The sequence below is a fragment of the Harpia harpyja genome, chromosome 19 (assembly GCF_026419915.1).
Source record: "Harpia harpyja isolate bHarHar1 chromosome 19, bHarHar1 primary haplotype, whole genome shotgun sequence".
Lineage (NCBI taxonomy): Eukaryota > Metazoa > Chordata > Aves > Accipitriformes > Accipitridae > Harpia > Harpia harpyja.
This window is the reverse complement of record NC_068958.1, coordinates 13,643,993-13,714,011: the sequence shown is the minus strand read 5'-3', so window position 1 is coordinate 13,714,011 and position 70,019 is coordinate 13,643,993.

The window sequence follows — 70,019 nt, the reverse complement described above, 5'->3', positions numbered from 1 at the left end:
AAAGCTGTTGCTGCTCTTCACGGTGCCTTGGCGCCCTATCTACAGGCACAACAGCACTGGGAATCTGTGCTTTCCTGGAGACGGAACATCTCATGGCGCTCGGCCGCGGCAGAGCCTCGTGCCGAAAAGGCAAACGTCCGGCTCCTCTTCCCACAAGGAAGGGCCCAGCCCTGAAAGCTCTTGCTGCTCTTCCCCTATGCTTGGCGCCCTATCTATAGGCACAACAGCACTGGGGATCTGTGCTTTCCCGGAGACGCAACATCTCATGGCGCTCGGCCGCGGCAGAGCCTCTTGCCGACAAGGCAAACGTCCGGCTCCTTCTCCCACAAGGAAGGGCCCAGCCCTGAAAGCTCTTGCAGCTCTTCACGGTGCCTTGGCGCCCTATCTACAGGCACAAGAGCAGTGGGGATCTGTGCTTTCCCAGAGACGCAACATCTCATGGCGCTCGGCCGCGGCAGTGCCTCTTACCGAAAAGACAAACGACCGGCTCCTTCTCCCACAAGGAAGGGCCCAGCCCTCAGAGGTGTTGCTGCTCTTCACCTATGCTTGGCGCCCTATCTACAGGCACAGCAGCAGTGGGGATCTGTGCTTTCCCAGAGACGCAACATCTCATGGCGCTCGGCCGCGGCAGAGCCTCTTGCTGATAAGGCAAACGTCCGGCTCCTTCTCCCACAAGGAAGGGCCCAGCCCTCAAAGCTGTTGCTGCTCTTCACGGTCCCTTGGCACCATATCTACAGGCACAACAGCACTGGGGATCTGTGCTTTCCCAGAGACGCAACATCTCATGGCGCTCGGCCGCGGCAGAGCCTCTTGCCGAAAAGGCAAACGTCCGGCTCCTTGTGCCACAAGGAAGGGCCCAGCCCTGAAAGCTCTTGCTGCTCTTCACCTATGCTTGGCGCCCTATTTACAGGCACAACAGCACTGGGGATCTGTTCTTTCCCAGAGACGCAACATCTCATGGCGCTCGGCCGCGGCAGAGCCTCTTGCCGAAAAGGCAAACGTCCGGCTCCTTGTCCCACAAGGAAGGGCCCAGCCCTGAAAGCTCTGGCTGCTCTTCACGTTGCCTTGGCGCCCTATGTACAGGCACAACAGCAGTGGGGATCTGTGCTTTCCCAGGGACGCAACATCTCATGGCGCTCGGCCGCGGCAGAGCCTCTTGCCTAAAAGGCAAACGTCCGGCTCCTTCTCCCACAAGGAAGGGCCCAGCCCTGAAAGTTCTTGCTGCTCTTCACCTATGCTTGGCGCCCTATTTACAGGCACAACAGCACTGGGGATCTGTTCTTTCCCAGAGACGCAACATCTCATGGCGCTCGGCCGCGGCAGAGCCTCTTGCCGAAAAGGCAAATGTCCGGCTCCTTGTCCCACAAGGAAGGGCCCAGCCCTGAAAGCTCTTGCTGCTCTTCACGGTGCCTTGGCGCCCTATCTACAGGCACAACAGCAGTGGGGATCTGTGCTTTCCCAGAGACGCAACATCTCATGGCGCTCGGCCGCGGCAGAGCCTCTTGCCGAAAAGGCAAACGTCCGGCTCCTTGTCCCACAAGGAAGGGCCCAGCCCTGAAAGCTCTTGCTGCTCTTCACGGTCACTGGGCACCCTATCTACAGGTACAACAGTACTGGGGATCTGTGCTTTCCCAGAGACGCAACATCTCATGGCGCTCGGCCGCGGCAGAGCCTCTTGCCGAAAAGGCAAACGACTGGCTCCTTCTCCCACAAGGAAGGGCCCTGCCCTGAAAGTTCTTGCTGCTATTCACGGTGCCTTGGCGCTCTATCTATAGGCACAACAGCAGTGGGGATCTGTGCTTTCCCGGAGACGCAACATCTCATGGCGCTCGGCCGCGGCAGAGCCTCTTGCCGAAAAGGCAAACGTGGGGCCCCTCTTCCCACAAGGAAGGGCCCAGCCCTGAAAGCTCTTGCTGCTCTTCACGGTGCCTTGGCGCGCTATCTACAGGCACAACAGCACTGGGGATCTGTGCTTTCCCAGAGACGCAACATCTCATGGCGCTCAGACGTGGCAGAGCATCTTGCCAAAAAGGCAAACGTCCGCCTCCTTCTCCCACATGGAAAGGCCCAGCCCTCAAAGCTGTTGCTGCTCTTCACGGTGCCTTGGCGCCCTATCTACAGACACAAAAGTACTGGGGATCTGTGCTTTCCCAGAGACGCAACATCTCATGGCGCTTGGCCACGGCAGAGCCTCTTGCCGAAAAGTCAAACGACCGGCTCCTTGTCCCACAAGGAAGGGCCCAGCCCTGAAAGCTCTTGCTGCTCTTCACGGTGCCTTGGCGCCCTATCTACAGGCACAACAGCAGTGGGGATCTGTGCTTTCCCAGAGACGCAACATCTCATGGCGCTCGGACGCGGCAGAGCCTCTTGCCGAAAAGGCAAATGTCCGGCTCCTTGTCCCACAAGGAAGGGCCCAGCCCTGAAAGCTGTTGCTGCTCTTCACGGTGCCTTGACGCCCTATTTACAGGAACAACAGCAGTGGGGATATGTGCTTTCCCAGAGACGCAACATCTCATGGCGCTCGGCAGCGGCAGAGCCTCTTGCCGAAAAGGCAAACGTCCGGCTCCTTGTCCCACAAGGAAGGGCCCAGCCCTCAAAGCTGTTGCTGCTCTTCACGGTGCCTTGGCACCCTATCTACAGGCACAAGAGCACTGAAGATCTGTGCTTTCCCAGAGACGCAACATGTCATGGGGCTCGGACGCGGCAGAGCCTCTTGCCGAAAAGGCAAACGTCCGGCTCCTTGTCCCACAAGGAAGGGCCCAGCCCTGAAAGCTGTTGCTGCTCTTCACGGTGCCTTGGCGCCCTATCTACAGGCACAACAGCACTGGGAATCTGTGCTTTCCTGGAGACGGAACATCTCATGGTGCTCGGCCGCGGCAGAGCCTCTTGCCGAAAAGGCAAACGTCCGGCTCCTTCTCCCACAAGGAAGGGCCCAGCCCTGAAAGCTCTTGCTGCTCTTCACGGTCACTGGGCACCCTATCTACAGGCACAACAGTACTGGGGATCTGTGCTTTCCCAGAGACGCAACATCTCATGGCGCTCGGCCGCGGCAGAGCCTCTTGACGAACAGGCAAACGACTGGCTCCTTCTCCCACAAGGAAGGGCCCAGCCGTGAAAGTTCTTGCTGCTCTTCACGGTGCCTTGGCGCCCTATCTACAGGCACAACAGCAGTGGGAATCTGTGCTTTCCCAGAGACGCAAGATCTCATGGCGCTCGGCCGCGGCAGAGCCTCTTGCCGAAAAGGCAAACGTCCGGCTACTTCTCCCACAAGGAAGGGCCCAGCCCTCAAAGCTCTTGATGCTCTTCACCTACGCTTGGCGCCTAATCTAGAGGCACAACAGCACTGGGGATCTGTGCTTTCCCAGAGAACGCAACATCGCATGGCAATCGGCCGCGGCAGAGCCTCTTGCCGAAAAGGCAAACGTCCGGCTCCTTCTCCCACAAGGAAGGGCCCAGCCCTCAAAGCTCTTGCTGCTCTTCACGGTGCCTTGGCACCCTATCAATAGGCACAACAGCAGTGGGGATCTGTGCTTTCCCAGAGACGCAACATCTCATGGCGCTCGGCCGCGGCAGAGCCTCTTGCTGATAAGGCAAACGTTCGGGTCCTTCTCCCACAAGGAAGGGCCCAGTCCTGAAAGCTCTTGCTGATCTTCACCTATGCTTGGCGCCCTATCTACAGGCACAGCAGCAGTGGGGATCTGTGCTTTCCCAGAGACGCAACATCTCATGGCGCTCGGCCGCGGCAGAGCCTCTTGCCGAAAAGGCAAACGTCCGGCTCCTTGTCCCACAAGGAAGGGCCCAGCCCTGAAAGCTCTTGCTGCTCTTCACGGTCACTGGGCACCCTATCTACAGGTACAACAGTACTGGGGATCTGTGCTTTCCCAGAGACGCAACATCTCATGGCACTCGGCCGCGGCAGAGCCTCTTGACGAACAGGCAAACGACTGGCTCCTTCTCCCACAAGGAAGGGCCCTGCCCTGAAAGTTCTTGCTGCTATTCACGGTGCCTTGGCGCTCTATCTATAGGCACAACAGCAGTGGGGATCTGTGCTTTCCCGGAGACGCAACATCTCATGGCGCTCGGCCGCGGCAGAGCCTCTTGCCGAAAAGGCAAACGTGGGGCCCCTCTTCCCACAAGGAAGGGCCCAGCCCTGAAAGCTCTTGCTGCTCTTCACAGTGCCTTGGCGCGCTATCTACAGGCACAACAGCACTGGGGATCTGTGCTTTCCCGGAGACGCAACATCTCATGGCGCTCGGCCGCGGCAGAGCCTCTTGCCGAAAAGGCAAACGTCCGGCTCCTTCTCCCACAAGGAAGGGCTCAGCCCTCAAAGCTGTTGCTGCTCTTCACCTATATTTGGTGCCCTATTTACAGGCACAACAGCACTGGGGATCTGTGCTTTCCCAGAGACGCAACATCTCATGGCGCTCAGACGTGGCAGAGCATCTTGCCAAAAAGGCAAACGTCCGCCTCCTTCTCCCACATGGAAAGGCCCAGCCCTCAAAGCTGTTGCTGCTCTTCACGGTGCCTTGGCGCCCTATCTACAGACACAAAAGTACTGGGGATCTGTGCTTTCCCAGAGACGCAACATCTCATGGCGCTTGGCCGCGGCAGAGCCTCTTGCCGAAAAGTCAAACGACCGGCTCCTTGTCCCACAAGGAAGGGCCCAGCCCTGAAAGCTCTTGCTGCTCTTCACGGTGCCTTGGCGCCCTATCTACAGGCACAACAGCAGTGGGGATCTGTGCTTTCCCAGAGACGCAACATCTCATGGCGCTCGGACGCGGCAGAGCCTCTTGCCGAAAAGGCAAATGTCCGGCTCCTTGTCCCACAAGGAAGGGCCCAGCCCTGAAAGCTGTTGCTGCTCTTCACGGTGCCTTGACGCCCTATTTACAGGAACAACAGCAGTGGGGATATGTGCTTTCCCAGAGACGCAACATCTCATGGCGCTCGGCAGCGGCAGAGCCTCTTGCCGAAAAGGCAAACGTCCGGCTCCTTGTCCCACAAGGAAGGGCCCAGCCCTCAAAGCTGTTGCTGCTCTTCACGGTGCCTTGGCACCCTATCTACAGGCACAAGAGCACTGAAGATCTGTGCTTTCCCAGAGACGCAACATGTCATGGGGCTCGGACGCGGCAGAGCCTCTTGCCGAAAAGGCAAACGTCCGGCTCCTTGTCCCACAAGGAAGGGCCCAGCCCTGAAAGCTGTTGCTGCTCTTCACGGTGCCTTGGCGCCCTATCTACAGGCACAACAGCACTGGGAATCTGTGCTTTCCTGGAGACGGAACATCTCATGGTGCTCGGCCGCGGCAGAGCCTCTTGCCGAAAAGGCAAACGTCCGGCTCCTCTTCCCACAAGGAAGGGCCCAGCCCTGAAAGCTCTTGCTGCTCTTCACGGTCACTGGGCACCCTATCTACAGGCACAACAGCAGTGGGGATCTGTGCTTTCCCAGAGACGCAACATCTCATGGCGCTCGGCACCGGCAGAGCCTCTTGCCGAAAAGGCAAACGTCCGGCTCCTTCTCCCACAAGGAAGGGCCCAGCCCTGAAAGCTCTTGCTGCTCTTCACGGTCACTGGGCACCCTATCTACAGGCACAACAGTACTGGGGATCTGTGCTTTCCCAGAGACGCAACATCTCATGGCGCTCGGCCGCGGCAGAGCCTCTTGACGAACAGGCAAACGACTGGCTCCTTCTCCCACAAGGAAGGGCCCAGCCGTGAAAGTTCTTGCTCCTCTTCACGGTGCCTTGGCGCCCTATCTACAGGCACAACAGCAGTGGGAATCTGTGCTTTCCCAGAGACGCAAGATCTCATGGCGCTCGGCCGCGGCAGAGCCTCTTGCCGAAAAGGCAAACGTCCGGCTACTTCTCCCACAAGGAAGGGCCCAGCCCTCAAAGCTCTTGATGCTCTTCACCTACGCTTGGCGCCTAATCTAGAGGCACAACAGCACTGGGGATCTGTGCTTTCCCAGAGAACGCAACATCGCATGGCAATCGGCCGCGGCAGAGCCTCTTGCCGAAAAGGCAAACGTCCGGCTCCTTCTCCCACAAGGAAGGGCCCAGCCCTCAAAGCTCTTGCTGCTCTTCACGGTGCCTTGGCACCCTATCAATAGGCACAACAGCAGTGGGGATCTGTGCTTTCCCAGAGACGCAACATCTCATGGCGCTCGGCCGCGGCAGAGCCTCTTGCTGCTAAGGCAAACGTTCGGGTCCTTCTCCCACAAGGAAGGGCCCAGTCCTGAAAGCTCTTGCTGATCTTCACCTATGCTTGGCGCCCTATCTAGAGGTACAACAGCACTGGGGATCTGTGCTTTCCCAGAGACGCAACATCGCATGGCGCTCAGCCGCGGCAGAGCCTCTTGCCGAAAAGGCAAACGTCCGGCTCCTTGTCCCACAAGGAAGGGCCCAGCCCTCAAAGCTGTTGCTGCTCTTCACGGTGCCTTGGCACCCTATCTACAGGCACAACAGCAGTGGGGATCTGTGCTTTCCCAGAGACGCAACATCTCATGGCGCTCGGCCGCGGCAGAGCCTCTTGCCGAAAAGGCAAACGTCTGGCTCCTCGTCCCACAAGGAAGGGCCCAGTCCTGAAAGCTCTTGCTGCTCTTCACCTACGCTTGGGGCCCTATTTACAGGCACAACAGCAGTGGGGATGTGTGCTTTCCCGGAGACGCAACATCTCATGGCGCTCGGCCGCGGCAGAGCCTCTTGCCGAAAAGGCAAACGTCCGGCTCCTTCTCCCACAAGGAAGGGCTCAGCCCTCAAAAATGTTGCTGTTCTTCACCTACGCTTGGCGCCCTATCTACAGGCACAACAGCAGTGGGGATCTGTGCTTTCCCAGAGACGCAACATCTCATGGTTCTCAGCCGCAGCAGAGCCTCTTGCCGAAAAGGCAAACGTCCGTCTCGTCTTCCCAAAATGAAGGGCCCAGCCCTGAAAGCTCTTACTGCTCTTCACCTTCGCTTGGCGCCCTATCTACAGGCACAACAACACTGGGGATCTGTGCTTTCCCAGAGACGCAACATCTCATGGCGCTCGGCCGCTGCAGAGCCTCTTGCCGAAAAAAGCAAACGTCCGGCTCCTTGTCCCACAAGGAAGGGCCCAGCCCTCAAAGCTCTTGCTGCTCTTCACGGTGCCTTGGCGCCCTATCTATAGGCACAACAGCAGTGGGGATCTGTGCTTTCCCAGAGACGCAACATCTCATGGCGCTCGGCCGCGGCAGAGCCTCTTGCCGAAAAGGCAAATGTCCGGCTCCTTGTCCCACAAGGAAGGGCCCAGCCCTGAAAGCTCTTGCTGCTCTTCACGGTGCCTTGATGCCCTATTTACAGGAACAACAGCAGTGGGGATATGTGCTTTCCCAGAGACGCAACATCTCATGGCGCTCGGCAGCGGCAGAGCCTCTTGCCGAAAAGGCAAACGTCCGGCTCCTTGTCCCACAAGGAAGGGCCCAGCCCTCAAAGCTGTTGCTGCTCTTCACGGTGCCTTGGCACCCTATCTACAGGCACAAGAGCACTGAAGATCTGTGCTTTCCCAGAGACGCAACATGTCATGGGGCTCGGACGCGGCAGAGCCTCTTGCCGAAAAGGCAAACGTCCGGCTCCTTGTCCCACAAGGAAGGGCCCAGCCCTGAAAGCTGTTGCTGCTCTTCACGGTGCCTTGGCGCCCTATCTACAGGCACAACAGCACTGGGAATCTGTGCTTTCCTGGAGACGGAACATCTCATGGCGCTCGGCCGCGGCAGAGCCTCGTGCCGAAAAGGCAAACGTCCGGCTCCTCTTCCCACAAGGAAGGGCCCAGCCCTGAAAGCTCTTGCTGCTCTTCCCCTATGCTTGGCGCCCTATCTATAGGCACAACAGCACTGGGGATCTGTGCTTTCCCGGAGACGCAACATCTCATGGCGCTCGGCCGTGGCAGAGCCTCTTGCCGAAAAGGCAAACGTCCGGCTCCTTCTCCCACAAGGAAGGGCCCAGCCCTGAAAGCTCTTGCAGCTCTTCACGGTGCCTTGGCGCCCTACCTACAGGCACAAGAGCAGTGGGGATCTGTGCTTTCCCAGAGACGCAACATCTCATGGCGCTCGGCCGCAGCAGAGCCTCTTGACGAACAGGCAAACGACTGGCTCCTTCTCCCACAAGGAAGGGCCCTGCCCTGAAAGTTCTTGCTGCTATTCACGGTGCCTTGGCGCTCTATCTATAGGCACAACAGCAGTGGGGATCTGTGCTTTCCCGGAGACGCAACATCTCATGGCGCTCGGCCGCGGCAGAGCCTCTTGCCGAAAAGGCAAACGTGGGGCCCCTCTTCCCACAAGGAAGGGCCCAGCCCTGAAAGCTCTTGCTGCTCTTCACGGTGCCTTGGCGCGCTATCTACAGGCACAACAGCACTGGGGATCTGTGCTTTCCCGGAGACGCAACATCTCATGGCGCTCGGCCGCGGCAGAGCCTCTTGCCGAAAAGGCAAACGTCCGGCTCCTTCTCCCACAAGGAAGGGCTCAGCCCTCAAAGCTGTTGCTGCTCTTCACCTATATTTGGTGCCCTATTTACAGGCACAACAGCACTGGGGATCTGTGCTTTCCCAGAGACGCAACATCTCATGGCGCTCGGTCGTGGCAGAGCATCTTGCCAAAAAGGCAAACGTCCGCCTCCTTCTCCCACATGGAAAGGCCCAGCCCTCAAAGCTGTTGCTGCTCTTCACGGTGCCTTGGCGCCCTACCTACAGGCACAAGAGCAGTGGGGATCTGTGCTTTCCCAGAGACGCAACATCTCATGGCGCTCGGCCGCAGCAGAGCCTCTTGACGAACAGGCAAACGACTGGCTCCTTCTCCCACAAGGAAGGGCCCTGCCCTGAAAGTTCTTGCTGCTATTCACGGTGCCTTGGCGCTCTATCTATAGGCACAACAGCAGTGGGGATCTGTGCTTTCCCGGAGACGCAACATCTCATGGCGCTCGGCCGCGGCAGAGCCTCTTGCCGAAAAGGCAAACGTGGGGCCCCTCTTCCCACAAGGAAGGGCCCAGCCCTGAAAGCTCTTGCTGCTCTTCACGGTGCCTTGGCGCGCTATCTACAGGCACAACAGCACTGGGGATCTGTGCTTTCCCGGAGACGCAACATCTCATGGCGCTCGGCCGCGGCAGAGCCTCTTGCCGAAAAGGCAAACGTCCGGCTCCTTCTCCCACAAGGAAGGGCTCAGCCCTCAAAGCTGTTGCTGCTCTTCACCTATATTTGGTGCCCTATTTACAGGCACAACAGCACTGGGGATCTGTGCTTTCCCAGAGACGCAACATCTCATGGCGCTCGGTCGTGGCAGAGCATCTTGCCAAAAAGGCAAACGTCCGCCTCCTTCTCCCACATGGAAAGGCCCAGCCCTCAAAGCTGTTGCTGCTCTTCACGGTGCCTTGGCGCCCTATCTACAGACACAAAAGTACTGGGGATCTGTGCTTTCCCAGAGACGCAACATCTCATGGCGCTTGGCCGCGGCAGAGCCTCTTGCCGAAAAGTCAAACGACCGGCTCCTTGTCCCACAAGGAAGGGCCCAGCCCTGAAAGCTCTTGCTGCTCTTCACGGTGCCTTGGTGCCCTATCTACAGGCACAACAGCAGTGGGGATCTGTGCTTTCCCAGAGACGCAACATCTCATGGCGCTCGGCTGCGGCAGAGTCTCTTGCCGAAAAGGCAAACGTCCGGCTCCTTGTCCCACAAGGAAGGGCCCAGCCCTCAAAGCTGTTGCTACTCTTCACGGTGCCTTGGCACCCTATCTACAGGCACAAGAGCACTGAAGATCTGTGCTTTCCCAGAGACGCAACATGTCATGGAGCTCGGACGCGGCAGAGCCTCTTGCCGAAAAGGCAAACGTCCGGCTCCTTCTCCCACAAGGAAGGGCCCTGCCCTGAAAGGTCTTGCAGCTCTTCACGGTGCCTTGGCGCCCTATCTACAGGCACAGCAGCAGTGGGGATCTGTGCTTTCCCAGAGACGCAACATCTCATGGCGCTCGGCCGCGGCAGAGCCTCTTGCTGATAAGGCAAACGTCCGGCTCCTTCTCCCACAAGGAAGGGCCCAGCCCTCAAAGCTGTTGCTGCTCTTCACGGTCCCTTGGCACCATATCTACAGGCACAACAGCAGTGTGGATCTGTGCTTTCCCAGAGACGCAACATCTCATGGGTCTCAGCCGCGGCAGAGCCTCTTGCCGAAAAGGCAAACGTCCGGCTCCTTGTCCCACAAGGAAGGGCCCAGCCCTCAAAGCTCTTGCTGCTCTTCACCTGTGCTTGGCACCCTATTTACAGGCACAACAGCACTGGGGATCTGTGCTTTCCCAGAGACGCAACATCTCATGGCGCTTGGCCGCGGCAGAGCCTCTTGCCGAAAAGGCAAACGTCCGGCTCCTTGTCCCACAAGGAAGGGCCCAGCCCTGAAAGCTCTTGCTGCTCTTCACGGTGCATTGGCGCCCTATCTATAGGCACAACAGCACTGGGGATCTGTGCTTTCCCAGGGACGCAACATCTCATGGCGCTCGGCCGCGGCAGAGCCTCTTGCCAAAAAGGCAAACGTCCGGCTCCTTCTCCCACAAGGAAGGGCCCAGCCCTCAAAGCTCTTGCTGCTCTTCACCTATGCTTGGCGCCCTATCTACAGGCACAACAGCAGTGGGGATCTGTGCTTTCCCAGAGACGCAACAACTCATGGCGCAAGGCTGCGGCAGAGTCTCTTGCCGAAAAGGCAAACGTCCGGCTCCTTGTCCCACAAGGAAGGGCCCAGCCCTCAAAGCTGTTGCTACTCTTCACGGTGCCTTGGCACCCTATCTACAGGCACAAGAGCACTGAAGATCTGTGCTTTCCCAGAGACGCAACATCTCATGGCGCTCGGCCGCGGCAGAGCCTCTTGCCGAAAAGGCAAACATCCGGCTTCTTGTCCCACAAGGAAGGGCCCAGCCCTGAAAGCTCTTGCTGCTCTTCACGGTGCCTTGGCGCCCTATCTATAGGCACAACAGCAGTGGGGATCTGTGCTTTCCCTGAGACGCAACATCTCATGGCGATCGTCCGCGGCAGAGCCTCTTGCCGAAAAGGCAAACGTCCGGCTCCTTGTCCCACAAGGAAGGGCCCAGCCCTGAAAGGTGTTGCTGCTCTTCACCTATGCTTGGCGCCCTATTTACAGGCACAACAGCACTGGGGATCTGTGCTTTCCCAGAGACGCAACATCTCATGGCGCTCGGCTGCGGCAGAGCCTCTTGCTGAAAAGGCAAACGTCCGGCTCCTTGTCCCACAAGGAAGGGCCCAGCCCTCAAAGCTGTTGCTGCTCTTCACGATGCCTTGGCACCCTATCTATAGGCACAACAGCAGTGGGGATCTGTGCTTTCCCAGAGACGCAACATCTCATGGCGCTCGGCCGCGGCATAGCCTCTTGCCGAAAAGGCAAACGTCCGGCTCCTCTTCGCACAAGGAAGGCCCCAGCCCTGAAAGCTGTTGCTGCTCTTCACGGTGCCTTGACGCCCTATTTACAGGCACAACAGCACTGGGGATCTGTGCTTTCCCAGAGACGCAACATCTCATGGCGCTCGGCCGCGGCAGTGTCTCTTGCCGAAAAGGCAAACGTCCGGCTCCTTGTCCCACAAGGAAGGGCCCAGCCCTGAAAGCTCTTGCTGCTCTTCACCTGTGCTTGGTGCCCTATCTACAGGCACAACAGCACTGGGGATCTGTGCTTTCCCAGAGACGCAACATCTCATGGCGCTCGGCCGCGGCAGAGCCTCTTGCCGAAAAGGCAAACGTCCGGCTCCTTCTCCCACAAGGAAGGGCCCAGCCCTGAAAGCTCTTGCTGCTCTTCACAGTGCCTTGGTGCCCTATCTACAGGCACAACAACACTGGGGATCTGTGCTTTCCCAGAGACGCAACATCTCATGGGTCTCAGCCGCGGCAGAGCCTCTTGCCGAAAAGGCAAACGTCCGGCTCCTTCTCCCACAAGGAAGGGCCCAGCCCTCAAGGCTGTTGCTGCTCTTCACAGTGCCTTGGTGCCCTATCTACAGGCACAACAGCAGTGGGGATCTGTGCTTTCCCAGAGACGCAACATCTCATGGCGCTCGGCCGCGGCAGAGCCTCTTGCCGAAAAGGCAAATGTCCGGCTCCTTGTCCCACAAGGAAGGGCCCAGCCCTCAAAGCTGTTGCTGCTCTTCACGGTGCCTTGGCGCCCTATCTACAGGCACAACAGCACTGGGAATCTGTGCTTTCCTGGAGACGGAACATCTCATGGCGCTCGCCCGCGGCAGAGCCTCGTGCCGAAAAGGCAAACTTCCGGCTCGTTGTCCCACAAGGAAGGGCCCAGCCCTGAAAGCTCTTGCTGCTCTTCACCTATGCTTGGCGCCCTATCTACAGGCACAACAGCAGTGGGGATCTGTGCTTTCCCAGAGACGCAACAACTCATGGCGCAAGGCTGCGGCAGAGTCTCTTGCCGAAAAGGCAAACGTCCGGCTGCTTGTCCCACAAGGAAGGGCCCAGCCCTCAAAGCTGTTGCTACTCTTCACGGTGCCTTGGCACCCTATCTACAGGCACAAGAAAACTGAAGATCTGTGCTTTCCCAGAGACGCAACATCTCATGGCGCTCGGCCGCGGCAGAGCCTCTTGCCGAAAAGGCAAACGTCCGGCTCCTTCTCCCACAAGGAAGGGCCCAGCCCTGAAAGCTGTTGCTGCTCTTCACGGTGCCTTGGCGCCCTATCTATAGGCACAAGAGCAGTGGGGATCTGTGCTTTCCCGGAGACGCAACATCTCATGGCGATCGTCCGCGGCAGAGCCTCTTGCCGAAAAGGCAAACTTCCGGCTCCTTGTCCCACAAGGAAGGGCCCAGCCCTGAAAGGTGTTGCTGCTCTTCACGGTGCCTTGGCGCCCTATCTAGAGGCACAACAGCACTGGGGATCTGTGCTTTCCTGGAGACAGAACATCTCATGGTGCTCGGCCGCGGCAGAGCCTCGTGCCGAAAAGGCAAACGTCCGGCTGCTCTTCCCACAAGGAAGGGCCCAGCCTTGAAAGCTCTTGCTGCTCTTCACCTATGCTTGGAGCCCTATCTACAGGCACAACAGCACTGGGGATCTGTGCTTTCCCAGAGAGGCAACATCTCATGACGCTCGGACGCGGCAGAGCCTCTTGCCGAAAAGGCAAACGTTCGGCTCCTTGTCCCACAAGGAAGGGCCCAGCCCTCAAAGCTCTTGCTGCTCTTCATGGTGCCTTGGCGCCCTATCTATAGGCACAACAGCAGTGGGAATCTGTGCTTTCCCAGGGACGCAACATCTCATGGCGCTTGGCCGCGGCAGAGCCTCTTGCCGAAAAGGCAAACGTCTGGCTCCTTGTCCCACAAGGAAGGGCCCAGCTCTGAAAGCTCTTGCTGCTCTTCACCTACGCATCGCGCCCTATCTACAGGCACAACAGCACTGGGGATCTGTGCTTTCCCAGAGACGCAACATCTCATGACGCTCGGCCGCGGCAGAGCCTCTTGCCGAAAAGGCAAACGTCCGGCTCCTTGTCCCACAAGGAAGGGCCCAGCCCTCAAAGCTGTTGCTGCTCTTCACCTATGCTTGGAGCCCTATCTACAGGCACAACAGCAGTATGGATCTGTGCTTTCCCAGAGACGCAACATTTTATGGCGCTCGGCAGCGGCAGAGCCTCTTGCCGAAAATGCAAATGTCCGGCTCCTTCTCCCACAAGGCAGGGCCCAGCCCTGAAAGATGTTGTTGCTCTTCACGGTCCCTTGGCACCATATCTACAGGCACAACAGCACTGGGGATCTGTGCATTCACAGAGACGCAACATCTCATGGGTCTCAGCCGCGGCAGAGCCTCTTGCCGAAAAGGCAAACGTCCGGCTCCTTGTCCCACAAGGAAGGGCCCAGCCCTGAAAGCTGTTGCTGCTCTTCACGGTGCCTTGGCGCCCTATCTACAGGCACAACAGCACTGGGAATCTGTGCTTTCCTGGAGACGCAACATCTCATGGCGCTTGGCCGCGGCAGAGCCTCTTGCCGAAAAGGCAAACGTCCGGCTCCTTGTCCCACAAGGAAGGGCCCAGCCCTGAAAGCTCTTGCTGCTCTTCACGGTGCATTGGCGCCCTATCTATAGGCACAACAGCACTGGGGATCTGTGCTTTCCCAGGGACGCAACATCTCATGGCGCTCGGCCGCGGCAGAGCCTCTTGCCAAAAAGGCAAACGTCCGGCTCCTTCTCCCACAAGGAAGGGCCCAGCCCTCAAAGCTCTTGCTGCTCTTCACCTATGCTTGGCGCCCTATCTACAGGCACAACAGCAGTGGGGATCTGTGCTTTCCCAGAGACGCAACAACTCATGGCGCAAGGCTGCGGCAGAGTCTCTTGCCGAAAAGGCAAACGTCCGGCTCCTTGTCCCACAAGGAAGGGCCCAGCCCTCAAAGCTGTTGCTACTCTTCACGGTGCCTTGGCACCCTATCTACAGGCACAAGAGCACTGAAGATCTGTGCTTTCCCAGAGACGCAACATCTCATGGCGCTCGGCCGCGGCAGAGCCTCTTGCCGAAAAGGCAAACATCCGGCTTCTTGTCCCACAAGGAAGGGCCCAGCCCTGAAAGCTCTTGCTGCTCTTCACGGTGCCTTGGCGCCCTATCTATAGGCACAACAGCAGTGGGGATCTGTGCTTTCCCTGAGACGCAACATCTCATGGCGATCGTCCGCGGCAGAGCCTCTTGCCGAAAAGGCAAACGTCCGGCTCCTTGTCCCACAAGGAAGGGCCCAGCCCTGAAAGGTGTTGCTGCTCTTCACCTATGCTTGGCGCCCTATTTACAGGCACAACAGCACTGGGGATCTGTGCTTTCCCAGAGACGCAACATCTCATGGCGCTCGGCTGCGGCAGAGCCTCTTGCTGAAAAGGCAAACGTCCGGCTCCTTGTCCCACAAGGAAGGGCCCAGCCCTCAAAGCTGTTGCTGCTCTTCACGATGCCTTGGCACCCTATCTATAGGCACAACAGCAGTGGGGATCTGTGCTTTCCCAGAGACGCAACATCTCATGGCGCTCGGCCGCGGCATAGCCTCTTGCCGAAAAGGCAAACGTCCGGCTCCTCTTCGCACAAGGAAGGCCCCAGCCCTGAAAGCTGTTGCTGCTCTTCACGGTGCCTTGACGCCCTATTTACAGGCACAACAGCACTGGGGATCTGTGCTTTCCCAGAGACGCAACATCTCATGGCGCTCGGCCGCGGCAGTGTCTCTTGCCGAAAAGGCAAACGTCCGGCTCCTTGTCCCACAAGGAAGGGCCCAGCCCTGAAAGCTCTTGCTGCTCTTCACCTGTGCTTGGTGCCCTATCTACAGGCACAACAGCACTGGGGATCTGTGCTTTCCCGGAGACGCAACATCTCATGGCGCTCGGCCGCGGCAGAGCCTCTTGCCGAAAAGGCAAACGTCCGGCTCCTTCTCCCACAAGGAAGGGCCCAGCCCTGAAAGCTCTTGCTGCTCTTCACAGTGCCTTGGTGCCCTATCTACAGGCACAACAACACTGGGGATCTGTGCTTTCCCAGAGACGCAACATCTCATGGGTCTCAGCCGCGGCAGAGCCTCTTGCCGAAAAGGCAAACGTCCGGCTCCTTCTCCCACAAGGAAGGGCCCAGCCCTCAAGGCTGTTGCTGCTCTTCACAGTGCCTTGGTGCCCTATCTACAGGCACAACAGCAGTGGGGATCTGTGCTTTCCCAGAGACGCAACATCTCATGGCGCTCGGCCGCGGCAGAGCCTCTTGCCGAAAAGGCAAATGTCCGGCTCCTTGTCCCACAAGGAAGGGCCCAGCCCTCAAAGCTGTTGCTGCTCTTCACGGTGCCTTGGCGCCCTATCTACAGGCACAACAGCACTGGGAATCTGTGCTTTCCTGGAGACGGAACATCTCATGGCGCTCGCCCGCGGCAGAGCCTCGTGCCGAAAAGGCAAACTTCCGGCTCGTTGTCCCACAAGGAAGGGCCCAGCCCTGAAAGCTCTTGCTGCTCTTCACCTATGCTTGGCGCCCTATCTACAGGCACAACAGCAGTGGGGATCTGTGCTTTCCCAGAGACGCAACAACTCATGGCGCAAGGCTGCGGCAGAGTCTCTTGCCGAAAAGGCAAACGTCCGGCTGCTTGTCCCACAAGGAAGGGCCCAGCCCTCAAAGCTGTTGCTACTCTTCACGGTGCCTTGGCACCCTATCTACAGGCACAAGAAAACTGAAGATCTGTGCTTTCCCAGAGACGCAACATCTCATGGCGCTCGGCCGCGGCAGAGCCTCTTGCCGAAAAGGCAAACGTCCGGCTCCTTCTCCCACAAGGAAGGGCCCAGCCCTGAAAGCTGTTGCTGCTCTTCACGGTGCCTTGGCGCCCTATCTATAGGCACAAGAGCAGTGGGGATCTGTGCTTTCCCGGAGACGCAACATCTCATGGCGATCGTCCGCGGCAGAGCCTCTTGCCGAAAAGGCAAACTTCCGGCTCCTTGTCCCACAAGGAAGGGCCCAGCCCTGAAAGGTGTTGCTGCTCTTCACGGTGCCTTGGCGCCCTATCTAGAGGCACAACAGCACTGGGGATCTGTGCTTTCCTGGAGACAGAACATCTCATGGTGCTCGGCCGCGGCAGAGCCTCGTGCCGAAAAGGCAAACGTCCGGCTGCTCTTCCCACAAGGAAGGGCCCAGCCTTGAAAGCTCTTGCTGCTCTTCACCTATGCTTGGAGCCCTATCTACAGGCACAACAGCACTGGGGATCTGTGCTTTCCCAGAGAGGCAACATCTCATGACGCTCGGACGCGGCAGAGCCTCTTGCCGAAAAGGCAAACGTTCGGCTCCTTGTCCCACAAGGAAGGGCCCAGCCCTCAAAGCTCTTGCTGCTCTTCATGGTGCCTTGGCGCCCTATCTATAGGCACAACAGCAGTGGGAATCTGTGCTTTCCCAGGGACGCAACATCTCATGGCGCTTGGCCGCGGCAGAGCCTCTTGCCGAAAAGGCAAACGTCTGGCTCCTTGTCCCACAAGGAAGGGCCCAGCTCTGAAAGCTCTTGCTGCTCTTCACCTACGCATCGCGCCCTATCTACAGGCACAACAGCACTGGGGATCTGTGCTTTCCCAGAGACGCAACATCTCATGACGCTCGGCCGCGGCAGAGCCTCTTGCCGAAAAGGCAAACGTCCGGCTCCTTGTCCCACAAGGAAGGGCCCAGCCCTCAAAGCTGTTGCTGCTCTTCACCTATGCTTGGAGCCCTATCTACAGGCACAACAGCAGTATGGATCTGTGCTTTCCCAGAGACGCAACATTTTATGGCGCTCGGCAGCGGCAGAGCCTCTTGCCGAAAATGCAAATGTCCGGCTCCTTCTCCCACAAGGCAGGGCCCAGCCCTGAAAGATGTTGTTGCTCTTCACGGTCCCTTGGCACCATATCTACAGGCACAACAGCACTGGGGATCTGTGCATTCACAGAGACGCAACATCTCATGGGTCTCAGCCGCGGCAGAGCCTCTTGCCGAAAAGGCAAACGTCCGGCTCCTTGTCCCACAAGGAAGGGCCCAGCCCTGAAAGCTGTTGCTGCTCTTCACGGTGCCTTGGCGCCCTATCTACAGGCACAACAGCACTGGGAATCTGTGCTTTCCTGGAGACGGAACATCTCATGGTGCTCGGCCGCGGCAGAGCCTCGTGCCGAAAAGGCAAACGTCCGGCTCCTTGTCCCACAAGGAAGGGCCCAGCCCTCAAAGCTGTTGCTGCTCTTCACGGTGCCTTGGCGCCCTATCTACAGGCACAACAGCACTGGGGATCTGTGCTTTCCCAGAGACGCAACATCGCATGGCGCTCCGCCGCGGCAGAGCCTCTTGCCGAAAAGGCAAACGTCCGGCTCCTTCTCCCACAAGGAAGGGCCCTGCCCTGAAAGGTCTTGCAGCTCTTCACGGTGCCTTGGCGCCCTATCTACAGGCACAGCAGCAGTGGGGATCTGTGCTTTCCCAGAGACGCAACATCTCATGGCGCTCGGCCGCGGCAGAGCCTCTTGCTGATAAGGCAAACGTCCGGCTCCTTCTCCCAGAAGGAAGGGCCCAGCCCTCAAAGCTGTTGCTGCTCTTCACGGTCCCTTGGCACCATATCTACAGGCACAACAGCAGTGTGGATCTGTGCTTTCCCAGAGACGCAACATCTCATGGGTCTCAGCCGCGGCAGAGCCTCTTGCCGAAAAGGCAAACGTCCGGCTCCTTGTCCCACAAGGAAGGGCCCAGCCCTCAAAGCTCTTGCTGCTCTTCACCTGTGCTTGGCACCCTATTTACAGGCACAACAGCACTGGGGATCTGTGCTTTCCCAGAGACGCAACATCTCATGGCGCTTGGCCGCGGCAGAGCCTCTTGCCGAAAAGGCAAACGTCCGGCTCCTTGTCCCACAAGGAAGGGCCCAGCCCTGAAAGCTCTTGCTGCTCTTCACGGTGCATTGGCGCCCTATCTATAGGCACAACAGCACTGGGGATCTGTGCTTTCCCAGGGACGCAACATCTCATGGCGCTCGGCCGCGGCAGAGCCTCTTGCCAAAAAGGCAAACGTCCGGCTCCTTCTCCCACAAGGAAGGGCCCAGCCCTCAAAGCTCTTGCTGCTCTTCACCTATGCTTGGCGCCCTATCTACAGGCACAACAGCAGTGGGGATCTGTGCTTTCCCAGAGACGCAACAACTCATGGCGCAAGGCTGCGGCAGAGTCTCTTGCCGAAAAGGCAAACGTCCGGCTCCTTGTCCCACAAGGAAGGGCCCAGCCCTCAAAGCTGTTGCTACTCTTCACGGTGCCTTGGCACCCTATCTACAGGCACAAGAGCACTGAAGATCTGTGCTTTCCCAGAGACGCAACATCTCATGGCGCTCGGCCGCGGCAGAGCCTCTTGCCGAAAAGGCAAACATCCGGCTTCTTGTCCCACAAGGAAGGGCCCAGCCCTGAAAGCTCTTGCTGCTCTTCACGGTGCCTTGGCGCCCTATCTATAGGCACAACAGCAGTGGGGATCTGTGCTTTCCCTGAGACGCAACATCTCATGGCGATCGTCCGCGGCAGAGCCTCTTGCCGAAAAGGCAAACGTCCGGCTCCTTGTCCCACAAGGAAGGGCCCAGCCCTGAAAGGTGTTGCTGCTCTTCACCTATGCTTGGCGCCCTATTTACAGGCACAACAGCACTGGGGATCTGTGCTTTCCCAGAGACGCAACATCTCATGGCGCTCGGCTGCGGCAGAGCCTCTTGCTGAAAAGGCAAACGTCCGGCTCCTTGTCCCACAAGGAAGGGCCCAGCCCTCAAAGCTGTTGCTGCTCTTCACGATGCCTTGGCACCCTATCTATAGGCACAACAGCAGTGGGGATCTGTGCTTTCCCAGAGACGCAACATCTCATGGCGCTCGGCCGCGGCATAGCCTCTTGCCGAAAAGGCAAACGTCCGGCTCCTCTTCGCACAAGGAAGGCCCCAACCCTGAAAGCTGTTGCTGCTCTTCACGGTGCCTTGACGCCCTATTTACAGGCACAACATCACTGGGGATCTGTGCTTTCCCAGAGACGCAACATCTCATGGCGCTCGGCCGCGGCAGTGTCTCTTGCCGAAAAGGCAAACGTCCGGCTCCTTGTCCCACAAGGAAGGGCCCAGCCCTGAAAGATCTTGCTGCTCTTCACCTGTGCTTGGCGCCCTATCTATAGGCACAAGAGCAGTGGGGATCTGTGCTTTCCCGGAGACGCAACATCTCATGGCGATCGTCCGCGGCAGAGCCTCTTGCCGAAAAGGCAAACTTCCGGCTCCTTGTCCCACAAGGAAGGGCCCAGCCCTGAAAGGTGTTGCTGCTCTTCACGGTGCCTTGGCGCCCTATCTAGAGGCACAACAGCACTGGGGATCTGTGCTTTCCTGGAGACAGAACATCTCATGGTGCTCGGCCGCGGCAGAGCCTCGTGCCGAAAAGGCAAACGTCCGGCTGCTCTTCCCACAAGGAAGGGCCCAGCCTTGAAAGCTCTTGCTGCTCTTCACCTATGCTTGGAGCCCTATCTACAGGCACAACAGCACTGGGGATCTGTGCTTTCCCAGAGAGGCAACATCTCATGACGCTCGGACGCGGCAGAGCCTCTTGCCGAAAAGGCAAACGTTCGGCTCCTTGTCCCACAAGGAAGGGCCCAGCCCTCAAAGCTCTTGCTGCTCTTCATGGTGCCTTGGCGCCCTATCTATAGGCACAACAGCAGTGGGAATCTGTGCTTTCCCAGGGACGCAACATCTCATGGCGCTTGGCCGCGGCAGAGCCTCTTGCCGAAAAGGCAAACGTCCGGCTCCTTCTCCCACAAGGAAGGGCCCAGCTCTGAAAGCTCTTGCTGCTCTTCACCTACGCATCGCGCCCTATCTACAGGCACAACAGCACTGGGGATCTGTGCTTTCCCAGAGACGCAACATCTCATGACGCTCGGCCGCGGCAGAGCCTCTTGCCGAAAAGGCAAACGTCCGGCTCCTTGTCCCACAAGGAAGGGCCCAGCCCTCAAAGCTGTTGCTGCTCTTCACCTATGCTTGGAGCCCTATCTACAGGCACAACAGCAGTATGGATCTGTGCTTTCCCAGAGACGCAACATTTTATGGCGCTCGGCAGCGGCAGAGCCTCTTGCCGAAAATGCAAATGTCCGGCTCCTTCTCCCACAAGGCAGGGCCCAGCCCTGAAAGATGTTGTTGCTCTTCACGGTCCCTTGGCACCATATCTACAGGCACAACAGCACTGGGGATCTGTGCATTCACAGAGACGCAACATCTCATGGGTCTCAGCCGCGGCAGAGCCTCTTGCCGAAAAGGCAAACGTCCGGCTCCTTCTCCCACAAGGAAGGGCCCAGCCCTGAAAGCTGTTGCTGCTCTTCACGGTGCCTTGGCGCCCTATCTACAGGCACAACAGCACTGGGAATCTGTGCTTTCCTGGAGACGGAACATCTCATGGTGCTCGGCCGCGGCAGAGCCTCGTGCCGAAAAGGCAAACGTCCGGCTCCTTGTCCCACAAGGAAGGGCCCAGCCCTCAAAGCTGTTGCTGCTCTTCACGGTGCCTTGGCGCCCTATCTACAGGCACAACAGCACTGGGGATCTGTGCTTTCCCAGAGACGCAACATCGCATGGCGCTCGGCCGCGGCAGAGCCTCTTGCCGAAAAGGCAAACGTCCGGCTCCTTCTCCCACAAGGAAGGGCCCTGCCCTGAAAGGTCTTGCAGCTCTTCACGGTGCCTTGGCGCCCTATCTACAGGCACAGCAGCAGTGGGGATCTGTGCTTTCCCAGAGACGCAACATCTCATGGCGCTCGGCCGTGGCAGAGCCTCTTGCTGATAAGGCAAACGTCCGGCTCCTTCTCCCAGAAGGAAGGGCCCAGCCCTCAAAGCTGTTGCTGCTCTTCACGGTCCCTTGGCACCATATCTACAGGCACAACAGCAGTGTGGATCTGTGCTTTCCCAGAGACGCAACATCTCATGGGTCTCAGCCGCGGCAGAGCCTCTTGCCGAAAAGGCAAACGTCCGGCTCCTTGTCCCACAAGGAAGGGCCCAGCCCTCAAAGCTCTTGCTGCTCTTCACCTGTGCTTGGCACCCTATTTACAGGCACAACAGCACTGGGGATCTGTGCTTTCCCAGAGACGCAACATCTCATGGCGCTTGGCCGCGGCAGAGCCTCTTGCCGAAAAGGCAAACGTCCGGCTCCTTGTCGCACAAGGAAGGGCCCAGCCCTGAAAGCTCTTGCTGCTCTTCACGGTGCATTGGCGCCCTATCTATAGGCACAACAGCACTGGGGATCTGTGCTTTCCCAGGGACGCAACATCTCATGGCGCTCGGCCGCGGCAGAGCCTCTTGCCAAAAAGGCAAACGTCCGGCTCCTTCTCCCACAAGGAAGGGCCCAGCCCTCAAAGCTCTTGCTGCTCTTCACCTATGCTTGGCGCCCTATCTACAGGCACAACAGCAGTGGGGATCTGTGCTTTCCCAGAGACGCAACAACTCATGGCGCAAGGCTGCGGCAGAGTCTCTTGCCGAAAAGGCAAACGTCCGGCTCCTTGTCCCACAAGGAAGGGCCCAGCCCTCAAAGCTGTTGCTACTCTTCACGGTGCCTTGGCACCCTATCTACAGGCACAAGAGCACTGAAGATCTGTGCTTTCCCAGAGACGCAACATCTCATGGCGCTCGGCCGCGGCAGAGCCTCTTGCCGAAAAGGCAAACATCCGGCTTCTTGTCCCACAAGGAAGGGCCCAGCCCTGAAAGCTCTTGCTGCTCTTCACGGTGCCTTGGCGCCCTATCTATAGGCACAACAGCAGTGGGGATCTGTGCTTTCCCAGAGACGCAACATCTCATGGCGCTCGGCTGCGGCAGAGCCTCTTGCTGAAAAGGCAAACGTCCGGCTCCTTGTCCCACAAGGAAGGGCCCAGCCCTCAAAGCTGTTGCTGCTCTTCACGATGCCTTGGCACCCTATCTATAGGCACAACAGCAGTGGGGATCTGTGCTTTCCCAGAGACGCAACATCTCATGGCGCTCGGCCGCGGCATAGCCTCTTGCCGAAAAGGCAAACGTCCGGCTCCTCTTCGCACAAGGAAGGCCCCAACCCTGAAAGCTGTTGCTGCTCTTCACGGTGCCTTGACGCCCTATTTACAGGCACAACATCACTGGGGATCTGTGCTTTCCCAGAGACGCAACATCTCATGGCGCTCGGCCGCGGCAGTGTCTCTTGCCGAAAAGGCAAACGTCCGGCTCCTTGTCCCACAAGGAAGGGCCCAGCCCTGAAAGCTCTTGCTGCTCTTCACCTGTGCTTGGTGCCCTATCTACAGGCACAACAGCACTGGGGATCTGTGCTTTCCCGGAGACGCAACATCTCATGGCGCTCGGCCGCGGCATAGCCTCTTGCCGAAAAGGCAAACGTCCGGCTCCTTCTCCCACAAGGAAGGGCCCAGCCCTGAAAGCTCTTGCTGCTCTTCACAGTGCCTTGGTGCCCTATCTACAGGCACAACAACACTGGGGATCTGTGCTTTCCCAGAGACGCAACATCTCATGGGTCTCAGCCGCGGCAGAGCCTCTTGCCGAAAAGGCAAACGTCCGGCTCCTTCTCCCACAAGGAAGGGCCCAGCCCTCAAGGCTGTTGCTGCTCTTCACAGTGCCTTGGTGCCCTATCTACAGGCACAACAGCAGTGGGGATCTGTGCTTTCCCAGAGACGCAACATCTCATGGCGCTCGGCCGCGGCAGAGCCTCTTGCCGAAAAGGCAAATGTCCGGCTCCTTGTCCCACAAGGAAGGGCCCAGCCCTCAAAGCTGTTGCTGCTCTTCACGGTGCCTTGGCGCCCTATCTACAGGCACAACAGCACTGGGAATCTGTGCTTTCCTGGAGACGGAACATCTCATGGCGCTCGCCCGCGGCAGAGCCTCGTGCCGAAAAGGCAAACGTCCGGCTCCTCTTCCCACAAGGAAGGGCCCAGCCCTGAAAGCTCTTGCTGCTCTTCACCTATGCTTGGAGCCCTATCTACAGGCACAACAGCACTGGGGATCTGTGCTTTCCCAGAGACGCAACATCTCATGGCGCTCGGCCGCGGCAGAGCCTCTTGCCGAAAAGGCAAACGTCCGGCTCGTTGTCCCACAAGGAAGGGCCCAGCCCTGAAAGCTCTTGCTGCTCTTCACCTATGCTTGGCGCCCTATCTACAGGCACAACAGCAGTGGGGATCTGTGCTTTCCCAGAGACGCAACAACTCATGGCGCAAGGCTGCGGCAGAGTCTCTTGCCGAAAAGGCAAACGTCCGGCTGCTTGTCCCACAAGGAAGGGCCCAGCCCTCAAAGCTGTTGCTACTCTTCACGGTGCCTTGGCACCCTATCTACAGGCACAAGAAAACTGAAGATCTGTGCTTTCCCAGAGACGCAACATCTCATGGCGCTCGGCCGCGGCAGAGCCTCTTGCCGAAAAGGCAAACGTCCGGCTCCTTCTCCCACAAGGAAGGGCCCAGCCCTGAAAGCTGTTGCTGCTCTTCACGGTGCCTTGGCGCCCTATCTATAGGCACAAGAGCAGTGGGGATCTGTGCTTTCCCGGAGACGCAACATCTCATGGCGATCGTCCGCGGCAGAGCCTCTTGCCGAAAAGGCAAACTTCCGGCTCCTTGTCCCACAAGGAAGGGCCCAGCCCTGAAAGGTGTTGCTGCTCTTCACGGTGCCTTGGCGCCCTATCTAGAGGCACAACAGCACTGGGGATCTGTGCTTTCCTGGAGACAGAACATCTCATGGTGCTCGGCCGCGGCAGAGCCTCGTGCCGAAAAGGCAAACGTCCGGCTGCTCTTCCCACAAGGAAGGGCCCAGCCTTGAAAGCTCTTGCTGCTCTTCACCTATGCTTGGAGCCCTATCTACAGGCACAACAGCACTGGGGATCTGTGCTTTCCCAGAGAGGCAACATCTCATGACGCTCGGACGCGGCAGAGCCTCTTGCCGAAAAGGCAAACGTTCGGCTCCTTGTCCCACAAGGAAGGGCCCAGCCCTCAAAGCTCTTGCTGCTCTTCATGGTGCCTTGGCGCCCTATCTATAGGCACAACAGCAGTGGGAATCTGTGCTTTCCCAGGGACGCAACATCTCATGGCGCTTGGCCGCGGCAGAGCCTCTTGCCGAAAAGGCAAACGTCTGGCTCCTTGTCCCACAAGGAAGGGCCCAGCTCTGAAAGCTCTTGCTGCTCTTCACCTACGCATCGCGCCCTATCTACAGGCACAACAGCACTGGGGATCTGTGCTTTCCCAGAGACGCAACATCTCATGACGCTCGGCCGCGGCAGAGCCTCTTGCCGAAAAGGCAAACGTCCGGCTCCTTGTCCCACAAGGAAGGGCCCAGCCCTCAAAGCTGTTGCTGCTCTTCACCTATGCTTGGAGCCCTATCTACAGGCACAACAGCAGTATGGATCTGTGCTTTCCCAGAGACGCAACATTTTATGGCGCTCGGCAGCGGCAGAGCCTCTTGCCGAAAATGCAAATGTCCGGCTCCTTCTCCCACAAGGCAGGGCCCAGCCCTGAAAGATGTTGTTGCTCTTCACGGTCCCTTGGCACCATATCTACAGGCACAACAGCACTGGGGATCTGTGCATTCACAGAGACGCAACATCTCATGGGTCTCAGCCGCGGCAGAGCCTCTTGCCGAAAAGGCAAACGTCCGGCTCCTTGTCCCACAAGGAAGGGCCCAGCCCTGAAAGCTGTTGCTGCTCTTCACGGTGCCTTGGCGCCCTATCTACAGGCACAACAGCACTGGGAATCTGTGCTTTCCTGGAGACGGAACATCTCATGGTGCTCGGCCGCGGCAGAGCCTCGTGCCGAAAAGGCAAACGTCCGGCTCCTTGTCCCACAAGGAAGGGCCCAGCCCTCAAAGCTGTTGCTGCTCTTCACGGTGCCTTGGCGCCCTATCTACAGGCACAACAGCACTGGGGATCTGTGCTTTCCCAGAGACGCAACATCGCATGGCGCTCGGCCGCGGCAGAGCCTCTTGCCGAAAAGGCAAACGTCCGGCTCCTTCTCCCACAAGGAAGGGCCCTGCCCTGAAAGGTCTTGCAGCTCTTCACGGTGCCTTGGCGCCCTATCTACAGGCACAGCAGCAGTGGGGATCTGTGCTTTCCCAGAGACGCAACATCTCATGGCGCTCGGCCGCGGCAGAGCCTCTTGCTGATAAGGCAAACGTCCGGCTCCTTCTCCCAGAAGGAAGGGCCCAGCCCTCAAAGCTGTTGCTGCTCTTCACGGTCCCTTGGCACCATATCTACAGGCACAACAGCAGTGTGGATCTGTGCTTTCCCAGAGACGCAACATCTCATGGGTCTCAGCCGCGGCAGAGCCTCTTGCCGAAAAGGCAAACGTCCGGCTCCTTGTCCCACAAGGAAGGGCCCAGCCCTCAAAGCTCTTGCTGCTCTTCACCTGTGCTTGGCACCCTATTTACAGGCACAACAGCACTGGGGATCTGTGCTTTCCCAGAGACGCAACATCTCATGGCGCTTGGCCGCGGCAGAGCCTCTTGCCGAAAAGGCAAACGTCCGGCTCCTTGTCCCACAAGGAAGGGCCCAGCCCTGAAAGCTCTTGCTGCTCTTCACGGTGCATTGGCGCCCTATCTATAGGCACAACAGCACTGGGGATCTGTGCTTTCCCAGGGACGCAACATCTCATGGCGCTCGGCCGCGGCAGAGCCTCTTGCCAAAAAGGCAAACGTCCGGCTCCTTCTCCCACAAGGAAGGGCCCAGCCCTCAAAGCTCTTGCTGCTCTTCACCTATGCTTGGCGCCCTATCTACAGGCACAACAGCAGTGGGGATCTGTGCTTTCCCAGAGACGCAACAACTCATGGCGCAAGGCTGCGGCAGAGTCTCTTGCCGAAAAGGCAAACGTCCGGCTCCTTGTCCCACAAGGAAGGGCCCAGCCCTCAAAGCTGTTGCTACTCTTCACGGTGCCTTGGCACCCTATCTACAGGCACAAGAGCACTGAAGATCTGTGCTTTCCCAGAGACGCAACATCTCATGGCGCTCGGCCGCGGCAGAGCCTCTTGCCGAAAAGGCAAACATCCGGCTTCTTGTCCCACAAGGAAGGGCCCAGCCCTGAAAGCTCTTGCTGCTCTTCACGGTGCCTTGGCGCCCTATCTATAGGCACAACAGCAGTGGGGATCTGTGCTTTCCCTGAGACGCAACATCTCATGGCGATCGTCCGCGGCAGAGCCTCTTGCCGAAAAGGCAAACGTCCGGCTCCTTGTCCCACAAGGAAGGGCCCAGCCCTGAAAGGTGTTGCTGCTCTTCACCTATGCTTGGCGCCCTATTTACAGGCACAACAGCACTGGGGATCTGTGCTTTCCCAGAGACGCAACATCTCATGGCGCTCGGCTGCGGCAGAGCCTCTTGCTGAAAAGGCAAACGTCCGGCTCCTTGTCCCACAAGGAAGGGCCCAGCCCTCAAAGCTGTTGCTGCTCTTCACGATGCCTTGGCACCCTATCTATAGGCACAACAGCAGTGGGGATCTGTGCTTTCCCAGAGACGCAACATCTCATGGCGCTCGGCCGCGGCATAGCCTCTTGCCGAAAAGGCAAACGTCCGGCTCCTCTTCGCACAAGGAAGGCCCCAACCCTGAAAGCTGTTGCTGCTCTTCACGGTGCCTTGACGCCCTATTTACAGGCACAACATCACTGGGGATCTGTGCTTTCCCAGAGACGCAACATCTCATGGCGCTCGGCCGCGGCAGTGTCTCTTGCCGAAAAGGCAAACGTCCGGCTCCTTGTCCCACAAGGAAGGGCCCAGCCCTGAAAGATCTTGCTGCTCTTCACCTGTGCTTGGCGCCCTATCTATAGGCACAAGAGCAGTGGGGATCTGTGCTTTCCCGGAGACGCAACATCTCATGGCGATCGTCCGCGGCAGAGCCTCTTGCCGAAAAGGCAAACTTCCGGCTCCTTGTCCCACAAGGAAGGGCCCAGCCCTGAAAGGTGTTGCTGCTCTTCACGGTGCCTTGGCGCCCTATCTAGAGGCACAACAGCACTGGGGATCTGTGCTTTCCTGGAGACAGAACATCTCATGGTGCTCGGCCGCGGCAGAGCCTCGTGCCGAAAAGGCAAACGTCCGGCTGCTCTTCCCACAAGGAAGGGCCCAGCCTTGAAAGCTCTTGCTGCTCTTCACCTATGCTTGGAGCCCTATCTACAGGCACAACAGCACTGGGGATCTGTGCTTTCCCAGAGAGGCAACATCTCATGACGCTCGGACGCGGCAGAGCCTCTTGCCGAAAAGGCAAACGTTCGGCTCCTTGTCCCACAAGGAAGGGCCCAGCCCTCAAAGCTCTTGCTGCTCTTCATGGTGCCTTGGCGCCCTATCTATAGGCACAACAGCAGTGGGAATCTGTGCTTTCCCAGGGACGCAACATCTCATGGCGCTTGGCCGCGGCAGAGCCTCTTGCCGAAAAGGCAAACGTCTGGCTCCTTGTCCCACAAGGAAGGGCCCAGCTCTGAAAGCTCTTGCTGCTCTTCACCTACGCATCGTGCCCTATCTACAGGCACAACAGCACTGGGGATCTGTGCTTTCCCAGAGACGCAACATCTCATGACGCTCGGCCGCGGCAGAGCCTCTTGCCGAAAAGGCAAACGTCCGGCTCCTTGTCCCACAAGGAAGGGCCCAGCCCTCAAAGCTGTTGCTGCTCTTCACCTATGCTTGGAGCCCTATCTACAGGCACAACAGCAGTATGGATCTGTGCTTTCCCAGAGACGCAACATTTTATGGCGCTCGGCAGCGGCAGAGCCTCTTGCCGAAAATGCAAATGTCCGGCTCCTTCTCCCACAAGGCAGGGCCCAGCCCTGAAAGATGTTGTTGCTCTTCACGGTCCCTTGGCACCATATCTACAGGCACAACAGCACTGGGGATCTGTGCATTCACAGAGACGCAACATCTCATGGGTCTCAGCCGCGGCAGAGCCTCTTGCCGAAAAGGCAAACGTCCGGCTCCTTCTCCCACAAGGAAGGGCCCAGCCCTGAAAGCTGTTGCTGCTCTTCACGGTGCCTTGGCGCCCTATCTACAGGCACAACAGCACTGGGAATCTGTGCTTTCCTGGAGACGGAACATCTCATGGTGCTCGGCCGCGGCAGAGCCTCGTGCCGAAAAGGCAAACGTCCGGCTCCTTGTCCCACAAGGAAGGGCCCAGCCCTCAAAGCTGTTGCTGCTCTTCACGGTGCCTTGGCGCCCTATCTACAGGCACAACAGCACTGGGGATCTGTGCTTTCCCAGAGACGCAACATCGCATGGCGCTCGGCCGCGGCAGAGCCTCTTGCCGAAAAGGCAAACGTCCGGCTCCTTCTCCCACAAGGAAGGGCCCTGCCCTGAAAGGTCTTGCAGCTCTTCACGGTGCCTTGGCGCCCTATCTACAGGCACAGCAGCAGTGGGGATCTGTGCTTTCCCAGAGACGCAACATCTCATGGCGCTCGGCCGCGGCAGAGCCTCTTGCTGATAAGGCAAACGTCCGGCTCCTTCTCCCAGAAGGAAGGGCCCAGCCCTCAAAGCTGTTGCTGCTCTTCACGGTCCCTTGGCACCATATCTACAGGCACAACAGCAGTGTGGATCTGTGCTTTCCCAGAGACGCAACATCTCATGGGTCTCAGCCGCGGCAGAGCCTCTTGCCGAAAAGGCAAACGTCCGGCTCCTTGTCCCACAAGGAAGGGCCCAGCCCTCAAAGCTCTTGCTGCTCTTCACCTGTGCTTGGCACCCTATTTACAGGCACAACAGCACTGGGGATCTGTGCTTTCCCAGAGACGCAACATCTCATGGCGCTTGGCCGCGGCAGAGCCTCTTGCCGAAAAGGCAAACGTCCGGCTCCTTGTCGCACAAGGAAGGGCCCAGCCCTGAAAGCTCTTGCTGCTCTTCACGGTGCATTGGCGCCCTATCTATAGGCACAACAGCACTGGGGATCTGTGCTTTCCCAGGGACGCAACATCTCATGGCGCTCGGCCGCGGCAGAGCCTCTTGCCAAAAAGGCAAACGTCCGGCTCCTTCTCCCACAAGGAAGGGCCCAGCCCTCAAAGCTCTTGCTGCTCTTCACCTATGCTTGGCGCCCTATCTACAGGCACAACAGCAGTGGGGATCTGTGCTTTCCCAGAGACGCAACAACTCATGGCGCAAGGCTGCGGCAGAGTCTCTTGCCGAAAAGGCAAACGTCCGGCTCCTTGTCCCACAAGGAAGGGCCCAGCCCTCAAAGCTGTTGCTACTCTTCACGGTGCCTTGGCACCCTATCTACAGGCACAAGAGCACTGAAGATCTGTGCTTTCCCAGAGACGCAACATCTCATGGCGCTCGGCCGCGGCAGAGCCTCTTGCCGAAAAGGCAAACATCCGGCTTCTTGTCCCACAAGGAAGGGCCCAGCCCTGAAAGCTCTTGCTGCTCTTCACGGTGCCTTGGCGCCCTATCTATAGGCACAACAGCAGTGGGGATCTGTGCTTTCCCAGAGACGCAACATCTCATGGCGCTCGGCTGCGGCAGAGCCTCTTGCTGAAAAGGCAAACGTCCGGCTCCTTGTCCCACAAGGAAGGGCCCAGCCCTCAAAGCTGTTGCTGCTCTTCACGATGCCTTGGCACCCTATCTATAGGCACAACAGCAGTGGGGATCTGTGCTTTCCCAGAGACGCAACATCTCATGGCGCTCGGCCGCGGCATAGCCTCTTGCCGAAAAGGCAAACGTCCGGCTCCTCTTCGCACAAGGAAGGCCCCAACCCTGAAAGCTGTTGCTGCTCTTCACGGTGCCTTGACGCCCTATTTACAGGCACAACATCACTGGGGATCTGTGCTTTCCCAGAGACGCAACATCTCATGGCGCTCGGCCGCGGCAGTGTCTCTTGCCGAAAAGGCAAACGTCCGGCTCCTTGTCCCACAAGGAAGGGCCCAGCCCTGAAAGCTCTTGCTGCTCTTCACCTGTGCTTGGTGCCCTATCTACAGGCACAACAGCACTGGGGATCTGTGCTTTCCCGGAGACGCAACATCTCATGGCGCTCGGCCGCGGCATAGCCTCTTGCCGAAAAGGCAAACGTCCGGCTCCTTCTCCCACAAGGAAGGGCCCAGCCCTGAAAGCTCTTGCTGCTCTTCACAGTGCCTTGGTGCCCTATCTACAGGCACAACAACACTGGGGATCTGTGCTTTCCCAGAGACGCAACATCTCATGGGTCTCAGCCGCGGCAGAGCCTCTTGCCGAAAAGGCAAACGTCCGGCTCCTTCTCCCACAAGGAAGGGCCCAGCCCTCAAGGCTGTTGCTGCTCTTCACAGTGCCTTGGTGCCCTATCTACAGGCACAACAGCAGTGGGGATCTGTGCTTTCCCAGAGACGCAACATCTCATGGCGCTCGGCCGCGGCAGAGCCTCTTGCCGAAAAGGCAAATGTCCGGCTCCTTGTCCCACAAGGAAGGGCCCAGCCCTCAAAGCTGTTGCTGCTCTTCACGGTGCCTTGGCGCCCTATCTACAGGCACAACAGCACTGGGAATCTGTGCTTTCCTGGAGACGGAACATCTCATGGCGCTCGCCCGCGGCAGAGCCTCGTGCCGAAAAGGCAAACGTCCGGCTCCTCTTCCCACAAGGAAGGGCCCAGCCCTGAAAGCTCTTGCTGCTCTTCACCTATGCTTGGAGTCCTATCTACAGGCACAACAGCACTGGGGATCTGTGCTTTCCCAGAGACGCAACATCTCATGGCGCTCGGCCGCGGCAGAGCCTCTTGCCGAAAAGGCAAACGTCCGGCTCGTTGTCCCACAAGGAAGGGCCCAGCCCTGAAAGCTCTTGCTGCTCTTCACCTATGCTTGGCGCCCTATCTACAGGCACAACAGCAGTGGGGATCTGTGCTTTCCCAGAGACGCAACAACTCATGGCGCAAGGCTGCGGCAGAGTCTCTTGCCGAAAAGGCAAACGTCCGGCTGCTTGTCCCACAAGGAAGGGCCCAGCCCTCAAAGCTGTTGCTACTCTTCACGGTGCCTTGGCACCCTATCTACAGGCACAAGAAAACTGAAGATCTGTGCTTTCCCAGAGACGCAACATCTCATGGCGCTCGGCCGCGGCAGAGCCTCTTGCCGAAAAGGCAAACGTCCGGCTCCTTCTCCCACAAGGAAGGGCCCAGCCCTGAAAGCTGTTGCTGCTCTTCACGGTGCCTTGGCGCCCTATCTATAGGCACAAGAGCAGTGGGGATCTGTGCTTTCCCGGAGACGCAACATCTCATGGCGATCGTCCGCGGCAGAGCCTCTTGCCGAAAAGGCAAACTTCCGGCTCCTTGTCCCACAAGGAAGGGCCCAGCCCTGAAAGGTGTTGCTGCTCTTCACGGTGCCTTGGCGCCCTATCTAGAGGCACAACAGCACTGGGGATCTGTGCTTTCCTGGAGACAGAACATCTCATGGTGCTCGGCCGCGGCAGAGCCTCGTGCCGAAAAGGCAAACGTCCGGCTGCTCTTCCCACAAGGAAGGGCCCAGCCTTGAAAGCTCTTGCTGCTCTTCACCTATGCTTGGAGCCCTATCTACAGGCACAACAGCACTGGGGATCTGTGCTTTCCCAGAGAGGCAACATCTCATGACGCTCGGACGCGGCAGAGCCTCTTGCCGAAAAGGCAAACGTTCGGCTCCTTGTCCCACAAGGAAGGGCCCAGCCCTCAAAGCTCTTGCTGCTCTTCATGGTGCCTTGGCGCCCTATCTATAGGCACAACAGCAGTGGGAATCTGTGCTTTCCCAGGGACGCAACATCTCATGGCGCTCGGCCTCGGCATAGCCTCTTGCCGAAAAGGCAAACGTCCGGCTCCTTCTCCCACAAGGAAGGGCCCAGCCCTGAAAGCTCTTGCAGCTCTTCACGGTGCCTTGGCGCCCTATCTGCAGGCACAAGAGCAGTGGGGATCTGTGCTTTCCCAGAGACGCAACATCTCATGGCGCTCGGCCGCGGCAGAGCCTCTTGCTGATAAGGCAAACGTCCGGCTCCTTCTCCAACAAGGAAGGGCCCAGCCCTGAAAGCTCTTGCTGCTCTTCACGGTGCATTGGCGCCCTATCTATAGGCACAACAGCACTGGGGATCTGTGCTTTCCCAGGGACGCAACATCTCATGGCGCTCGGCCGCGGCAGAGCCTCTTGCCGAAAAGGCAAACTTCCGGCTCCTTGTCCCACAAGGAAGGGCCCAGCCCTGAAAGGTGTTGCTGCTCTTCACGGTGCCTTGGCGCCCTATCTAGAGGCACAACAGCACTGGGGATCTGTGCTTTCCTGGAGACAGAACATCTCATGGTGCTCGGCCGCGGCAGAGCCTCTTGCCGAAAAGGCAAACGTCCGGCTCCTTGTCCCACAAGGAAGGGCCCAGCCCTGAAAGCTCTGGCTGCTCTTCACCTATGCTTGGCGCCCTATCTACAGGAACAGCAGCAGTGGGGATCTGTGCTTTCCCAGAGACGCAACATCTCATGGCGCTCAGCTGCGGCAGAGTCTATTGCCGAAAAGGCAAACGTCCGGCTCCTTCTCCCACAAGGAAGGGCCCAGCCCTGAAAGCTCTTGCTGCTCTTCATGGTGCCTTGGCGCCCTATCTATAGGCACAACAGCAGTGGGGATCTGTGCTTTCCCAGGGACGCAACATCTCATGGCGCTCGGCCGCGGCAGAGCCTCTTGCCGAAAAGGCAAACGTCCGGCTCCTCTTCCCACAAGGAAGGGCCCAGCTCTGAAAGCTCTTGCTGCTCTTCACCTACGCATGGCGCCCTATCTACAGGCACAACAGCACTGGGGATCTGTGCTTTCCCAGAGACGCAACATCTCATGACGCTTGGCCGCAGCAGAGCCTCTTGCCGAAAAGGCAAACGTCCGGCTCCTTGTCCCACAAGGAAGGGCCCAGCCCTCAAAGCTGTTGCTGCTCTTCACCTATGCTTGGAGCCCTATCTACAGGCAGAACAGCAGTATGGATCTGTGCTTTCCCAGAGACGCAAGATCTCATGGCGCTCGGCAGCGGCAGAGCCTCTTGCCGAAAAGGCAAATGTCCGGCTCCTTCTCCCACAAGGAAGGGCCCAGCCCTGAAAGATGTTGCTGCTCTTCACGGTCCCTTGGCACCATATCTACGGGCACAACAGCACTGGGTATCTGTGCATTCACAGAGACGCAACATCTCATGGGTCTCAGCCGCGGCAGAGCCTCTTGCCGAAAAGGCAAACGTTTGGCTCCTTGTCCCACAAGGAAGGGCCCAGCCCTGAAAGCTGTTGCTGCTCTTCACCTATGCTTGGCGCCCTATCTACAGGCACAGCAGCAGTGGGGATCTGTGCTTTCCCAGAGACGCAACATCTCATGGCGCTCGGCTGCGGCAGAGTCTCTTGCCGAAAAGGCAAACGTCCGGCTCCTTGTCCCACAAGGAAGGGCCCAGCCCTCAAAGCTGTTGCTACTCTTCACGGTGCCTTGGCGCCCTATCTACAGGCACAACAGCACTGGGAATCTGTGCTTTCCTGGAGACGGAACATCTCATGGTGCTCGGCCGCGGCAGAGCCTCGTGCCGAAAAGGCAAACGTCCGGCTCCTTGTCCCACAAGGAAGGGCCCAGCCCTCAAAGCTGTTGCTGCTCTTCACCTATGCTTGGCGCCCTATCTACAGGCACAACAGCAGTGGGGATCTGTGCTTTCCCAGAGACGCAACATCTCATGGCGCTCGGCCGCGGCAGAGCCTCTTGCTGATAAGGCAAACGTCCGGCTCCTTCTCCCACAAGGAAGGGCCCAGCCCTCAAAGCTGTTGCTGCTCTTCACGGTCCCTTGGCACTATATCTACAGGCACAACAGCACTGGGGATCTGTGCTTTCCCGGAGACGCAACATCTCATGGCGCTCGGCCGCGGCATAGCCTCTTCCCGAAAAGGCAAACGTCCGGCTCCTTCTCCCACAAGGAAGGGCCCAGCCCTGAAAGCTGTTGCTGCTCTTCACAGTGCCTTGGTGCCCTATCTACAGGCAAAAGAACACTGGGGATCTGTGCTTTCCCAGAGACGCAACATCTCATGGCGCTCGGCCGCGGCAGAGCCTCTTGCCGAAAAGGCAAATGTCCGGCTCCTTCTCCCACAAGGAAGGGCCCTGCCCTGAAAGGTCTTGCAGCTCTTCACGGTGCCTTGGCGCCCTATCTACAGGCACAGCAGCAGTGGGGATCTGTGCTTTCCCAGAGACGCAACATCTCATGGCGCTCGGCCGCGGCAGAGCCTCTTGCTGATAAGGCAAACGTCCGGCTCCTTCTCCCACAAGGAAGGGCCCAGCCCTCAAAGCTCTTGCTGCTCTTCACGGTCCCTTGGCGCCCTATCTACAGGCACAACAGCAGTGTGGATCTGTGCTTTCCCAGAGACGCAACATCTCATGGGTCTCAGCCGCGGCAGAGCCTCTTGCCGAAAAGGCAAACGTCCGGCTCCTTGTCCCACAAGGAAGGGCCCAGCCCTGAAAGATGTTGCTGCTCTTCACCTATGCTTGGCGACCTATTTACAGGCACAACAGCAGTGGGGATCTGTGCTTTCCCAGAGACGCAACATGTCATGGGTCTCAGCCGCGGCAGTGTCTCTTGCCGAAAAGGCAAACGTCCGGCTCCTTGTCCCACAAGGAAGGGCCCAGCCCTCAAAGCTCTTGCTGCTCTTCACCTGTGCTTGGCACCCTATTTACAGGCACAACAGCACTGGGGATCTGTGCTTTCCCAGAGACGCAACATCTCATGGCGCTTGGCCGCGGCAGAGCCTCTTGCCGAAAAGGCAAACGTCCGGCTCCTTGTCCCACAAGGAAGGGCCCAGCCCTGAAAGCTCTTGCTGCTCTTCACGGTGCATTGGCGCCCTATCTATAGGCACAACAGCACTGGGGATCTGTGCTTTCCCAGGGACGAAACATCTCATGGCGCTCGGCCGCGGCAGAGCCTCTTGCCAAAAAGGCAAACGTCCGGCTCCTTCTCCCACAAGGAAGGGCCCAGCCCTGAAAGCTCTTGCTGCTCTTCACCTATGCTTGGCGCCCTATCTACAGGCACAACAGCAGTGGGGATCTGTGTTTTCCCAGAGACGCAACAACTCATGGCGCAAGGCTGCCGCAGAGTCTCTTGCCGAAAAGGCAAACGTCCGGCTCCTTGTCCCACAAGGAAGGGCCCAGCCCTCAAAGCTGTTGCTACTCTTCACGGTGCCTTGGCACCCTATCTACAGGCACAAGAGCACTGAAGATCTGTGCTTTCCCAGAGACGCAACATCTCATGGCGCTCGGCCGCGGCAGAGCCTCTTGCCGAAAAGGCAAACATCCGGCTTCTTGTCCCACAAGGAAGGGCCCAGCCCTGAAAGCTCTTGCTGCTCTTCACGGTGCCTTGGCGCCCTATCTATAGGCACAACAGCAGTGGGGATCTGTGCTTTCCCAGAGACGCAACATCTCATGGCGATCGTCCGCGGCAGAGCCTCTTGCCGAAAAGGCAAACGTCCGGCTCCTTGTCCCACAAGGAAGGGCCCAGCCCTGAAAGGTTTTGCTGCTCTTCACCTATGCTTGGCCCCCTATTTACAGGCACAACAGCACTGGGGATCTGTGCTTTCCCAGAGACGCATCATCTCATGGCGCTCGGCTGCGGCAGAGCCTCTTGCTGAAAAGGCAAACGTCCAGCTCCTTGTCCCACAAGGAAGGGCCCAGCCCTCAAAGCTGTTGCTGCTCTTCACGGTGCCTTGGCACCCTATCTATAGGCACAACAGCAGTGGGGATCTGTGCTTTCCCAGAGACGCAACATCTCATGGCGCTCGGCCGCGGCATAGCCTCTTGCCGAAAAGGCAAACGTCCGGCTCCTCTTCGCACAAGGAAGGCCCCAGCCCTGAAAGCTGTTGCTGCTCTTCACGGTGCCTTGACGCCCTATTTACAGGCACAACAGCACTGGGGATCTGTGCTTTCCCAGAGACGCAACATCTCATGGCGCTCGGCCGCGGCAGTGTCTCTTGCCGAAAAGGCAAACGTCCGGCTCCTTGTCCCACAAGGAAGGGCCCAGCCCTGAAAGCTCTTGCTGCTCTTCACCTGTGCTTGGTGCCCTATCTACAGGCACAACAGCACTGGGGATCTGTGCTTTCCCGGAGACGCAACATCTCATGGCGCTCGGCCGCGGCATAGCCTCTTGCCGAAAAGGCAAACGTCCGGCTCCTTCTCCCACAAGGAAGGGCCCAGCCCTGAAAGCTGTTGCTGCTCTTCACAGTGCCTTGGTGCCCTATCTACAGGCACAACAACACTGGGGATCTGTGCTTTCCCAGAGACGCAACATCTCATGGGTCTCAGCCGCGGCAGAGCCTCTTGCCGAAAAGGCAAACGTCCGGCTCCTTCTCCCACAAGGAAGGGCCCAGCCCTCAAGGCTGTTGCTGCTCTTCACAGTGCCTTGGTGCCCTATCTACAGGCACAACAGCAGTGGGGATCTGTGCTTTCCCAGAGACGCAACATCTCATGGCGCTCGGCCGCGGCAGAGCCTCTTGCCGAAAAGGCAAATGTCCGGCTCCTTGTCCCACAAGGAAGGGCCCAGCCCTCAAAGCTGTTGCTGCTCTTCACGGTGCCTTGGCGCCCTATCTACAGGCACAACAGCACTGGGAATCTGTGCTTTCCTGGAGACGGAACATCTCATGGCGCTCGCCCGCGGCAGAGCCTCGTGCCGAAAAGGCAAACGTCCGGCTCCTCTTCCCACAAGGAAGGGCCCAGCCCTGAAAGCTCTTGCTGCTCTTCACCTATGCTTGGAGCCCTATCTACAGGCACAACAGCACTGGGGATCTGTGCTTTCCCAGAGACGCAACATCTCATGGCGCTCGGCCGCGGCAGAGCCTCTTGCCGAAAAGGCAAACGTCCGGCTCGTTGTCCAACAAGGAAGGGCCCAGCCCTGAAAGCTCTTGCAGCTCTTCACGGTGCCTTGGCGCCCTATCTGCAGGCAGAAGAGCAGTGGGGATCTGTGCTTTCCCAGAGACGCAACATCTCATGGCGCTCGGCCGCGGCAGAGCCTCTTGCTGATAAGGCAAACGTCCGGCTCCTTCTCCCACAAGGAAGGGCCCAGCCCTCAAAGCTGTTGCTGCTCTTCATGGTCCCTTGGCACTATATCTACAGGCACAACAGCACTGGGGATCTGTGCTTTCCCAGAGACGCAACATCTCATGGCGCTCGGCCGCGGCATAGCCTCTTGCCGAAAAGGCAAACGTCCGGCTCCTTCTCCCACAAGGAAGGGCCCAGCCCTGAAAGCTGTTGCTGCTCTTCACAGTGCCTTGGTGCCCTATCTACAGGCACAAGAACCCTGGGGATCTGTGCTTTCCCAGAGACGCAACATCTCATGGGTCTTAGCCGCGGCAGAGCCTCTTGCCGAAAAGGCAAACGTTTGGCTCCTTCTCCCACAAGGAAGGGCGCAGTCCGGAAAGCTCTTGCTGCTGTTCACCTACGCTTGGCACCCTATCTACAGGCACAACAGCAGTGGGGATCTGTGCTTTCCCAGAGACGCAACATCTCATGGCGCTCGTCCGCGGCAGAGCCTCTTGCCGAAAAGGCAAACGTCCGGCTCCTCTTCCAACAAGGAAGGGCCCAGACCTGAAAGATGTTGCTGCTCTTCACCTATGCTTGGCGCCCTATCTACAGGCACAACAGCAGTGTGGATCTGTGCTTTCCCAGAGACGCAACATGTCATGGCGCTCGGCCGCGGCAGAGCCTCTTGCTGATAAGGCAAACGTCCGGCTCCTTCTCCCACAAGGAAGGGCCCAGCCCTGAAAGATGTTGCTGCTCTTCACGGTCCCTTGGCACCATATCTACAGGCACAACAGCAGTGGGGATCTGTGCATTCCCAGAGACGCAACATCTCATGGGTCTCAGCCGCGGCAGAGCCTCTTGCCGAAAAGGCAAACGTCCGGCTCCTTGTCCCACAAGGAAGGGCCCAGCCCTCAAAGCTCTTGCTGCTCTTCACGGTGCCTTGGCGCCCTATTTACAGGCACAACAGCACTGGGGATGTGTGCTTTCCCAGAGACGCAACATCTCATGGCGCTCGGCCGCGGCAGAGCCTCTTGCCGAAAAGGCAAATGTCCGGCTCCTTGTCCCACAAGGAAGAACCCAGCCCTCAAAGCTCTTGCTGCTCTTCACCTATGCTTGGCGCTCTATTTACAGGCACAGCAGCAGTGGGGATCTGTGCTTTCCCAGAGACGCAACATCTCATGGCGCTCTGCAGCGGCAGAGCCTCTTGCCGAAAAGGCAAACGTCCGGCTCCTTGTCCCACAAGGAAGGGCCCAGCCCTCAAAGCTGTTGCTGCTCTTCACGGTGCCTTGGCACCATATCTACAGGCACAACAGCACTGGGGATCTGTGCTTTCCCAGAGACGCAACATCTCATGGGTCTCAGCCGCGGCAGAGCCTCTTGCCGAAAAGGCAAACGTCCGGCTCCTTGTCCCACAAGGAAGGGCCCAGCCCTGAAAGATGTTGCTGCTCTTCACCTATGCTTGGCGCCCTATTTACAGGCACAACAGCACTGGGGATCTGTGCTTTCCCAGAGACGCAACATCTCATGGCGCTCGGCCGCGGCAGAGCCTCTTGCCGAAAAGTCAAACGTCCTGCTCCTCTTCCAACAAGGAAGGGCCCAGCCCTGAAAGATGTTGCTGCTCTTCACCTATGCTTGGCGCCCTATCTACAGGCACAACAGCAGTGTGGATCTGTGCTTTCCCAGAGACGCAACATGTCATGGCGCTCGGCCGCGGCAGAGCCTCTTGCTGATAAGGCAAACGTCCGGCTCCTTCTCCCACAAGGAAGGGCCCAGCCCTGAAAGATGTTGCTGCTCTTCACGGTCCCTTGGCACCATATCTACAGGCACAACAGCACTGGGGATCTGTGCATTCCCAGAGACGCAACATCTCATGGGTCTCAGCCGCGGCAGAGCCTCTTGCCGAAAAGGCAAACGTCCGGCTCCTTCTCCCACAAGGAAGGGCCCAGCCCTCAAAGCTCTTGCTGCTCTTCACCTATGCTTGGCGCCCTATTTACAGGCACAACAGCACTGGGGATCTGTGCTTTCCCAGAGACGCAACATCTCATGGCGCTCGGCCGCGGCAGAGCCTCTTGCCGAAAAGGCAAACGTCCGGCTCCTTCTCCCACAAGGAAGGGCCCAGCCCAAAAAGCTCTTGCTGCTCTTCACGGTGCCTTGGCGCCCTATATATGGGCACAACAGCAGTGGGGATCTGTGCTTTCCCAGAGACGCAACATCTCATGGCGCTCGGCCGCGGCAGAGCCTCTTGCCGAAAAGGCAAATGTCCGGCTCCTTGTCCCACAAGGAAGGGCCCAGCCCTGAAAGATGTTGCTGCTCTTCACCTATGCTTGGCGCTCTATTTACTGGCACAACAGCACTGGGGATCTGTGCTTTCCCAGAGACGCAACATCTCATGGCGCTCTGCAGCGGCAGAGCCTTTTGCCGAAAAGGCAAACGTCCGGCTCCTTGTCCCACAAGGAAGGGCCCAGCCCTCAAAGCTGTTGCTGCTCTTCACGGTGCCTTGGCACCCTATCTACAGGCACAATAGCAGTGGGGATCTGTTCTTTCCCAGAGACGCAAAATCTCATGGCGCTCGGCCGCGGCAGAGCCTCTTGCCGAAAAGACAAACGTCCGTCTCCTTCTCCCACAAGGAAGGGCCCAGCCCTGAAAGCTGTTGCTGCTCTTCACCTATGCTTGGCGCCCTATCTACAGGCACAGCAGCAGTGGGGATCTGTGCTTTCCCAGAGACGCAACATCTCATGGCGCTCTGCAGCGGCAGAGCCTCTTGCCGAAAAGGCAAACGTCCGGCTCCTTGTCCCACAAGGAAGGGCCCAGCCCTCAAAGCTGTTGCTGCTCTTCACAGTGCCTTGGCACCCTATCTACAGGCACAATAGCAGTGGGGATCTGTTCTTTCCCAGAGATGCAACATCTCATGGCGCTCGGCCGCGGCAGAGCCTCTTGCCGAAAAGACAAAAGTCCGTCTCCTTCTCCCACAAGGAAGGGCCCAGCCCTCAAAGCTGTTGCTGCTCTTCACGGTCCCTTGGCACCATATCTACAGGCACAAGAGCACTGGGATCTGTGCTTTCCCAGAGACGCAACATCTCATGGGTCTCAGCCGCGGCAGAGCCTCTTGCCGAAAAGGCAAACGTCCGGCTCCTTGTCCCACAAGGAAGGGCCCCGCCCTGAAAGCTGTTGCTGCTCTTCACGGTGCCTTGGCGCCCTATCTATAGGCACAACAGCAGTGGGGATCTGTGCTTTCCCAGAGACGCAACATCTCATGGCGCTCGGCTGCGGCAGAGCCTCTTGCCGAAAAGGCAAACGTCCGGCTCCTTCTCCCACAAGGAAGGGCCCTGCCCTGAAAGGTCTTGCAGCTCTTCACGGTGCCTTGGCGCCCTATCTACAGGCACAGCAGCAGTGGGGATCTGTGCTTTCCCAGAGACGCAACATCTCATGGCGCTCGGCCGCGGCAGAGCCTCTTGCTGATAAGGCAAACGTCCGGCTCCTTCTCCCACAAGGAAGGGCCCAGCCCTCAAAGCTGTTGCTGCTCTTCACGGTCCCTTGGCACCATATCTACAGGCACAACAGCACTGGGGATCTGTGCTTTCCCAGAGACGCAACATCTCATGGGTCTGAGCCGCGGCAGAGCCTCTTGCCGAAAAGGCAAACGTCCGGCTCCTTGTCCCACAAGGAAGGGCCCAGCCCTGAAAGATGTTGCTGCTCTTCACCTATGCTTGGCGACCTATTTACAGGCACAACAGCAGTGGGGATCTGTGCTTTCCCAGAGACGCAACATGTCATGGGTCTCAGCCGCGGCAGTGTCTCTTGCCGAAAAGGCAAACGTCCGGCTCCTTGTCCCACAAGGAAGGGCCCAGCCCTCAAAGCTCTTGCTGCTCTTCACCTGTGCTTGGCACCCTATTTACAGGCACAACAGCAATGGGGATCTGTGCTTTCCCAGAGACGCAACATCTCATGGCGCTTGGCCGCGGCAGAGCCTCTTGCCGAAAAGGCAAACGTCCGGCTCCTTGTCGCACAAGGAAGGGCCCAGCCCTGAAAGCTCTTGCTGCTCTTCACGGTGCATTGGCGCCCTATCTATAGGCACAACAGCACTGGGGATCTGTGCTTTCCCAGGGACGCAACATCTCATGGCGCTCGGCCGCGGCAGAGCCTCATCCAAAAAGGCAAACGTCCGGCTCCTTCTCCCACAAGGAAGGGCCCAGCCCTCAAAGCTCTTGCTGCTCTTCACCTATGCTTGGCGCCCTATCTACAGGCACAACAGCAGTGGGGATCTGTGCTTTCCCAGAGACGCAACAACTCATGGCGCAAGGCTGCGGCAGAGTCTCTTGCCGAAAAGGCAAACGTCCGGCTCCTTGTCCCACAAGGAAGGGCCCAGCCCTCAAAGCTGTTGCTACTCTTCACGGTGCCTTGGCACCCTATCTACAGGCACAAGAGCACTGAAGATCTGTGCTTTCCCAGAGACGCAACATCTCATGGCGCTCGGCCGCGGCAGAGCCTCTTGCCGAAAAGGCAAACATCCGGCTTCTTGTCCCACAAGGAAGGGCCCAGCCCTGAAAGCTGTTGCTGCTCTTCACGGTGCCTTGGCGCCCTATCTATAGGCACAACAGCAGTGGGGATCTGTGCTTTCCCTGAGACGCAACATCTCATGGCGATCGTCCGCGGCAGAGCCTCTTGCCGAAAAGGCAAACGTCCGGCTCCTTGTCCCACAAGGAAGGGCCCAGCCCTGAAAGGTGTTGCTGCTCTTCACCTATGCTTGGCGCCCTATTTACAGGCACAACAGCACTGGGGATCTGTGCTTTCCCAGAGACGCAACATCTCATGGCGCTCGGCTGCGGCAGAGCCTCTTGCTCAAAAGGCAAACGTCCGGCTCCTTGTCCCACAAGGAAGGGCCCAGCCCTCAAAGCTGTTGCTGCTCTTCACGATGCCTTGGCACCCTATCTATAGGCACAACAGCAGTGGGGATCTGTGCTTTCCCAGAGACGCAACATCTCATGGCGCTCGGCCGCGGCATAGCCTCTTGCCGAAAAGGCAAACGTCCGGCTCCTCTTCGCACAAGGAAGGCCCCAGCCCTGAAAGCTGTTGCTGCTCTTCACGGTGCCTTGACGCCCTACTTACAGGCACAACAGCACTGGGGATCTGTGCTTTCCCAGAGACGCAACATCTCATGGCGCTCGGCCGCGGCAGTGTCTCTTGCCGAAAAGGCAAACGTCCGGCTCCTTGTCCCACAAGGAAGGGCCCAGCCCTGAAAGCTCTTGCTGCTCTTCACCTGTGCTTGGTGCCCTATCTACAGGCACAACAGCACTGGGGATCTGTGCTTTCCCGGAGACGCAACATCTCATGGCGCTCGGCCGCGGCATAGCCTCTTGCCGAAAAGGCAAACGTCCGGCTCCTTCTCCCACAAGGAAGGGCCCAGCCCTGAAAGCTCTTGCTGCTCTTCACAGTGCCTTGGTGCCCTATCTACAGGCACAACAACACTGGGGATCTGTGCTTTCCCAGAGACGCAACATCTCATGGGTCTCAGCCGCGGCAGAGCCTCTTGCCGAAAAGGCAAACGTCCGGCTCCTTCTCCCACAAGGAAGGGCCCAGCCCTCAAGGCTGTTGCTGCTCTTCACAGTGCCTTGGTGCCCTATCTACAGGCACAACAGCAGTGGGGATCTGTGCTTTCCCAGAGACGCAACATCTCATGGCGCTCGGCCGCGGCAGAGCCTCTTGCCGAAAAGGCAAATGTCCGGCTCCTTGTCCCACAAGGAAGGGCCCAGCCCTCAAAGCTGTTGCTGCTCTTCACGGTGCCTTGGCGCCCTATCTACAGGCACAACAGCACTGGGAATCTGTGCTTTCCCGGAGACGCAACATCTCATGGCGCTCGCCCGCGGCAGAGCCTCGTGCCGAAAAGGCAAACGTCCGGCTCCTCTTCCCACAAGGAAGGGCCCAGCCCTGAAAGCTCTTGCTGCTCTTCACCTATGCTTGGAGCCCTATCTACAGGCACAACAGCACTGGGGATCTGTGCTTTCCCAGAGACGCAACATCTCATGGCGCTCGGCCGCGGCAGAGCCTCTTGCCGAAAAGGCAAACGTCCGGCTCGTTGTCCCACAAGGAAGGGCCCAGCCCTGAAAGCTCTTGCTGCTCTTCACCTATGCTTGGCGCCCTATCTACAGGCACAACAGCAGTGGGGATCTGTGCTTTCCCAGAGACGCAACAACTCATGGCGCAAGGCTGCGGCAGAGTCTCTTGCCGAAAAGGCAAACGTCCGGCTCCTTGTCCCACAAGGAAGGGCCCAGCCCTCAAAGCTGTTGCTACTCTTCACGGTGCCTTGGCACCCTATCTACAGGCACAAGAAAACTGAAGATCTGTGCTTTCCCAGAGACGCAACATCTCATGGCGCTCGGCCGCGGCAGAGCCTCTTGCCGAAAAGGCAAACGTCCGGCTCCTTCTCCCACAAGGAAGGGCCCAGCCCTGAAAGCTGTTGCTGCTCTTCACGGTGCCTTGGCGCCCTATCTATAGGCACAAGAGCAGTGGGGATCTGTGCTTTCCCGGAGACGCAACATCTCATGGCGATCGTCCGCGGCAGAGCCTCTTGCCGAAAAGGCAAACTTCCGGCTCCTTGTCCCACAAGGAAGGGCCCAGCCCTGAAAGGTGTTGCTGCTCTTCACGGTGCCTTGGCGCCCTATCTAGAGGCACAACAGCACTGGGGATCTGTGCTTTCCTGGAGACAGAACATCTCATGGTGCTCGGCCGCGGCAGAGCCTCGTGCCGAAAAGGCAAACGTCCGGCTGCTCTTCCCACAACTAAGGGCCCAGCCTTGAAAGCTCTTGCTGCTCTTCACCTATGCTTGGAGCCCTATCTACAGGCACAACAGCACTGGGGATCTGTGCTTTCCCAGAGACGCAACATCTCATGACGCTCGGACGCGGCAGAGCCTCTTGCCGAAAAGGCAAACGTGCGGCTCCTTGTCCCACAAGGAAGGGCCCAGCCCTCAAAGCTCTTGCTGCTCTTCATGGTGCCTTGGCGCCCTATCTATAGGCACAACAGCAGTGGGAATCTGTGCTTTCCCAGGGACGCAACATCTCATGGCGCTCGGCCGCGGCAGAGCCTCTTGCCGAAAAGGCAAACGTCCGGCTCCTTGTCCCACAAGGAAGGGCCCAGCTCTGAAAGCTCTTGCTGCTCTTCACCTACGCATCGCGCCCTATCTACAGGCACAGCAGCAGTGGGGATCTGTGCTTTCCCAGAGACGCAACATCTCATGACGCTCGGCCGCGGCAGAGCCTCTTGCCGAAAAGGCAAACGTCCGGCTCCTTGTCCCACAAGGAAGGGCCCAGCCCTCAAAGCTGTTGCTGCTCTTCACCTATGCTTGGAGCCCTATCTACAGGCACAACAGCAGTATGGATCTGTGCTTTCCCAGAGACGCAACATTTTATGGCGCTCGGCAGCGGCAGAGCCTCTTGCCGAAAATGCAAATGTCCGGCTCCTTCTCCCACAAGGAAGGGCCCAGCCCTGAAAGATGTTGTTGCTCTTCACGGTCCCTTGGCACCATATCTACAGGCACAACAGCACTGGGGATCTGTGCATTCACAGAGACGCAACATCTCATGGGTCTCAGCCGCGGCAGAGCCTCTTGCCGAAAAGGCAAACGTCCGGCTCCTTGTCCCACAAGGAAGGGCCCAGCCCTGAAAGCTCTGGCTGCTCTTCACCTACGCTTGGCGCCCTATCTACAGGAACAGCAGCAGTGGGGATCTGTGCTTTCCCAGAGACGCAACATCTCATGGCGCTCGGCTGCGGCAGAGTCTATTGCCGAAAAGGCAAACGTCCGGCTCCTTCTCCCACAAGGAAGGGCCCAGCCCTGAAAGCTCTTGCTGCTCTTCATGGTGCCTTGGCGCCCTATCTATAGGCACAACAGCAGTGGGGATCTGTGCTTTCCCTGAGACGCAAAATCTCATGGCGATCGTCCGCGGCAGAGCCTCTTGCCGAAAAGGCAAACGTCCGGCTCCTTGTCCCACAAGGAAGGGCCCAGCCCTGAAAGGTGTTGCTGCTCTTCACCTATGCTTGGCGCCCTATTTACAGGCACAACAGCACTGGGGATCTGTGCTTTCCCAGAGACGCAACATCTCATGGCGCTCGGCTGCGGCAGAGCCTCTTGCTGAAAAGGCAAACGTCCGGCTCCTTGTCCCACAAGGAAGGGCCCAGCCCTCAAAGCTGTTGCTGCTCTTCACGGTGCCTTGGCACCCTATCTATAGGCACAACAGCAGTGGGGATCTGTGCTTTCCCAGAGACGCAACATCTCATGGCGCTCGGCCGCGGCATAGCCTCTTGCCGAAAAGGCAAACGTCCGGCTCCTCTTCGCACAAGGAAGGCCCCAGCCCTGAAAGCTGTTGCTGCTCTTCACGGTGCCTTGACGCCCTATTTACAGGCACAACAGCACTGGGGATCTGTGCTTTCCCAGAGACGCAACATCTCATGGCGCTCGGCCGCGGCAGAGCCTCTTGCCGAAAAGGCAAACGTCCGGCTCCTTCTCCCACAAGGAAGGGCCCAGCCCAAAAAGCTCTTGCTGCTCTTCACGGTGCCTTGGCGCCCTATATATGGGCACAACAGCAGTGGGGATCTGTGCTTTCCCAGAGACGCAACATCTCATGGCGCTCGGCCGCGGCAGAGCCTCTTGCCGAAAAGGCAAATGTCCGGCTCCTTGTCCCACAAGGAAGGGCCCAGCCCTGAAAGATGTTGCTGCTCTTCACCTATGCTTGGCGCTCTATTTACTGGCACAACAGCACTGGGGATCTGTGCTTTCCCAGAGACGCAACATCTCATGGCGCTCTGCAGCGGCAGAGCCTTTTGCCGAAAAGGCAAACGTCCGGCTCCTTGTCCCACAAGGAAGGGCCCAGCCCTCAAAGCTGTTGCTGCTCTTCACGGTGCCTTGGCACCCTATCTACAGGCACAATAGCAGTGGGGATCTGTTCTTTCCCAGAGACGCAAAATCTCATGGCGCTCGGCCGCGGCAGAGCCTCTTGCCGAAAAGACAAACGTCCGTCTCCTTCTCCCACAAGGAAGGGCCCAGCCCTGAAAGCTGTTGCTGCTCTTCACCTATGCTTGGCGCCCTATCTACAGGCACAGCAGCAGTGGGGATCTGTGCTTTCCCAGAGACGCAACATCTCATGGCGCTCTGCAGCGGCAGAGCCTCTTGCCGAAAAGGCAAACGTCCGGCTCCTTGTCCCACAAGGAAGGGCCCAGCCCTCAAAGCTGTTGCTGCTCTTCACAGTGCCTTGGCACCCTATCTACAGGCACAATAGCAGTGGGGATCTGTTCTTTCCCAGAGATGCAACATCTCATGGCGCTCGGCCGCGGCAGAGCCTCTTGCCGAAAAGACAAAAGTCCGTCTCCTTCTCCCACAAGGAAGGGCCCAGCCCTCAAAGCTGTTGCTGCTCTTCACGGTCCCTTGGCACCATATCTACAGGCACAAGAGCACTGGGATCTGTGCTTTCCCAGAGACGCAACATCTCATGGGTCTCAGCCGCGGCAGAGCCTCTTGCCGAAAAGGCAAACGTCCGGCTCCTTGTCCCACAAGGAAGGGCCCCGCCCTGAAAGCTGTTGCTGCTCTTCACCTATGCTTGGCGCCCTATTTACAGGCACAACAGCACTGGGGATCTGTGCTTTCCCAGAGACGCAACATGTCATGGGTCTCAGCCGCGGCAGTGTCTCTTGCCGAAAAGGCAAACGTCCGGCTCCTTGTCCCACAAGGAAGGGCCCAGCCCTCAAAGCTCTTGCTGCTCTTCACCTGTGCTTGGCACCCTATTTACAGGCACAACAGCACTGGGGATCTGTGCTTTCCCAGAGACGCAACATCTCATGGCGCTTGGCCGCGGCAGAGCCTCTTGCCGAAAAGGCAAACGTCCGGCTCCTTGTCCCACAAGGAAGGGCCCAGCCCTGAAAGCTCTTGCTGCTCTTCACGGTGCATTGGCGCCCTATCTATAGGCACAACAGCACTGGGGATCTGTGCTTTCCCAGGGACGCAACATCTCATGGCGCTCGGCCGCGGCAGAGCCTCTTGCCAAAAAGGCAAACGTCCGGCTCCTTCTCCCACAAGGAAGGGCCCAGCCCTCAAAGCTCTTGCTGCTCTTCACCTATGCTTGGCGCCCTATCTACAGGCACAACAGCAGTGGGGATCTGTGCTTTCCCAGAGACGCAACAACTCATGGCGCAAGGCTGCGGCAGAGTCTCTTGCCGAAAAGGCAAACGTCCGGCTCCTTGTCCCACAAGGAAGGGCCCAGCCCTCAAAGCTGTTGCTACTCTTCACGGTGCCTTGGCACCCTATCTACAGGCACAAGAGCACTGAAGATCTGTGCTTTCCCAGAGACGCAACATCTCATGGCGCTCGGCCGCGGCAGAGCCTCTTGCCGAAAAGGCAAACATCCGGCTTCTTGTCCCACAAGGAAGGGCCCAGCCCTGAAAGCTGTTGCTGCTCTTCACGGTGCCTTGGCGCCCTATCTATAGGCACAACAGCAGTGGGGATCTGTGCTTTCCCTGAGACGCAACATCTCATGGCGATCGTCCGCGGCAGAGCCTCTTGCCGAAAAGGCAAACGTCCGGCTCCTTGTCCCACAAGGAAGGGCCCAGCCCTGAAAGGTGTTGCTGCTCTTCACCTATGCTTGGCGCCCTATTTACAGGCACAACAGCACTGGGGATCTGTGCTTTCCCAGAGACGCAACATCTCATGGCGCTCGGCTGCGGCAGAGCCTCTTGCTGAAAAGGCAAACGTCCGGCTCCTTGTCCCACAAGGAAGGGCCCAGCCCTCAAAGCTGTTGCTGCTCTTCACGATGCCTTGGCACCCTATCTATAGGCACAACAGCAGTGGGGATCTGTGCTTTCCCAGAGACGCAACATCTCATGGCGCTCGGCCGCGGCATAGCCTCTTGCCGAAAAGGCAAACGTCCGGCTCCTCTTCGCACAAGGAAGGCCCCAGCCCTGAAAGCTGTTGCTGCTCTTCACAGTGCCTTGGTGCCCTATCTACAGGCACAAGAACCCTGGGGATCTGTGCTTTCCCAGAGACGCAACATCTCATGGGTCTTAGCCGCGGCAGAGCCTCTTGCCGAAAAGGCAAACGTTTGGCTCCTTCTCCCACAAGGAAGGGCGCAGTCCGGAAAGCTCTTGCTGCTGTTCACCTACGCTTGGCACCCTATCTACAGGCACAACAGCAGTGGGGATCTGTGCTTTCCCAGAGACGCAACATCTCATGGCGCTCGTCCGCGGCAGAGCCTCTTGCCGAAAAGGCAAACGTCCGGCTCCTCTTCCAACAAGGAAGGGCCCAGACCTGAAAGATGTTGCTGCTCTTCACCTATGCTTGGCGCCCTATCTACAGGCACAACAGCAGTGTGGATCTGTGCTTTCCCAGAGACGCAACATGTCATGGCGCTCGGCCGCGGCAGAGCCTCTTGCTGATAAGGCAAACGTCCGGCTCCTTCTCCCACAAGGAAGGGCCCAGCCCTGAAAGATGTTGCTGCTCTTCACGGTCCCTTGGCACCATATCTACAGGCACAACAGCAGTGGGGATCTGTGCATTCCCAGAGACGCAACATCTCATGGGTCTCAGCCGCGGCAGAGCCTCTTGCCGAAAAGGCAAACGTCCGGCTCCTTGTCCCACAAGGAAGGGCCCAGCCCTCAAAGCTCTTGCTGCTCTTCACGGTGCCTTGGCGCCCTATTTACAGGCACAACAGCACTGGGGATGTGTGCTTTCCCAGAGACGCAACATCTCATGGCGCTCGGCCGCGGCAGAGCCTCTTGCCGAAAAGGCAAATGTCCGGCTCCTTGTCCCACAAGGAAGAACCCAGCCCTCAAAGCTCTTGCTGCTCTTCACCTATGCTTGGCGCTCTATTTACAGGCACAGCAGCAGTGGGGATCTGTGCTTTCCCAGAGACGCAACATCTCATGGCGCTCTGCAGCGGCAGAGCCTCTTGCCGAAAAGGCAAACGTCCGGCTCCTTGTCCCACAAGGAAGGGCCCAGCCCTCAAAGCTGTTGCTGCTCTTCACGGTGCCTTGGCACCATATCTACAGGCACAACAGCACTGGGGATCTGTGCTTTCCCAGAGACGCAACATCTCATGGGTCTCAGCCGCGGCAGAGCCTCTTGCCGAAAAGGCAAACGTCCGGCTCCTTGTCCCACAAGGAAGGGCCCAGCCCTGAAAGATGTTGCTGCTCTTCACCTATGCTTGGCGCCCTATTTACAGGCACAACAGCACTGGGGATCTGTGCTTTCCCAGAGACGCAACATCTCATGGCGCTCGGCCGCGGCAGAGCCTCTTGCCGAAAAGTCAAACGTCCTGCTCCTCTCCCAACAAGGAAGGGCCCAGCCCTGAAAGATGTTGCTGCTCTTCACCTATGCTTGGCGCCCTATCTACAGGCACAACAGCAGTGTGGATCTGTGCTTTCCCAGAGACGCAACATGTCATGGAGCTCGGCCGCGATAGAGCCTCTTGCTGATAAGGCAAACGTCCGGCTCCTTCTCCCACAAGGAAGGGCCCAGCCCTGAAAGATGTTGCTGCTCTTCACGGTCCCTTGGCACCATATCTACAGGCACAACAGCACTGGGGATCTGTGCATTCCCAGAGACGCAACATCTCATGGGTCTCAGCCGCGGCAGAGCCTCTTGCCGAAAAGGCAAACGTCCGGCTCCTTCTCCCACAAGGAAGGGCCCAGCCCTCAAAGCTCTTGCTGCTCTTCACCTATGCTTGGCGCCCTATTTACAGGCACAACAGCACTGGGGATCTGTGCTTTCCCAGAGACGCAACATCTCATGGCGCTCGGCCGCGGCAGAGCCTCTTGCCGAAAAGGCAAACGTCCGGCTCCTTCTCCCACAAGGAAGGGCCCAGCCCAAAAAGCTCTTGCTGCTCTTCACGGTGCCTTGGCGCCCTATATATGGGCACAACAGCAGTGGGGATCTGTGCTTTCCCAGAGACGCAACATCTCATGGCGCTCGGCCGCGGCAGAGCCTCTTGCCGAAAAGGCAAATGTCCGGCTCCTTGTCCCACAAGGAAGGGCCCAGCCCTGAAAGATGTTGCTGCTCTTCACCTATGCTTGGCGCTCTATTTACTGGCACAACAGCACTGGGGATCTGTGCTTTCCCAGAGACGCAAAATCTCATGGCGCTCTGCAGCGGCAGAGCCTTTTGCCGAAAAGGCAAACGTCCGGCTCCTTGTCCCACAAGGAAGGGCCCAGCCCTCAAAGCTGTTGCTGCTCTTCACGGTGCCTTGGCACCCTATCTACAGGCACAATAGCAGTGGGGATCTGTTCTTTCCCAGAGACGCAAAATCTCATGGCGCTCGGCCGCGGCAGAGCCTCTTGCCGAAAAGACAAACGTCCGTCTCCTTCTCCCACAAGGAAGGGCCCAGCCCTGAAAGCTGTTGCTGCTCTTCACCTATGCTTGGCGCCCTATCTACAGGCACAGCAGCAGTGGGGATCTGTGCTTTCCCAGAGACGCAACATCTCATGGCGCTCTGCAGCGGCAGAGCCTCTTGCCGAAAAGGCAAACGTCCGGCTCCTTGTCCCACAAGGAAGGGCCCAGCCCTCAAAGCTGTTGCTGCTCTTCACAGTGCCTTGGCACCCTATCTACAGGCACAATAGCAGTGGGGATCTGTTCTTTCCCAGAGATGCAACATCTCATGGCGCTCGGCCGCGGCAGAGCCTCTTGCCGAAAAGACAAAAGTCCGTCTCCTTCTCCCACAAGGAAGGGCCCAGCCCTCAAAGCTGTTGCTGCTCTTCACGGTCCCTTGGCACCATATCTACAGGCACAAGAGCACTGGGATCTGTGCTTTCCCAGAGACGCAACATCTCATGGGTCTCAGCCGCGGCAGAGCCTCTTGCCGAAAAGGCAAACGTCCGGCTCCTTGTCCCACAAGGAAGGGCCCCGCCCTGAAAGCTGTTGCTGCTCTTCACGGTGCCTTGGCGCCCTATCTATAGGCACAACAGCAGTGGGGATCTGTGCTTTCCCAGAGACGCAACATCTCATGGCGCTCGGCTGCGGCAGAGCCTCTTGCCGAAAAGGCAAACGTCCGGCTCCTTCTCCCACAAGGAAGGGCCCTGCCCTGAAAGGTCTTGCAGCTCTTCACGGTGCCTTGGCGCCCTATCTACAGGCACAGCAGCAGTGGGGATCTGTGCTTTCCCAGAGACGCAACATCTCATGGCGCTCGGCCGCGGCAGAGCCTCTTGCTGATAAGGCAAACGTCCGGCTCCTTCTCCCACAAGGAAGGGCCCAGCCCTCAAAGCTGTTGCTGCTCTTCACGGTCCCTTGGCACCATATCTACAGGCACAACAGCACTGGGGATCTGTGCTTTCCCAGAGACGCAACATCTCATGGGTCTGAGCCGCGGCAGAGCCTCTTGCCGAAAAGGCAAACGTCCGGCTCCTTGTCCCACAAGGAAGGGCCCAGCCCTGAAAGATGTTGCTGCTCTTCACCTATGCTTGGCGACCTATTTACAGGCACAACAGCAGTGGGGATCTGTGCTTTCCCAGAGACGCAACATGTCATGGGTCTCAGCCGCGGCAGTGTCTCTTGCCGAAAAGGCAAACGTCCGGCTCCTTGTCCCACAAGGAAGGGCCCAGCCCTCAAAGCTCTTGCTGCTCTTCACCTGTGCTTGGCACCCTATTTACAGGCACAACAGCACTGGGGATCTGTGCTTTCCCAGAGACGCAACATCTCATGGCGCTTGGCCGCGGCAGAGCCTCTTGCCGAAAAGGCAAACGTCCGGCTCCTTGTCGCACAAGGAAGGGCCCAGCCCTGAAAGCTCTTGCTGCTCTTCACGGTGCATTGGCGCCCTATCTATAGGCACAACAGCACTGGGGATCTGTGCTTTCCCAGGGACGCAACATCTCATGGCGCTCGGCCGCGGCAGAGCCTCTTGCCAAAAAGGCAAACGTCCGGCTCCTTCTCCCACAAGGAAGGGCCCAGCCCTCAAAGCTCTTGCTGCTCTTCACCTATGCTTGGCGCCCTATCTACAGGCACAACAGCAGTGGGGATCTGTGCTTTCCCAGAGACGCAACAACTCATGGCGCAAGGCTGCGGCAGAGTCTCTTGCCGAAAAGGCAAACGTCCGGCTCCTTGTCCCACAAGGAAGGGCCCAGCCCTCAAAGCTGTTGCTACTCTTCACGGTGCCTTGGCACCCTATCTACAGGCACAAGAGCACTGAAGATCTGTGCTTTCCCAGAGACGCAACATCTCATGGCGCTCGGCCGCGGCAGAGCCTCTTGCCGAAAAGGCAAACATCCGGCTTCTTGTCCCACAAGGAAGGGCCCAGCCCTGAAAGCTGTTGCTGCTCTTCACGGTGCCTTGGCGCCCTATCTATAGGCACAACAGCAGTGGGGATCTGTGCTTTCCCTGAGACACAACATCTCATGGCGATCGTCCGCGGCAGAGCCTCTTGCCGAAAAGGCAAACGTCCGGCTCCTTGTCCCACAAGGAAGGGCCCAGCCCTGAAAGGTGTTGCTGCTCTTCACCTATGCTTGGCGCCCTATTTACAGGCACAACAGCACTGGGGATCTGTGCTTTCCCAGAGACGCAACATCTCATGGCGCTCGGCTGCGGCAGAGCCTCTTGCTCAAAAGGCAAACGTCCGGCTCCTTGTCCCACAAGGAAGGGCCCAGCCCTCAAAGCTGTTGCTGCTCTTCACGATGCCTTGGCACCCTATCTATAGGCACAACAGCAGTGGGGATCTGTGCTTTCCCAGAGACGCAACATCTCATGGCGCTCGGCCGCGGCATAGCCTCTTGCCGAAAAGGCAAACGTCCGGCTCCTCTTCGCACAAGGAAGGCCCCAGCCCTGAAAGCTGTTGCTGCTCTTCACGGTGCCTTGACGCCCTACTTACAGGCACAACAGCACTGGGGATCTGTGCTTTCCCAGAGACGCAACATCTCATGGCGCTCGGCCGCGGCAGTGTCTCTTGCCGAAAAGGCAAACGTCCGGCTCCTTGTCCCACAAGGAAGGGCCCAGCCCTGAAAGCTCTTGCTGCTCTTCACCTGTGCTTGGTGCCCTATCTACAGGCACAACAGCACTGGGGATCTGTGCTTTCCCGGAGACGCAACATCTCATGGCGCTCGGCCGCGGCATAGCCTCTTGCCGAAAAGGCAAACGTCCGGCTCCTTCTCCCACAAGGAAGGGCCCAGCCCTGAAAGCTCTTGCTGCTCTTCACAGTGCCTTGGTGCCCTATCTACAGGCACAACAACACTGGGGATCTGTGCTTTCCCAGAGACGCAACATCTCATGGGTCTCAGCCGCGGCAGAGCCTCTTGCCGAAAAGGCAAACGTCCGGCTCCTTCTCCCACAAGGAAGGGCCCAGCCCTCAAGGCTGTTGCTGCTCTTCACAGTGCCTTGGTGCCCTATCTACAGGCACAACAGCAGTGGGGATCTGTGCTTTCCCAGAGACGCCACATCTCATGGCGCTCGGCCGCGGCAGAGCCTCTTGCCGAAAAGGCAAATGTCCGGCTCCTTGTCCCACAAGGAAGGGCCCAGCCCTCAAAGCTGTTGCTGCTCTTCACGGTGCCTTGGCGCCCTATCTACAGGCACAACAGCACTGGGAATCTGTGCTTTCCTGGAGACGGAACATCTCATGGCGCTCGCCCGCGGCAGAGCCTCGTGCCGAAAAGGCAAACGTCCGGCTCCTCTTCCCACAAGGAAGGGCCCAGCCCTGAAAGCTCTTGCTGCTCTTCACCTATGCTTGGAGCCCTATCTACAGGCACAACAGCACTGGGGATCTGTGCTTTCCCAGAGACGCAACATCTCATGGCGCTCGGCCGCGGCAGAGCCTCTTGCCGAAAAGGCAAACGTCCGGCTCGTTGTCCCACAAGGAAGGGCCCAGCCCTGAAAGCTCTTGCTGCTCTTCACCTATGCTTGGCGCCCTATCTACAGGCACAACAGCAGTGGGGATCTGTGCTTTCCCAGAGACGCAACAACTCATGGCGCAAGGCTGCGGCAGAGTCTCTTGCCGAAAAGGCAAACGTCCGGCTCCTTGTCCCACAAGGAAGGGCCCAGCCCTCAAAGCTGTTGCTACTCTTCACGGTGCCTTGGCACCCTATCTACAGGCACAAGAAAACTGAAGATCTGTGCTTTCCCAGAGACGCAACATCTCATGGCGCTCGGCCGCGGCAGAGCCTCTTGCCGAAAAGGCAAACGTCCGGCTCCTTCTCCCACAAGGAAGGGCCCAGCCCTGAAAGCTGTTGCTGCTCTTCACGGTGCCTTGGCGCCCTATCTATAGGCACAAGAGCAGTGGGGATCTGTGCTTTCCCGGAGACGCAACATCTCATGGCGATCGTCCGCGGCAGAGCCTCTTGCCGAAAAGGCAAACTTCCGGCTCCTTGTCCCACAAGGAAGGGCCCAGCTCTGAAAGCTCTTGCTGCTCTTCACCTACGCATCGCGCCCTATCTACAGGCACAGCAGCAGTGGGGATCTGTGCTTTCCCAGAGACGCAACATCTCATGACGCTCGGCCGCGGCAGAGCCTCTTGCCGAAAAGGCAAACGTCCGGCTCCTTGTCCCACAAGGAAGGGCCCAGCCCTCAAAGCTGTTGCTGCTCTTCACCTATGCTTGGAGCCCTATCTACAGGCACAACAGCAGTATGGATCTGTGCTTTCCCAGAGACGCAACATTTTATGGCGCTCGGCAGCGGCAGAGCCTCTTGCCGAAAATGCAAATGTCCGGCTCCTTCTCCCACAAGGAAGGGCCCAGCCCTGAAAGATGTTGTTGCTCTTCACGGTCCCTTGGCACCATATCTACAGGCACAACAGCACTGGGGATCTGTGCATTCACAGAGACGCAACATCTCATGGGTCTCAGCCGCGGCAGAGCCTCTTGCCGAAAAGGCAAACGTCCGGCTCCTTGTCCCACAAGGAAGGGCCCAGCCCTGAAAGCTCTGGCTGCTCTTCACCTACGCTTGGCGCCCTATCTACAGGAACAGCAGCAGTGGGGATCTGTGCTTTCCCAGAGACGCAACATCTCATGGCGCTCGGCTGCGGCAGAGTCTATTGCCGAAAAGGCAAACGTCCGGCTCCTTCTCCCACAAGGAAGGGCCCAGCCCTGAAAGCTCTTGCTGCTCTTCATGGTGCCTTGGCGCCCTATCTATAGGCACAACAGCAGTGGGGATCTGTGCTTTCCCTGAGACGCAAAATCTCATGGCGATCGTCCGCGGCAGAGCCTCTTGCCGAAAAGGCAAACGTCCGGCTCCTTGTCCCACAAGGAAGGGCCCAGCCCTGAAAGGTGTTGCTGCTCTTCACCTATGCTTGGCGCCCTATTTACAGGCACAACAGCACTGGGGATCTGTGCTTTCCCAGAGACGCAACATCTCATGGCGCTCGGCTGCGGCAGAGCCTCTTGCTGAAAAGGCAAACGTCCGGCTCCTTGTCCCACAAGGAAGGGCCCAGCCCTCAAAGCTGTTGCTGCTCTTCACGGTGCCTTGGCACCCTATCTATAGGCACAACAGCAGTGGGGATCTGTGCTTTCCCAGAGACGCAACATCTCATGGCGCTCGGCCGCGGCATAGCCTCTTGCCGAAAAGGCAAACGTCCGGCTCCTCTTCGCACAAGGAAGGCCCCAGCCCTGAAAGCTGTTGCTGCTCTTCACGGTGCCTTGACGCCCTATTTACAGGCACAACAGCACTGGGGATCTGTGCTTTCCCAGAGACGCAACATCTCATGGCGCTCGGCCGCGGCAGAGCCTCTTGCCGAAAAGGCAAACGTCCGGCTCCTTCTCCCACAAGGAAGGGCCCAGCCCAAAAAGCTCTTGCTGCTCTTCACGGTGCCTTGGCGCCCTATATATGGGCACAACAGCAGTGGGGATCTGTGCTTTCCCAGAGACGCAACATCTCATGGCGCTCGGACCGCGGCAGAGCCTCTTGCCGAAAAGGCAAATGTCCGGCTCCTTGTCCCACAAGGAAGGGCCCAGCCCTGAAAGATGTTGCTGCTCTTCACCTATGCTTGGCGCTCTATTTACTGGCACAACAGCACTGGGGATCTGTGCTTTCCCAGAGACGCAACATCTCATGGCGCTCTGCAGCGGCAGAGCCTTTTGCCGAAAAGGCAAACGTCCGGCTCCTTGTCCCACAAGGAAGGGCCCAGCCCTCAAAGCTGTTGCTGCTCTTCACGGTGCCTTGGCACCCTATCTACAGGCACAATAGCAGTGGGGATCTGTTCTTTCCCAGAGACGCAAAATCTCATGGCGCTCGGCCGCGGCAGAGCCTCTTGCCGAAAAGACAAACGTCCGTCTCCTTCTCCCACAAGGAAGGGCCCAGCCCTGAAAGCTGTTGCTGCTCTTCACCTATGCTTGGCGCCCTATCTACAGGCACAGCAGCAGTGGGGATCTGTGCTTTCCCAGAGACGCAACATCTCATGGCGCTCTGCAGCGGCAGAGCCTCTTGCCGAAAAGGCAAACGTCCGGCTCCTTGTCCCACAAGGAAGGGCCCAGCCCTCAAAGCTGTTGCTGCTCTTCACAGTGCCTTGGCACCCTATCTACAGGCACAATAGCAGTGGGGATCTGTTCTTTCCCAGAGATGCAACATCTCATGGCGCTCGGCCGCGGCAGAGCCTCTTGCCGAAAAGACAAAAGTCCGTCTCCTTCTCCCACAAGGAAGGGCCCAGCCCTCAAAGCTGTTGCTGCTCTTCACGGTCCCTTGGCACCATATCTACAGGCACAAGAGCACTGGGATCTGTGCTTTCCCAGAGACGCAACATCTCATGGGTCTCAGCCGCGGCAGAGCCTCTTGCCGAAAAGGCAAACGTCCGGCTCCTTGTCCCACAAGGAAGGGCCCCGCCCTGAAAGCTGTTGCTGCTCTTCACCTATGCTTGGCGCCCTATTTACAGGCACAACAGCACTGGGGATCTGTGCTTTCCCAGAGACGCAACATGTCATGGGTCTCAGCCGCGGCAGTGTCTCTTGCCGAAAAGGCAAACGTCCGGCTCCTTGTCCCACAAGGAAGGGCCCAGCCCTCAAAGCTCTTGCTGCTCTTCACCTGTGCTTGGCACCCTATTTACAGGCACAACAGCACTGGGGATCTGTGCTTTCCCAGAGACGCAACATCTCATGGCGCTTGGCCGCGGCAGAGCCTCTTGCCGAAAAGGCAAACGTCCGGCTCCTTGTCCCACAAGGAAGGGCCCAGCCCTGAAAGCTCTTGCTGCTCTTCACGGTGCATTGGCGCCCTATCTATAGGCACAACAGCACTGGGGATCTGTGCTTTCCCAGGGACGCAACATCTCATGGCGCTCGGCCGCGGCAGAGCCTCTTGCCAAAAAGGCAAACGTCCGGCTCCTTCTCCCACAAGGAAGGGCCCAGCCCTCAAAGCTCTTGCTGCTCTTCACCTATGCTTGGCGCCCTATCTACAGGCACAACAGCAGTGGGGATCTGTGCTTTCCCAGAGACGCAACAACTCATGGCGCAAGGCTGCGGCAGAGTCTCTTGCCGAAAAGGCAAACGTCCGGCTCCTTGTCCCACAAGGAAGGGCCCAGCCCTCAAAGCTGTTGCTACTCTTCACGGTGCCTTGGCACCCTATCTACAGGCACAAGAGCACTGAAGATCTGTGCTTTCCCAGAGACGCAACATCTCATGGCGCTCGGCCGCGGCAGAGCCTCTTGCCGAAAAGGCAAACATCCGGCTTCTTGTCCCACAAGGAAGGGCCCAGCCCTGAAAGCTGTTGCTGCTCTTCACGGTGCCTTGGCGCCCTATCTATAGGCACAACAGCAGTGGGGATCTGTGCTTTCCCTGAGACGCAACATCTCATGGCGATCGTCCGCGGCAGAGCCTCTTGCCGAAAAGGCAAACGTCCGGCTCCTTGTCCCACAAGGAAGGGCCCAGCCCTGAAAGGTGTTGCTGCTCTTCACCTATGCTTGGCGCCCTATTTACAGGCACAACAGCACTGGGGATCTGTGCTTTCCCAGAGACGCAACATCTCATGGCGCTCGGCTGCGGCAGAGCCTCTTGCTGAAAAGGCAAACGTCCGGCTCCTTGTCCCACAAGGAAGGGCCCAGCCCTCAAAGCTGTTGCTGCTCTTCACGATGCCTTGGCACCCTATCTATAGGCACAACAGCAGTGGGGATCTGTGCTTTCCCAGAGACGCAACATCTCATGGCGCTCGGCCGCGGCATAGCCTCTTGCCGAAAAGGCAAACGTCCGGCTCCTCTTCGCACAAGGAAGGCCCCAGCCCTGAAAGCTGTTGCTGCTCTTCACGGTGCCTTGACGCCCTATTTACAGGCACAACAGCACTGGGGATCTGTGCTTTCCCAGAGACGCAACATCTCATGGCGCTCGGCCGCGGCAGTGTCTCTTGCCGAAAAGGCAAACGTCCGGCTCCTTGTCCCACAAGGAAGGGCCCAGCCCTGAAAGCTCTTGCTGCTCTTCACCTGTGCTTGGTGCCCTATCTACAGGCACAACAGCACTGGGGATCTGTGCTTTCCCGGAGACGCAACATCTCATGGCGCTCGGCCGCGGCAGAGCCTCTTGCCGAAAAGGCAAACGTCCGGCTCCTTCTCCCACAAGGAAGGGCCCAGCCCTGAAAGCTCTTGCTGCTCTTCACAGTGCCTTGGTGCCCTATCTACAGGCACAACAACACTGGGGATCTGTGCTTTCCCAGAGACGCAACATCTCATGGGTCTCAGCCGCGGCAGAGCCTCTTGCCGAAAAGGCAAACGTCCGGCTCCTTCTCCCACAAGGAAGGGCCCAGCCCTCAAGGCTGTTGCTGCTCTTCACAGTGCCTTGGTGCCCTATCTACAGGCACAACAGCAGTGGGGATCTGTGCTTTCCCAGAGACGCAACATCTCATGGCGCTCGGCCGCGGCAGAGCCTCTTGCCGAAAAGGCAAATGTCCGGCTCCTTGTCCCACAAGGAAGGGCCCAGCCCTCAAAGCTGTTGCTGCTCTTCACGGTGCCTTGGCGCCCTATCTACAGGCACAACAGCACTGGGAATCTGTGCTTTCCTGGAGACGGAACATCTCATGGCGCTCGCCCGCGGCAGAGCCTCGTGCCGAAAAGGCAAACGTCCGGCTCCTCTTCCCACAAGGAAGGGCCCAGCCCTGAAAGCTCTTGCTGCTCTTCACCTATGCTTGGAGCCCTATCTACAGGCACAACAGCACTGGGGATCTGTGCTTTCCCAGAGACGCAACATCTCATGGCGCTCGGCCGCGGCAGAGCCTCTTGCCGAAAAGGCAAACGTCCGGCTCGTTGTCCCACAAGGAAGGGCCCAGCCCTGAAAGCTCTTGCTGCTCTTCACCTATGCTTGGCGCCCTATCTACAGGCACAACAGCAGTGGGGATCTGTGCTTTCCCAGAGACGCAACAACTCATGGCGCAAGGCTGCGGCAGAGTCTCTTGCCGAAAAGGCAAACGTCCGGCTGCTTGTCCCACAAGGAAGGGCCCAGCCCTCAAAGCTGTTGCTACTCTTCACGGTGCCTTGGCACCCTATCTACAGGCACAAGAAAACTGAAGATCTGTGCTTTCCCAGAGACGCAACATCTCATGGCGCTCGGCCGCGGCAGAGCCTCTTGCCGAAAAGGCAAACGTCCGGCTCCTTCTCCCACAAGGAAGGGCCCAGCCCTGAAAGCTGTTGCTGCTCTTCACGGTGCCTTGGCGCCCTATCTATAGGCACAAGAGCAGTGGGGATCTGTGCTTTCCCGGAGACGCAACATCTCATGGCGATCGTCCGCGGCAGAGCCTATTGCCGAAAAGGCAAACTTCCGGCTCCTTGTCCCACAAGGAAGGGCCCAGCCCTCAAAGCTGTTGCTGCTCTTCACGGTGCCTTGGCGCCCTATCTAGAGGCACAACAGCACTGGGGATCTGTGCTTTCCTGGAGACAGAACATCTCATGGTGCTCGGCCGCGGCAGAGCCTCGTGCCGAAAAGGCAAACGTCCGGCTGCTCTTCCCACAAGGAAGGGCCCAGCCTTGAAAGCTCTTGCTGCTCTTCACCTATGCTTGGAGCCCTATCTACAGGCACAACAGCACTGGGGATCTGTGCTTTCCCAGAGACGCAACATCTCATGACGCTCGGACGCGGCAGAGCCTCTTGCCGAAAAGGCAAACGTCCGGCTCCTTGTCCCACAAGGAAGGGCCCAGCCCTCAAAGCTCTTGCTGCTCTTCATGGTGCCTTGGCGCCCTATCTATAGGCACAACAGCAGTGGGAATCTGTGCTTTCCCAGGGACACAACATCTCATGGCGCTTGGCCGCGGCAGAGCCTCTTGCCGAAAAGGCAAACGTCCGGCTCCTTGTCCCACAAGGAAGGGCCCAGCTCTGAAAGCTCTTGCTGCTCTTCACCTACGCATCGCGCCCTATCTACAGGCACAACAGCACTGGGGATCTGTGCTTTCCCAGAGACGCAACATCTCATGACGCTCGGCCGCGGCAGAGCCTCTTGCCGAAAAGGCAAACGTCCGGCTCCTTGTCCCACAAGGAAGGGCCCAGCCCTCAAAGCTGTTGCTGCTCTTCACCTATGCTTGGAGCCCTATCTACAGGCACAACAGCAGTATGGATCTGTGCTTTCCCAGAGACGCAACATTTTATGGCGCTCGGCAGCGGCAGAGCCTCTTGCCGAAAATGCAAATGTCCGGCTCCTTCTCCCACAAGGAAGGGCCCAGCCCTGAAAGATGTTGTTGCTCTTCACGGTCCCTTGGCACCATATCTACAGGCACAACAGCACTGGGGATCTGTGCATTCACAGAGACGCAACATCTCATGGGTCTCAGCCGCGGCAGAGCCTCTTGCCGAAAAGGCAAACGTCCGGCTCCTTGTCCCACAAGGAAGGGCCCAGCCCTGAAAGCTCTGGCTGCTCTTCACCTACGCTTGGCGCCCTATCTACAGGAACAGCAGCAGTGGGGATCTGTGCTTTCCCAGAGACGCAACATCTCATGGCGCTCGGCTGCGGCAGAGTCTCTTGCCGAAAAGGCAAACGTCCGGCTCCTTCTCCCACAAGGAAGGGCCCAGCCCTGAAAGCTCTTGCTGCTCTTCATGGTGCCTTGGCGCCCTATCTATAGGCACAACAGCAGTGGGGATCTGTGCTTTCCCTGAGACGCAACATCTCATGGCGATCGTCCGCGGCAGAGCCTCTTGCCGAAAAGGCAAACGTCCGGCTCCTTGTCCCACAAGGAAGGGCCCAGCCCTGAAAGGTGTTGCTGCTCTTCACCTATGCTTGGCGCCCTATTTACAGGCACAACAGCACTGGGGATCTGTGCTTTCCCAGAGACGCAACATCTCATGGCGCTCGGCTGCGGCAGAGCCTCTTGCTGAAAAGGCAAACGTCCGGCTCCTTGTCCCACAAGGAAGGGCCCAGCCCTCAAAGCTGTTGCTGCTCTTCACGGTGCCTTGGCACCCTATCTATAGGCACAACAGCAGTGGGGATCTGTGCTTTCCCAGAGACGCAACATCTCATGGCGCTCGGCCGCGGCATAGCCTCTTGCCGAAAAGGCAAACGTCCGGCTCCTCTTCGCACAAGGAAGGCCCCAGCCCTGAAAGCTGTTGCTGCTCTTCACGGTGCCTTGACGCCCTATTTACAGGCACAACAGCACTGGGGATCTGTGCTTTCCCAGAGACGCAACATCTCATGGCGCTCGGCCGCGGCAGTGTCTCTTGCCGAAAAGGCAAACGTCCGGCTCCTTGTCCCACAAGGAAGGGCCCAGCCCTGAAAGCTCTTGCTGCTCTTCACCTGTGCTTGGTGCCCTATCTACAGGCACAACAGCACTGGGGATCTGTGCTTTCCCGGAGACGCAACATCTCATGGCGCTCGGCCGCGGCATAGCCTCTTGCCGAAAAGGCAAACGTCCGGCTCCTTCTCCCACAAGGAAGGGCCCAGCTCTGAAAGCTCTTGCTGCTCTTCACAGTGCCTTGGTGCCCTATCTACAGGCACAACAACACTGGGGATCTGTGCTTTCCCAGAGACGCAACATCTCATGGGTCTCAGCCGCGGCAGAGCCTCTTGCCGAAAAGGCAAACGTCCGGCTCCTTCTCCCACAAGGAAGGGCCCAGCCCTCAAGGCTGTTGCTGCTCTTCACAGTGCCTTGGTGCCCTATCTACAGGCACAACAGCAGTGGGGATCTGTGCTTTCCCAGAGACGCAACATCTCATGGCGCTCGGCCGCGGCAGAGCCTCTTGCCGAAAAGGCAAATGTCCGGCTCCTTGTCCCACAAGGAAGGGCCCAGCCCTCAAAGCTGTTGCTGCTCTTCACGGTGCCTTGGCGCCCTATCTACAGGCACAACAGCACTGGGAATCTGTGCTTTCCTGGAGACGGAACATCTCATGGCGCTCGCCCGCGGCAGAGCCTCGTGCCGAAAAGGCAAACGTCCGGCTCCTCTTCCCACAAGGAAGGGCCCAGCCCTGAAAGCTCTTGCTGCTCTTCACCTATGCTTGGAGCCCTATCTACAGGCACAACAGCACTGGGGATCTGTGCTTTCCCAGAGACGCAACATCTCATGGCGCTCGGCCGCGGCAGAGCCTCTTGCCGAAAAGGCAAACGTCCGGCTCGTTGTCCCACAAGGAAGGGCCCAGCCCTCAAGGCTGTTGCTGCTCTTCACCTATGCTTGGCGCCCTATCTGCAGGCACAAGAGCAGTGGGAATCTGTGCTTTCCCAGAGACGCAACATCTCATGGCGCTCGGCCGCGGCAGAGCCTCTTGCTGATAAGGCAAACGTCCGGCTCCTTCTCCAACAAGGAAGGGCCCAGCCCTGAAAGCTCTTGCTGCTCTTCACGGTGCATTGGCGCCCTATCTATAGGCACAACAGCACTGGGGATCTGTGCTTTCCCAGGGACGCAACATCTCATGGCGCTCGGCCGCGGCAGAGCCTCTTGCCAAAAAGGCAAACGTCCGGCTCCTTCTCCCACAAGGAAGGGCCCAGCCCTGAAAGCTCTTGCTGCTCTTCACCTATGCTTGGCGCCCTATCTACAGGCACAACAGCAGTGGGGATCTGTGCTTTCCCAGAGACGCAACAACTCATGGCGCAAGGCTGCGGCAGAGTCTCTTGCCGAAAAGGCAAACGTCCGGCTGCTTGTCCCACAAGGAAGGGCCCAGCCCTCAAAGCTGTTGCTACTCTTCACGGTGCCTTGGCACCCTATCTACAGGCACAAGAGCACTGAAGATCTGTGCTTTCCCAGAGACGCAACATCTCATGGCGCTCGGCCGCGGCAGAGCCTCTTGCCGAAAAGGCAAACGTCCGGCTCCTTCTACCACAAGGAAGGGCCCAGCCCTGAAAGCTGTTGCTGCTCTTCACGGTGCCTTGGCGCCCTATCTGCAGGCACAACAGCAGTGGGGATGTGTGCTTTCCCGGAGACGCAACATCTCATGGCGATCGTCCGCGGCAGAGCCTCTTGCCGAAAAGGCAAACTTCCGGCTCCTTGTCCCACAAGGAAGGGCCCAGCCCTGAAAGGTGTTGCTGCTCTTCACGGTGCCTTGGCGCCCTATCTACAGGCACAACAGCACTGGGAATCTGTGCTTTCCTGGAGACAGAACATCTCATGGTGCTCGGCCGCGGCAGAGCCTCTTGCCGAAAAGGCAAACGTCCGGCTCCTTGTCCCACAAGGAAGGGCCCAGCCCTCAAAGCTGTTGCTGCTCTTCACCTATGCTTGGAGCCCTATCTACAGGCAGAACAGCAGTATGGATCTGTGCTTTCCCAGAGACGCAAGATCTCATGGCGCTCGGCAGCGGCAGAGCCTCTTGCCGAAAAGGCAAATGTCCGGCTCCTTCTCCCACAAGGAAGGGCCCAGCCCTGAAAGATGTTGCTGCTCTTCACGGTCCCTTGGCACCATATCTACGGGCACAACAGCACTGCGTATCTGTGCATTCACAGAGACGCAACATCTCATGGGTCTCAGCCGCGGCAGAGCCTCTTGCCGAAAAGGCAAACGTTTGGCTCCTTGTCCCACAAGGAAGGGCCCAGCCCTCAAAGCTCTTGCTGCTCTTCACCTATGCTTGGCGCCCTATCTACAGGCACAGCAGCAGTGGGGATCTGTGCTTTCCCAGAGACGCAACATCTCATGGCGCTCGGCTGCGGCAGAGTCTCTTGCCGAAAAGGCAAACGTCCGGCTCCTTGTCCCACAAGGAAGGGCCCAGCCCTCAAAGCTGTTGCTACTCTTCACGGTGCCTTGGCACCCTATCTACAGGCACAAGAGCACTGAAGATCTGTGCTTTCCCAGAGACGCAACATGTCATGGAGCTCGGACGCGGCAGAGCCTCTTGCCGAAAAGGCAAACGTCCGGCTCCTTGTCCCACAAGGAAGGGCCCAGCCCTGAAAGCTGTTGCTGCTCTTCACGGTGCCTTGGCGCCCTATCTACAGGCACAACAGCACTGGGAATCTGTGCTTTCCTGGAGACGGAACATCTCATGGTGCTCGGCCGCGGCAGAGCCTCGTGCCAAAAAGGCAAACGTCCGGCTCCTTGTCCCACAAGGAAGGGCCCAGCCCTCAAAGCTCTTGCTGCTCTTCACCTATGCTTGGCGCCCTATCTACAGGCACAACAGCAGTGGGGATCTGTGCTTTCCCAGAGACGCAACAACTCATGGCGCAAGGCTGCGGCAGAGTCTCTTGCCGAAAAGGCAAACGTTTGGCTCCTTGTCCCACAAGGAAGGGCCCAGCCCTGAAAGCTGTTGCTGCTCTTCACCTATGCTTGGCGCCCTATCTACAGGCACAGCAGCAGTGGGGATCTGTGCTTTCCCAGAGACGCAACATCTCATGGCGCTCGGCTGCGGCAGAGTCTCTTGCCGAAAAGGCAAAAGTCCGGCTCCTTGTCCCACAAGGAAGGGCCCAGCCCTCAAAGCTGTTGCTACTCTTCACGGTGCCTTGGCACCCTATCTACAGGCACAAGAGCACTGAAGATCTGTGCTTTCCCAGAGACGCAACATGTCATGGAGCTCGGACGCGGCAGAGCCTCTTGCCGAAAAGGCAAACGTCCGGCTCCTTGTCCCACAAGGAAGGGCCCAGCCCTGAAAGCTGTTGCTGCTCTTCACGGTGCCTTGGCGCCCTATCTACAGGTACAACAGCACTGGGAATCTGTGCTTTCCTGGAGACGGAACATCTCATGGTGCTCGGCCGCGGCAGAGCCTCGTGCCGAAAAGGCAAACGTCCGGCTCCTTGTCCCACAAGGAAGGGCCCAGCCCTCAAAGCTGTTGCTGCTCTTCACGGTGCCTTGGCGCCCTATCTACAGGCACAACAGCACTGGGGATCTGTGCTTTCCCAGAGACGCAACATCGCATGGCGCTCGGCCGCGGCAGAGCCTCTTGCCGAAAAGGCAAACGTCCGGCTCCTTCTCCCACAAGGAAGGGCCCTGCCCTGAAAGGTCTTGCAGCTCTTCACGGTGCCTTGGCGCCCTATCTACAGGCACAGCAGCAGTGGGGATCTGTGCTTTCCCAGAGACGCAACATCTCATGGCGCTCGGCCGCGGCAGAGCCTCTTGCTGATAAGGCAAACGTCCGGCTCCTTCTCCCACAAGGAAGGGCCCAGCCCTCAAAGCTGTTGCTGCTCTTCACGGTCCCTTGGCACCATATCTACAGGCACAACAGCAGTGTGGATCTGTGCTTTCCCAGAGACGCAACATCTCATGGGTCTCAGCCGCGGCAGAGCCTCTTGCCGAAAAGGCAAACGTCCGGCTCCTTGTCCCACAAGGAAGGGCCCAGCCCTGAAAGCTGTTGCTGCTCTTCACCTATGCTTGGCGACCTATTTACAGGCACAACAGCAGTGGGGATCTGTGCTTTCCCAGAGACGCAACATGTCATGGGTCTCAGCCGCGGCAGTGTCTCTTGCCGAAAAGGCAAACGTCCGGCTCCTTCTCCCACAAGGAAGGGCCCAGCCCTCAAAGCTCTTGCTGCTCTTCACCTGTGCTTCGCACCCTATTTACAGGCACAACAGCACTGGGGATCTGTGCTTTCCCAGAGACGCAACATCGCATGGCGCTCGGCCGCGGCAGAGCCTCTTGCCGAAAAGGCAAACGTCCGGCTCCTTCTCCCACAAGGAAGGGCCCTGCCCTGAAAGGTCTTGCAGCTCTTCACGGTGCCTTGGCGCCCTATCTACAGGCACAGCAGCAGTGGGGATCTGTGCTTTCCCAGAGACGCAACATCTCATGGCGCTCGGCCGCGGCAGAGCCTCTTGCTGATAAGGCAAACGTCCGGCTCCTTCTCCCACAAGGAAGGGCCCAGCCCTCAAAGCTGTTGCTGCTCTTCACGGTCCCTTGGCACCATATCTACAGGCACAACAGCAGTGTGGATCTGTGCTTTCCCAGAGACGCAACATCTCATGGGTCTCAGCCGCGGCAGAGCCTCTTGCCGAAAAGGCAAACGTCCGGCTCCTTGTCCCACAAGGAAGGGCCCAGCCCTGAAAGATGTTGCTGCTCTTCACCTATGCTTGGCGACCTATTTACAGGCACAACAGCAGTGGGGATCTGTGCTTTCCCAGAGACGCAACATGTCATGGGTCTCAGCCGCGGCAGTGTCTCTTGCCGAAAAGGCAAACGTCCGGCTCCTTCTCCCACAAGGAAGGGCCCAGCCCTCAAAGCTCTTGCTGCTCTTCACCTGTGCTTCGCACCCTATTTACAGGCACAACAGCACTGGGGATCTGTGCTTTCCCAGAGACGCAACATCTCATGGCGCTTGGCCGCGGCAGAGCCTCTTGCCGAAAAGGCAAACGTCCGGCTCCTTGTCCCACAAGGAAGGGCCCAGCCCTGAAAGCTCTTGCTGCTCTTCATGGTGCATTGGCGCCCTATCTATAGGCACAACAGCACTGGGGATCTGTGCTTTCCCAGGGACGCAACATCTCATGGCGCTCGGCCGCGGCAGAGCCTCTTGCCAAAAAGGCAAACGTCCGGCTCCTTCTCCCACAAGGAAGGGCCCAGCCCTCAAAGCTCTTGCTGCTCTTCACCTATGCTTGGCGCCCTATCTACAGGCACAACAGCAGTGGGGATCTGTGCTTTCCCAGAGACGCAACAACTCATGGCGCAAGGCTGCGGCAGAGTCTCTTGCCGAAAAGGCAAACGTCCGGCTCCTTCTCCCACAAGGAAGGGCCCAGCCCTCAAAGCTGTTGCTACTCTTCACGGTGCCTTGGCACGCTATCTACAGGCACAAGAGCACTGAAGATCTGTGCTTTCCCAGAGACGCAACATCTCATGGCGCTCGGCCGCGGCAGAGCCTCTTGCCGAAAAGGCAAACATCCGGCTTCTTGTCCCACAAGGAAGGGCCCAGCCCTGAAAGCTCTTGCTGCTCTTCACGGTGCCTTGGCGCCCTATCTATAGGCACAACAGCAGTGGGGATCTGTGCTTTCCCTGAGACGCAACATCTCATGGCGCTCGGCCTCGGCATAGCCTCTTGCCGAAAAGGCAAACGTCCGGCTCCTCTTCGCACAAGGAAGGCCCCAGCCCTGAAAGCTGTTGCTGCTCTTCACGGTGCCTTGACGCCCTATTTACAGGCACAACAGCACTGGGGATCTGTGCTTTCCCAGAGACGCAACATCTCATGGCGCTCGGCCGCGGCAGAGCCTCTTGCCGAAAAGGCAAACGTCCGGCTCCTTCTGCCACAAGGAAGGGCCCAGCCCTGAAAGCTCTTGCTGCTCTTCACCTGTGCTTGGTTCCCTATCTACAGGCACAACAGCACTGGGGATCTGTGCTTTCCCGGAGACGCAACATCTCATGGGTCTCAGCCGCGGCAGAGCCTCTTGCCGAAAAGGCAAACGTCCGGCTCCTTCTCCCACAAGGAAGGGCCCAGCCCTCAAGGCTGTTGCTGCTCTTCACAGTGCCTTGGTGCCCTATCTACAGGCACAACAGCACTGGGAATCTGTGCTTTCCTGGAGACGGAACATCTCATGGCGCTCGCCCGCGGCAGAGCCTCGTGCCGAAAAGGCAAACGTCTGGCTCCTCTTCCCACAAGGAAGGGCCCAGCCCTGAAAGCTCTTGCTGCTCTTCACCTATGCTTGGAGCCCTATCTACAGGCACAACAGCACTGGGGATCTGTGCTTTCCCAGAGACGCAACATCTCATGGCGCTCGGCCGCGGCAGAGCCTCTTGCCGAAAAGGCAAACGTCCGGCTCGTTGTCCCACAAGGAAGGGCCCAGCCCTGAAAGCTGTTGCTGCTCTTCACGGTGCCTTGGCGCCCTATCTACAGGTACAACAGCACTGGGAATCTGTGCTTTCCTGGAGACGGAACATCTCATGGTGCTCGGCCGCGGCAGAGCCTCGTGCCGAAAAGGCAAACGTCCGGCTCCTTGTCCCACAAGGAAGGGCCCAGCCCTCAAAGCTGTTGCTGCTCTTCACGGTGCCTTGGCGCCCTATCTACAGGCACAACAGCACTGGGGATCTGTGCTTTCCCAGAGACGCAACATCGCATGGCGCTCGGCCGCGGCAGAGCCTCTTGCCGAAAAGGCAAACGTCCGGCTCCTTCTCCCACAAGGAAGGGCCCTGCCCTGAAAGGTCTTGCAGCTCTTCACGGTGCCTTGGCGCCCTATCTACAGGCACAGCAGCAGTGGGGATCTGTGCTTTCCCAGAGACGCAACATCTCATGGCGCTCGGCCGCGGCAGAGCCTCTTGCTGATAAGGCAAACGTCCGGCTCCTTCTCCCACAAGGAAGGGCCCAGCCCTCAAAGCTGTTGCTGCTCTTCACGGTCCCTTGGCACCATATCTACAGGCACAACAGCAGTGTGGATCTGTGCTTTCCCAGAGACGCAACATCTCATGGGTCTCAGCCGCGGCAGAGCCTCTTGCCGAAAAGGCAAACGTCCGGCTCCTTGTCCCACAAGGAAGGGCCCAGCCCTGAAAGCTGTTGCTGCTCTTCACCTATGCTTGGCGACCTATTTACAGGCACAACAGCAGTGGGGATCTGTGCTTTCCCAGAGACGCAACATGTCATGGGTCTCAGCCGCGGCAGTGTCTCTTGCCGAAAAGGCAAACGTCCGGCTCCTTCTCCCACAAGGAAGGGCCCAGCCCTCAAAGCTCTTGCTGCTCTTCACCTGTGCTTCGCACCCTATTTACAGGCACAACAGCACTGGGGATCTGTGCTTTCCCAGAGACGCAACATCGCATGGCGCTCGGCCGCGGCAGAGCCTCTTGCCGAAAAGGCAAACGTCCGGCTCCTTCTCCCACAAGGAAGGGCCCTGCCCTGAAAGGTCTTGCAGCTCTTCACGGTGCCTTGGCGCCCTATCTACAGGCACAGCAGCAGTGGGGATCTGTGCTTTCCCAGAGACGCAACATCTCATGGCGCTCGGCCGCGGCAGAGCCTCTTGCTGATAAGGCAAACGTCCGGCTCCTTCTCCCACAAGGAAGGGCCCAGCCCTCAAAGCTGTTGCTGCTCTTCACGGTCCCTTGGCACCATATCTACAGGCACAACAGCAGTGTGGATCTGTGCTTTCCCAGAGACGCAACATCTCATGGGTCTCAGCCGCGGCAGAGCCTCTTGCCGAAAAGGCAAACGTCCGGCTCCTTGTCCCACAAGGAAGGGCCCAGCCCTGAAAGATGTTGCTGCTCTTCACCTATGCTTGGCGACCTATTTACAGGCACAACAGCAGTGGGGATCTGTGCTTTCCCAGAGACGCAACATGTCATGGGTCTCAGCCGCGGCAGTGTCTCTTGCCGAAAAGGCAAACGTCCGGCTCCTTCTCCCACAAGGAAGGGCCCAGCCCTCAAAGCTCTTGCTGCTCTTCACCTGTGCTTCGCACCCTATTTACAGGCACAACAGCACTGGGGATCTGTGCTTTCCCAGAGACGCAACATCTCATGGCGCTTGGCCGCGGCAGAGCCTCTTGCCGAAAA